Source organism: Vombatus ursinus, unplaced genomic scaffold (genome assembly GCF_900497805.2).
Source record: "Vombatus ursinus unplaced genomic scaffold, bare-nosed wombat genome assembly UNPS02009205.1, whole genome shotgun sequence".
NCBI lineage: Eukaryota > Metazoa > Chordata > Mammalia > Diprotodontia > Vombatidae > Vombatus > Vombatus ursinus.
In genome coordinates, this window is record NW_020948983.1 from 56,924,543 (window position 1) to 56,996,631 (window position 72,089).

Consider the following 72,089-nt stretch of genomic DNA (forward strand, 5'->3'; position numbering starts at 1 on the left):
CCTGGAAGTAATGGGGAACCACTGGCATTGATTGAGTAGGGGAATGATGTGATCAGACAAGCATTTTAGGAAAATCATTTTGGCAGCTGAGTGGATGATGGATTCGAGTGGGGAAAGACTTGAGGGAGAGGAAAAACAATCTCTACCCTCAAAGAGAGATAGGGAATTTAGTGTTTTCTCCTAAGCAACATGCTTAGCTAGATTCCCTATCTCTCCAGGCATCCCTTGCCAGGCATTCCAAATACTTCACTCGGCCCACTGGCCTGAAGCCTCCAGGGGGACAGCTAGACTATAATCCCAGTGGAGACCTTGTGGCCAGTTTTGCAGACTACCAGGACTAGAACTTGATCCTTTTGAAATGATGGCTGTCTCTGGATGTTTTCCTGGTCTGTACTGAAGCCCAGTTGCCAGCTGAGCAATGGGTCCAGAGCTGGAGGTTAGCCCCACTTTTTCACTTGAAGAGTTGAGTCTTGGGTTTCAACCCTCTGTCTGCCACTACCCAATTATATGACCTTGGAAAAGCAATTTTTCCCTCTCTGGGCCTCAGTTTCCTCATCTGTAAAATGAGAACATTGTGCTAAGCGGTCTCTAAAGTCCAACAGAGCTTTAAATTTCTGTGACTGTCTTTGCTGCACGATCTCCAGCTTCATTTCCCATTTGAAACAGTTTTTTAAAATCCTTGGTTTACGATGGTTAGGTCAGGATAGAAAAGAGCAACTTGCTGATTTTCCAGAGAGATATATTGAGTTATCAAATAATAGGATCTTCCCAAAGAGAAACAAAGAACTAGAAAAGATTTATTAGCAGCTCCCAAATTTCTTCTAGGACCCAAAGATTTAGGTGGGGTAGAGATCAGTCAAAGATAAGAGTAAGGTTTCAGACATAGGAGACTGGATGAATGGTGGTCCCACAGTGCGGTCAGGAGGAGCAGACTCAGAGGAATGGTAATACCCATGGACTGGATTATGCTGACATTGAGGTGAGAGTGGTACGTTCAGGTGGAGATGGCGTGGAGATAGCTGGAAACGTAGGTCTAGACATCAGAGGAGAAACTGATGAAAAAACTGGCGAGTCATTTGTGTAGGGGTGATCATGAAAACCATGAGAGTAAATGACATTGTCAAAGGAGAAAGAATAGACAGAGGAGAAGAAAGCAGAGGACACAACCTTATGCAACACCTGCCATATAAGACAGTGCTGGGAAGAGGACAAGGAACTCTTGGGGACAGAGAAGGAACTCCTTCTTGATACAAAGCATATCACCCAGCTACCTTTTCCCCTCATACCTGTTGGAAACCGGAGAAAGTGGGGATTTTGGCACTCTGGAAGAAAGTAGGCAGGCCCAGGTGTGGGAGTTGCAGTGGTGGTAGTGGTGGGGTATATTCAGAGGGGAGCATGAGAACAATGTCTGGAAGGTGGGGGGGGGGGGCGGGGGGGGGTTGGGGGGGGTGGAGGACATCATAGAGGAGTGCAAGAACTAAAGCAGGAGGGCAATTACGGGCAAACTGAGTCTACTTCAAAAATGTTCCTAGGACCTTTATGGGCCTTTGGTTCACTGACATCACTAAAAAGGAGATAAAATTTTTTTAAAAAGTTGGATATCTAGGGAAAATGTTTTCAAGTGGGCAATAACTGGTTTTTGACAAGTTTTTAAAAAACCCCAAAACATCATATTTTATTTTATTAATCCTCTTTCAAAAACCCATACTGTTACTTTCCATCGAGGGCAGCTAGACAGCGCAGTGAATAGACTGCTAGGTCTGGAGTCAGGAAGACCTGAATTCAAATCTTACCTCAGATACTAGCTGTGTGACCCTGGGCAAGTCACTTAACCCTGTTTGCCTCAGTTTCCCCATCTGTAAAATGAGTTGGAGAAGGAAATGGCAAACCACTCTGGTATATCTGCCAAGAAAACTCCAAATGCGGTCACAAAAAGTCAGACACGACTGAAAAAACAACTAAACAACAACAACAACTTTCCAATCATACCTCCCACCAACCCTAGGCTGCCCCTGATAGAATCTTTATTTTTGTATAACAAGGTAGTAGACTTAAACAGAATAAATGAACACATTAGCCAAGTTTGACAGTGGATACCTCATTCCACACCTATCACCTACCATCTTTCTCCTCAGAATAGGGAAACATGCTTCATTACCAGTCTTCTGAAGTCTGGATTGGTCACTACATAGACAGGAGTTCTAAAGTCTTTTACTTCTGTTTTCCTTGGTGTTATCGTGATTATTCTCCTGGTTCTGTTTACTTTGCTCTGCATCAGTTCAAGTTTGAGGAAATCTTCCATGCCTCTTTTTTTGAGGAAGCATTTGTATACCTCAGAAACACAAGCTAAACTTCTCTCAGTCCACTTTCAAAAACCATTCCTCCCCACCCCCAGCTCCCCTTCACATCACATGAATCACAAAGGATTGCTTCTGCTTTGTTTCTGATCCCTTTCCCTGAAATGCCGAATATGATGGCGGCTTCTTTTTCAGCATGCTGTTTGAGGCTCCATTCAAGTGGGAGGTGAAATAAATGGTGAAGAGTCAGTAGTGATTTATCATTTTTCTTAAGCATTTGTCAGACACGAAAGAGTCTGTATGTTGCAGCGGAAAGAGCACTGGCCAGAGGGCCAGGAGGCCTGGGTTTCTGCCCAGCTGCCACTGACTTATGGCATGACTTCAGCCAAATCACTTTGGGGCCTCAGTTTCCTTCCCCATAAAATGAAGGAATTGGCTTAGATGATTTCCACCGAGCCTCCCAATTTTAAGATTTTTGTGATAATAGCAATAAACAGTTGGAGGAGGACCAGAAGAGTAAAACTACTCCCTCCATCCCAATGGTGGCTGAAGGCTCAGTCAGGGCCCTGGAACTGCTACTTAACACACAACAGATGAAACCATTTTCTCTGGGCATGCTCAGTATGCCCTTGGTTGAGGCTGTGGGGGATATTTGAAACTCCAGTGGATTCCACTTTGGAGCTTGGAATTAAAACCACAGCCCAATTACAAGAACACACATGATCTCCCTGAAGAGGAAGAATATTTGCCCTACAGAAAAGCTTAAAGGCTATGGGGGTGTGAGTGTATGGGCTAGAAAACAGTCTTGAAAAAGAAGAAGCGTAGAGACACTAACTTGGACGTTTTGGATAATTATTTTCCTTGTTGTCTTGGAAATGGCTACTTCCTGTCTTGCCTATATTGAGTGAAGGATTGTGCCAGGAGAGTAGAAAACAACCTCTGGTTTCATTCATTCTCTTTCTACCCTACCTCCAACCACCACCCTGGAATCCTAGATCACTTCTTAGTAGAGAAGTAACTAGGGCAAGGTGACTAGGGCTTTGTCCCAGGGTCGCTAAGATTTATAAGAGCTGCCAACAACCCTTTCAGTTCTTTAGCGGCATAGAAAACATCAGTGCTTAACACTTAGTATTATTATTACTTAACAAGAATAATTAAAATAAGAAGCTACCAGTTGGTTGATGGCTCTTCTCCTCCTAACTTCTTGGCTGAGCTCTGTCCTGCTCTCTCTACCCTAACTCCAGGTGGCTTCCCTCAGCAGGGCTCTTGCGTCTCTGCTTGCCCCTCCATCCTCCACTCTTACCAGTCAACTAAATTCACATTGAGTTCAGAGCAACTTCTCCCAAGTACAAATAAAGCTAGCTATGGGTCTACTTATTTGTAGAATGTGGGTCCAATAATCCACACCGTCCATGAAGGGTGGGCCATGACATATCTCAGGTTTCATAGTTTACAAAATGCTTTCCTCCCAGAAACTCTGTAGAGGAGATAGTATAAATATTTTCATCCCCATTTTACAGATGAGGAAACTCACAGAGATGGAATGACTTAACCCAAGTTATACAGCTAGCGAGTAGCACAGGCTGAACTTATACCTAGAATGATTTATATTGTTGCAGTCTAGGGGTGCTGGGAACCCCAAAATGCAAGAGTACAGGGCACAGGTCTGCCTCAAAAGAATTCAACCACTCAGGCCTTCCAGTCAAAGTAGTGAGTTCATTTGTGATGGCAATAAAGTGGGCCAGATTTTAAGAATCTGCTCATTTGATGAGGAGAAAATTGATACTTTTATACAGAAAGACTGTGGGAAGATCTAGATGGGATTAAGGACAGGCAAGTAGCCTGGGATGGGCCAGGTGCGGACAATGAAGGCCACAATAAAAGAGCAGTCAAAAGGATTATTGACTGGGATGGGTTGGGTACCTCAGGTAAACTCCAGAGGTCTGGGTTCAGGGGCTTTAGGGTCCAGGTCCCAAAGATACGGTCTTTTCCTTTTTAGGATCCACATTCCATCCCCATCAGTAGTACTAAGTCCCAGGGCGCTATCTGACTACAGCACAAGAGATAATTCAGATATTACCTATGTTTAGTTTGGAGTGCAGGTTGGAATGGAGCAGCAGATATACTTCTCTACATTTTTCTGATGAGAATGTTTAAGTGAGTTTGTATTCCTGGAGCAAATAACAAGTTATAGGAAGCACAGGCATTCTCAGTGAATGGGGGTTAAAACATAGTATGGGTAATCCATAAAAGGTAGCCTGGTATAATAGATAAAGGGCTAGCCTTGGGGTCAGGAAGGGCTGGATCTGACAGGTACTTGCTATGTGATCATGAACAAATCAGTATTCTCTCATACTCAATACAGATGAGTTACCAATCTGATCAAAAACCAGGAAGGATCCTGGAGGGACCTCTGTTCCTAGTGCTTATCAGGGCACCTGGCAGATGGTAGATGCTGTTTTTTGCCTTTCTTCGTATCCTCAGAATTTAGCACTATTTTTGTTGTTGTTGTTAAGTTGTTTTCCAGACATGTCCAACTCTTTGTGATCCCTTTTGGGATTTTTTTTTTTTTGCAAAGATGGTAGAGTGGTTTGCCATTTCCTTCTCCAGCTCATTTTACAGATGAGGAAACTGAAGTAAACAGAATTAAATAGCTTGCCTAGGGTCACATAACTAGTAAGTGTTTGAGGCCAGATTTGAATTCATGAAGATGAGTCTTTCTGACTCTATCAATTTTGTCATCTAGCTTATAAACAGATAGTTCGCAGATGTGGAAATTGAAGCCATCTATAGTCATAGGAAAAAATGCTCTAAATCACTATTGATTAGAGAAATGCAAATCAAAACAACTCTGAGGTACCACATCACACCTATCAGAATGACCAACATGACAAAACAGGAAAATGATAAATGTTGGAGAAGATGTGGTAAAATTGGAACACTAATGCGATGTTGGTGGAGTTGTGAAATGATCCAACCATTTTGGAGAGCAATTTGGAACTATGCCCAAAGGGCTATCAAAATATGCATACCCTTTGACCCAGCAATAGCACTTCTAGGGCTATATCCCAAAGAGATCACACAGACAGGAAAAAGACCTACATGTACAAAAATATTCATAGCAGCTCTTTTTGTGGTGGCAAAGAACTGGAAATTGAGAGGATGCCCATCAATTGAGGAATGGCTGAGCAAGTTGTGGTATATGAGTTTGATGGAATACTATTGTGCTATAAGAAATGATGAACAGGTTGAGTTCAGAAAAACCTGGAAAGACTTGTATGGTCTGATGCTGAGTGAAGTGAGCAGAACCAAGAGAACGATGTACACAATAACAGCCACGTTGTGTGATGACTAATATTGCTAAACTTAACCTTCCTGGCAATACAAGGATCTAAGACATCTCCAGAGGCCTTGTGCCGGAAAATGCTATCCACACCCAAAGAAAGAACTGTGGAAGTTGAACTTGCTATTTTTTTTTCTCTTTTGTCGAGTTTTGTTTCCTCTTTCTGATGGTTCCTCCTATTGGTTTTAATCTTTACTTACAACATCACTAATGTGAAAATATGTTTAATATGAATGTAAATGTATAGCCTATATCAGATTGTGTGCCATCTTGGGGAGGATGGTGGGAAGGAAGGGGCAGAAAAATTTTAAACTCAGAAGCATATGGAAGTGATTGTTGATAAATCAAAATAAATTTAATAAAAAAATTTTGTCATCGAGCTAACCAATCAATCAATCCACAAACATTTATTAAGTGTTTACTATGTTGTTGTTGTTTGTCCTTGATGAAGGAGGGAAGGGAAAGGAAGGGAGAGGAATGGGGAGGAAGGGAGAAGAAAAGAAGGAAGGAAGGAAGAAAGGAGCTGTGTAGCCCATCTGGAACTGGCCAGTTGGATCCCCAGTGGGGCAGCTTAGACTACTAACAGGTTGTTTTTTGTCCTTTGTTCTCAAAGAGGACCATGACATCAGGAAGGTGATGCCATGACTTGCAATCAATTTGAATTTAAATGAGGGAGGGCTGTGCAAAGTCACCAGCCTCACTTTCTCCTCCACTAACATCTGGGTCCAGTGGCAAGATATAGATCAAGATTACTGGAGATGCTCCCCTTCCCCCACTATGTAACAGGCACTATGCATAGGTAGGGATGCAAAAAGAGGTAAATGACAGTGTGCCTCAAGGAGCTTACAATCTAATTGACTGACTCTCTCATTTTATAAAGGAAATTGAGGCCCAAGGTCACACAAGAGGCAAATGGAAGAGCTGATATTGGAATTCAGGCCCTATGACTCCAGCTGTGCTCTTTCCACTATACCACACTTCCTCAAAAATATGGTCACATAACTTTGTATTTTATGTAGTTTTATGTATTAAAAGATTATACTTTGAGAAGCTTCTTCTGTTAAGACTTTACTCTAAAAATACCTGCTGCTATTAGAAGGCTTGTCCACATTGAAAGTCCTGAAATTATGGGTCTTAACAACAAAAACCCCTCATAAGGTAGAAAAGTCCACAGTGGAAAATGGAGTATAAACTGCAGGGTAGGGATCTGTATTATATTTCCAGGAGTCCCCCACAAATGCAGCACAGAGTCTTGTATATGAATGTAAAAATCAATAGCTATGAATATTTTTTGATGAATGACAATTGATCATGACAAGTTCACTTTAACCATACATAGTTATACCTTTTGTTTCATCAGTATGTCACTGACATCCAATTCACTCTCAAGTCATGACGTCATCTTCTTGATGTCACGGTCCTCTTTGAGAACAAACAACAAAATACAATACACACAATCCAATACAGCTCCCACAAAATACTCACATGCGAACATAGAGTTGTAGAGGACAGACATGGAAAGATTTCTGGACTAATCATCAAAAGACCTGGATTCTAGTCTGTGTTCTGCCATGAACTAACATCATGATTTTAGGCAAGTCACATCTCATGAAATCCAAGGACTTTGGGAGCTGAAAGATATGCATAATAAAGGGAGGAATTTGGGCTGGGTGGGTAGAGAACAATGGCTTCGCCTACTTAGCTTCCCTTTTGTTCTTTTTCAAATTCATTTGCATGCTAAACCTGAAAGGATCTTGGAAATGCCTAAACTAAATTAGATCTTATCTCTGCTGAGATTTACTGCTTGAAAAGATTTAATCTTAGCCTGGGGGCACTTTGCTTGGCTTTGGGTAGTTGGGTGTGGTTGGCTACGACTTAAAATCCATCAGCTTCCCCTTATCAGGGAGAGATTCTTGCCTTGGTATTACTATTAGACTGGAGTAGAGATTGAAAATGGGTGGCCCTGAAGAGGTGAGGCCAGAATTGGGTAGCAAGTAGCAAATCTTGGTTTAGACTACATGCCCAGTAATCACCAGCCACCACAAAATCAATGGAGCAAAGCCCAGCAGACCCTATAGCAGGGATAACTGCAAAATAGCCACCACAAAACCAGTAACGCATGCTCAGTTTAGACTTGTGTGCCCTGTGGTCAACATTAAATCACCAAGGGCCAGTGGAGCAATATACCCCGTAAAGATGCTATAATCAGCAAGTCCAGTGAGAGCAGGGAGATTATATTACCAGAAGATGCTGGTGGTCCTACAGTGTCAGAATTATGAGTTGACCCTTTACACATATACCCTGTCCACACAATTCTCTGCATGTGGGCTCTTCAGGCATGATCTCTATGGAAGAGATCCCCACTGATGGCATTGAGTGTACCCTATGTTTTTTGGAGAAATGTTGTATCGAGACTTTTTTTATTATGCTATTCCATTAAATGCCTTTGCTTTGAACTGTGTTCTTCTGGTTGAGTAGAGGTAAACACATTGGTCAGGGCTCATGGACTATGGTTTTGTGTAGATGTGACCCCAAAGAGCACTTTGAACCTGGGATAACTCTTCTGTGAGCCCTGCATGAGAAAAGGTGTGGTGTGTTCTTTATTCAATTATCCCTGCCCTAACCTATCCATCCTATATGGGCCACCCTTAATTAAAACAATGAAATAGGAAAGTTCTCCTTCTCTAGGCCTCTGTTTAGGCTGATTCAAGTTCCCTCTGCCCCAGGTGCCCAGTATAAAGTTATCCCTTCCCTATGTCCAGGGTCCCAATCTAGAAAATCCAAGTAGAATTTTTTGGCTCTCCCTTCATAACCAGAGAAAAAGTCCGGATTTTTTCTTTTTCTTTTTTTTGGGGGGGTATTTACAGTATTAAAAGATAAAATATGTTGATATTATACTGTACAGGCCGCGTGCCGACCTTCTGCCAGCCACGCGCCAGTACCCTCTCCTCCTATAAGGAGCACACTACCAGAGTCATACTCACTTCCGAGTCTTTGGTCCTCAGCTGGATAACCACACAGAGACGAGCCATCGGGAGGCGCCAACACCAGAGCTTTATTCAGAGGCCATCACAGCAAGCCATCATAGCAAGCCCAAGCAGCAAGGCCAGAGCAACAGGGCAGGAGCCAGGAGAGAGAGCACGTGATCTGACCACGCTTGTTCCTAAATACCTACCTAGCCCCTCCTCCCCAGCCCGCTTACTAGCCAATGATTGTAGGGTCAGATACTGGAAGGGGCTGTCTGAGTTTAGCACACCAAGGGGGATGGAGTGACGTAGGAGGCTAGGACCGGATACAGGGAGGAGGCATCTGGGATTTAGCACATAGACAGAGTACGTGACCTAGGAAGTCAGACTCAGACACTGGGAGGAGGGATCTGGGTCAGTGCTGCACAAAGGGACCCAGGAAGTCAGGAAGGTCACAAGATGGAGGCGTCTGGGGTTGACGTTGCATATAGGGAGGGGACTAAGCAAAGGGAACTCAGTCCTCTGCCGTCCCACTCCCACGTGGCACCGCCCCTTGCCTCAGGAGCTCAAGCTCCGGCTACTTCCTTGCACCCAGCTTATCTCACATAGCACTGCCCACTGCCTCAGGGCTTCTCCATATCCAGCCCATCCCAGTTCACCACGACTCTGCCTACCACAGCCTCTGCCTCGACTTCCAAAATACCCAGATCTTACCCTACTCTTGCCACAGCGCCCAACCTGGTAGCTGCCAACATCAGACAGTCCCTCACATTATACAATACTATACATATATGTTATACATTTCTGAGTTTCTAAACTTTTTCTTTGTCGTTTGCTGGCTTTCATGTGTGTCTGCAGCTTCCGCAAAACTCTCCCAAAATTCCCATTTAATTTCTTGTGCCAACCCACGAGATCGAAGTCACCATGGGGAACATCGCAATGTGGAGGGGATAACTATTCCTGTTACCCACTTGCTGTCCAGACCTCCCCTCCCTGCAGCACTCCCACCCAGAGTGAATTCCATGTATTTTGGTATATGGTAGAAGTCCCTATTTGAGGGGTGGAAGAGGCCTCATAAAGGGCAAATTACTTAATCTCTCTGCATTAGTTTCTTAATCTATAAAGATTGTCTCTGAATGTCTGGCATGCACCCTTTCCTCATCTTCATCTCTTAGAATCCTAGCTTCCTTCACAAGTTTCCAGTGTCGCCTCTAACATGCCATCTTTCTAGATTCCCTGGAGTTGTTAGACCCCTTCACATTTGCTTGTCTGTGTAGGCAGCACCCTTCCCCCCAATAGTAAAGTACAAGCTCCTTTAGGGGAAGGACAGGGCCTGGCACATAATATGCACTTAATAAATGGCTGGACAGCTAGGTGGCACAGTGGATGGAGTACCAGGCTTGGAATCAGGAAGACTCATCTTCCTGAGTTCAAATCTAGCCTCAGATACTTACTAGTTGTCTAGTAAGTCACTTAATCCTGTTTGCCTCAGTTTCCTCATCTGTAAAATGATCTGGAGAAGGAAATGGCAAACCACTCCAGTATCTTTGCCAAGAAAATTCCAAATGGGGTCATGAAGAATTGGACATGATTGAAACAACTGAATAACAACTAAGAAATGGTTTGTGGAATGAATAAGTGACTAGACATTGGTAATTGTCTAGTTGGATACCTTAGCTCCTTCAAAGGGTGAGAAGATCAGCAGTTAATCTTACCCTGACTCTTAGAGCTTCTCTAATGTTTAGGTATCCCAAATATGGTGTGTGTGTGTGTGTGTCTGTGTAGTCATGGTAGAGTAAAGAACAAAGGGAAAAAATTAGCTTGGGTTGAGTTAGGAAGTCACTTTCACTTATGCATATCAATCAATAAATATTTATCAAGTATCTGCTATGTGCCAGACATGCCATGCTAGGTAGTGGGGATACCAAAAGATGCAAAACACAGTCCTTGCCCTTAAGCAGCTTATAATCAAATAAAGGAGACAAAATGCAAACCAATATACACAAAACAAACTATATATATAAGAGATAAGTAAAAGAGGGAATGCATTGGAATTAAGAGGTGTAGGGATGGACTCCTGTATAAGGTGTGATTTTAGTTGGGACTTAAAGGAAGCCAGGAAGATCAATATGTATATACACATTAAATACATTTAGATATCTGTACATACATATAAATGTGTGCATTATTTATTTATATATGTGTGTATATCAAAATAGGAATGAAGTGGAGAGAAAAAAATGTAAAGGAGAGAATTAACTCTTTGGTTTCCAGAAACCTGGACCCTGCCTTTGGGTCTTACATATTTTTTTACTTGTTGCAGAGGAAGATTCATTGTGGTGTAGTGGAGAGAGCTCTGGATTTGGAGTGAGAAGACTTTGATTCAAATCTGCTCTTTGCCAATTACCTTCAGGTGGGATCTATGATCCAATGAATTCAAAAATTCCCTCTAATAATACAGACAGCAACTCATCCACGCCTGCCTGTACTGTCTAACTTTTGTACATATTCCCATATAAGTTTACCACGTGGTTGTGGAGGCCTTCCTTACCTTCTTCTGACATCATAACAGTACTAATGGAGCATCCTAGCTGTCCACTTGGCATCTCTCTCTCACCACATGACCAGCTCCCTATCATATAATTAATTCCCTAATGACATCTTTTATTCCTTTTCTTCATGAGATCTTCATTAGTCATATGTAGTAGTCTCTCACACCTTCCATGAACCTCTCCATTGCCTCCTGTGTGATAATTTTTAATTCTTCAGAGATTATTGTATCCCATGTCTCTATGACAAAAAGCAATGCCAATAAAATGTTTGTAGGGAAAATATGGTTCTTTGCTTTAATGGGAAGCTTGAAGCCATTAAAGGAGTTTTGCAATTTCTCAAAGGCAATCCAGCCTGTTTTCCTCCTCCTGTTCAACTCTGAGCAAAACTTGTTCATCTGTGTTATATGTTCCAAATACATATACTGGTAGAGAAATTCTATAGACTGTGCATCAAAATGCATGTTGTAATATGGGCAATAAATATTTGCTCTGGATGGTCAGGCCAAACTCCATTGAATGATTGCAAATATCTACTAGGACACTCTGAAGTGTTCTGAAGATTGGTGTGAACAACATTCATAAATAGTTGTGGGACTTCACCTTCTATCATTTGGTTCAATAGAACAAAACATCCTTTTACAGGACCTTTTACAACAAGGTGTGGCCCATCTATACATCAAAGTCATTCAAGATTTCTTAAGAGATATGGGATTGTAATAGAAATTGGACCTGTGATTTCACTGGCATAGGTAACTCCCTGGAGGGGGAAACTCCCTCTTTCAACATACCCTACCCATTATGGAGGACTATTCTATAGTGATCACCCTAGAATTTATTTAGAAAGATTTTCTGGAGTTGGTCACAATATTCTGCTTGATATTTAGAAAGAAACTGATCTGTCCAGAGGGGCAGAGAAGTTATGTTTTATTTTCCCGGTTCATTCTGGTTCCCTTGGTTGATCAGAGACTTTTCTGGACTGAAAAAAAAAGCGAAAGAACGAACTTGACCTCAAGAAGGGTTATGATGACAAGATAAGCATATAAGCCAGCAAGATAAAATGGCCAAGTGCTGGGAGACATTTCCTTATTGCTTTTGGGCTCATGATAAAAGGATCTCTTACAACTTCTTTTCACTTCCCAGAAGAACCTGTGAGATATCCTTCCATTTGGCTGCAAATTCCTGTTGTTTTTGGTTTCATTTATCATGTGACTTCTAAGAACAATGTGGACAGAGCATAGATTAGATTTAGAGCTGGAAGGGACCTTGGAGTTCACAGTCCAACCCCCTTTTTTTATGTATGTAGAAACTGAGTCCTGAGGTCACACAAGGACTAAAGGTCAGAGACAGGATTTTGAACCCTGGTTTCTGTGACTCCAAATCCTGGGGAGAGAGAGAGAGAGAGAGAGAGAGAGAGAGCATTTCAGTACATATATGCCAGGCACTATGCTAAGCACTGAGGATACAAACAAGAGCAAGAGGGACAGTCCCTACCCTCAAGGAGCTTTCATTCTATTGGGGGAAAAACATGCATGAAAGAGACAGGAAAAACAGCTGAGGTGGGAACTTAAGTGTCATGGTTCAGAAATGGCCTTAGGAGTGCCATGGAAGAGTGGTTTCAAGCAAAATAAAGTGAATGTTCATCTTTCAGATCCTAGTGTCCTAGGAGAAGAGTATAAGATTTCTGAATGGGGAAAATGGTGATAATGGCTAGAAGTGAATATGCCAGTTCATTGATCATTGGCCAAAGATCTTCTATTTTGCATATCAATAATCAAGACAATATTTACAGAGGTTCTAAACACTGTGAGTCTTAGAACTACCTTCACCATTTTGTTCCACTCCATAACCATCAATGTGGATTTGGAAGGGGGTCACCTAGGACTGGTGGCCATATTTAATTTTTCTTTGTTTCATGGGTTGCTATGCCTAGTGGTAAGCCTGAAGCCTTTCTGTTTTTTATGAACACCAACTTTTTGGTGATACTGTGTTGTGAACCTTATTATACTATAATATCAATAGAATCTAAGTTTCAGGTGACCTAATAAACATAGACATGCACCCAGTACTTTATAAAAACATGGTCAACAAAGTAGGTTGTAGCATAAATCCAACAATGAGAATGTTAGAAGAAATGGAATATAATCTAGGAAATATACTATTGGAAGGGGGAATAGGTAAGTCAAGAACAAGGGATTACAGATGAACAGACTAAGTGTTTAACCAGTACTCACAAAAATAAAAAGATCTAGGAGAAGACCTTCAGCACATCGATAAGACCTTCTGTAGGGTCTATGGGGGAACACCAACAAGAGTTACATAGAATGAGAAGGTATGGATAGGTTAAGATATGCATCAAGGGAGAGAATACCAACACTGATGAAACATTTGAGTATTGAGCTTCACAAAATTCTGTAGTGGTATCTCTCTTTTTAAAAATAATTATTTTCTGTTTCTTATATCACCATATTATTCCATATATCCTTCCCCCCCACCTGCCCTGAGAGCCATCCTTTATGGGAAATAGTGCATTTTTTTCTTTTTTAGAAAGGAAAAAAAAAGTCAACACAACTGATCAATACATTGAGAAAGTCCAAAAACATATGCAATGTGTTACACCTGTGGACCTTCCACCTGCAGGAACGGGTAAGTTGAGGGTGTCTACTTAAATCTCTTCATTTGAGTCTCACTGGATCTTTAATATTCTGTTACATTTACTTTTGATTTTTTGATGTCATTGCTCTTTCCCTTTCCACTGTTGTAATTTCTGTGTGTGTTGTTTTCCTGGCTCTGCTTACTTCACCCTGCATCAGTTCATCTAGATCTCCCATGCTTATTTTTATTCATCACACGCATCATTTCTTACAGAGCAGTACTATTTCATTACATTCATATCCCACAATTTGTTTAGATATTCCCTAATCAATGAGCATCTACTTTTTCAATTCTTAGCTATCACAAAAGTGCTGCTATAAATATTTTGGAATATATGGGAATTTTTTCCCTAACAATGGTTTCCTTGAGGTGATTTCTCCAGAATGATCGTGGTGAAGTGGAAAGAACAGTGGATTTAGAGGCAAAAGACTTGGATCCAAATCATGGCTCTGCACCTTACTAACTTTTAGGTCTGTGAACAAAACTCTTAGGGTTTTAATTTTTATCAACTGTAAAATGAGGAGGGTTGGATTAGAAGGTCTCTAAGGTCCCTTTTAGTCCCAAATTTAGTCCCAAATTAAGGTCCCAAATAATCTCTTTAGTCAAAATAGTCCCAAAAGTTAGTCTTTGCTTTTAGTTTCTGCTGCACCATTCTATGTGTTTTTGACAATCATTTTCCAGGATTATTTTCTGCCATGACAGTGACCCCTGGTGGATTCAACCTAGGCATTCTTCTTTTTTTTTTTTTTCAGTCAGGAAGCCCAATTCTTCCTTTAGCCCTAGTCCCAGGTTCTGTGAATTCTCTGCAGATTTTCAAAGGAACATAAGTTCAGTTGTGATTTATAGTCTTTTGGCCAGTTTCCTAGGCGGCACTGGTTAGACCAAAGCAGCACTCTCAGGAATAGCTGACCCACAGTGACACCTCCCTCTCGTACCTGAGACCCCGAGTGATATATACTATAGCTCAGCCCAGTGAATAACCTTGCCCTGCTCTGAATATCTCACCCAAGCCTAAAGGAGTTCCTATTGAAAGCCCACAATTCCCCAGATTTTAGCTGGTTGTTTTTCTCTCTCTGGTGGTTCCTCTCCTTTCTTCTTCCTGTCTTTTATCCACTTACTCCCAGTCCCCTGCCTTGTCAGTGCCCCTGGCTCTATTCACCCTTTGGGAGGCAGGAGGTAGAGCTTCCCAGGACAGACCTACAGGGAACTCTAGGATGGCATTTGCTGGACAATCAGATTTTGCTATATGTACATCTGCAAAGGGTACCTGGGCACGTGGGCTTTTAGTTGAAGGGGTTGGGACAGGGGTAAGGTATTGGTCCCTGGGAAAGCAAAAGGCACAACATGTAGGACTAGAATTTTCATTCATTCATTCATTTGCCAAATATTCATAGATAGTAATAATGATTTTGATATTCAGTTTCAGCAGAGGCCTTCAAACTCAGAGCAGATATCAGAGGAGAGTCAATGATGGGACATGATTGGGAGGGTCTGGGAAAATCTCAAAAGACAGACAAAAATCTTTTGTGTATCTCCTTTTAGCTGACCCCTACAGGATGTGGGTGGGGGGTACATTTATTTCTCATATAACCCCAATCCCCAAAGCCCATTATTATCGGACTCTCTCTTTACAGGGGGCGATTAATGTCCCACATCTGTGTAAAGGGTGGGGTGGAACTGGTGAGAGAGAAACAGAAAGAAATAGAGAGGCGAGACAAAGATAGAGACAGAGACAGAGAAAGAACAGAGAGAGAAAACACCTCTAGTCTTTGTCCAATTGTCTTTTTTTTTCCAAGTTACTTTGGGCGCTGCAGTTGTTTTGGGCTCTTCTGGATTCTAGCTTCAAGAGAGATGAAAGATACCAATCCCATTTCAGAGTGCTGAAGGAAAAGACTCCAGGAAGAACCTGATGTGAGAGGAGCAGGCAGTCTCCATCATGTCCCCGTCCCCAGTTTGCTGTGCTAGATTTAGGGGAGGTTCCCCTTGAATGAGATCTGAGACTCTCTGTCTGTCCCTCTCTCTCTGTCTCTTCCTCATTCTCTCTGTTGAGAGAGAATCTTGCTTCCAATGGAAGAACTCTTTCATTCCATATTGTGTAGTATATATTCTCCTATGTATGCTTTCTCTGATTTCTAGGGTTTTTTAGCTATTTGATTTGGATAATGTGTGTTCATTGTGGAATTGGTATTTGGTGGGAAGGGGTCAAGTCTTGGATATAACGCTTGTGATCCTAACTTTCCCCATCCCCTCATTAATGAAACAGCGTGTAGAAGTTAACTTGAACCTGAAAATCACATTCCTAGACTACTAATATTTATGGGAGCAGATATAATTCTAGCCCAATACCCCCTCTCTCTGAGGAGAACAGAATGACCAAACTAGCCCCAACCTCCTGCTTCCCCTTCTAGCAGGAATTAAAGTTTCCTTTGGCAGAGAAGGACAGAATGGGAAGAGGCTAAAGATGTCTATTTTAACTCCCTTTAAGGAACACAATCTGGGGCAACTAGGTAGCACAGTGGCCTGGAGTCAGGAAGACTCATCTTCCCATGTTCAAATCTGGCCTCAGACACTTACTAGCTGTGTGACCCTGGGCAAGTCATTTAACACTGTTTGCCTCAGTTTCTTTATCTGTAAAATGAGCTGGAGAAGGAAATGGCAAGCCACTCCTGTATTTTTGCCAAGAAAACCCCAGATGAGGTCATGAAGAGTTGGACACAACTGAAATGACTGAACAACAACAATAACAAAGGAACACAATGACATCCCCATGCTATATGTGGGAGATACCTCTCACAACTGTTACATAGATTCCTAACCCTAAATTGCTTAGAATAGGCTAAGTTATGGTTGCAGCAATAGAGTGGAGAAGTGAGAGTCCCAAAGGGACACTGCTTGGCAGTCCTCAAAGAGTACTGGCAGAACCCAAGCTTTCCGCTCTGCCCTCCCATCATTGGGTGAGGGCCTTCATCTCCACCAATAAGGAAAGCATCTCCTACCAATGGGCTTTGGGGACAGGGGACACACTGAATAACAGACTCTCGAAACAGGAAGAGGTCTCAAAGACTTTCTAGTTCAATGCATACCTGATTAGGAATCCCTTCCCCAACTCAATTTTGCTTGTTGATCAATTAATGAATTGATCAATTCCTGACAAGTAGGCTGATACCTGCTGCCTTTACTTAAAGATCTCTAGAAAGGAATAACCCACTACCTCCTGAAGCATTCCAAACCACTTTTTGGATAGCTTTTATCCAAAGATTTTTCTTATATGAAGCTTAAATTTGCCTCTCAGTCACTTCCATTCATTGCTCCTAATATTTCTTCCAGGGGACAATCCTTCAAGTACTTAAAGACAGTCATGATGCATTGCCCCTCCTCCACAGTCTTCTTATCACTAGACTGCTGTTCAGTCGTGTCCAATTCTTCATGACCCCATTTGGAGTGTTCTTGGCAAAGGTACTGGAGTGGTTCGCCATTTCTTTCTCCAACTCATTTTCCAGATGAGGAAGTGAAGCAAATAGGGTTCAGTGACTTGTCCAGGGTCACATAGCTAGTAAGTCTGAGGCCAGATGTGAACTCAGGAAGAGGAGTCTTCTTGACTCTAGGCCCAACACTCCATCCTTTACTCTAACACTTTACCACCTAGTTGCCTTGTCACTAGATTAAATGTCTCCAGTTCTTTCAACTGATACTAAATTAACATGACCCTCTTAAAATCTATCACTGCTATGGTTGCCCTCCTAACTTTCAAACTTAGTAATGTGCCTAGATGAGTACTTAAAGTATGATTTTTGGATCCCTTCCCCTTTCAGATGGTCCGAGGTAAAAATTACTGAACTACTGCGTGTGTACATGCATATATATGTAAGTATGTATATATATGTATACCCATACATATATATATATATGTATATATATGATATGGTCTGCCTTTTTCACTCTCATTCTATCAAGAGTGTATAATGGAGTTTTCCAGAGGCTTTATGACCTATGCGCTAAACATTAGCTGCAAACACGAAGACTGAGTTAATAATCTTGTCTGCAGAATTGTTCTTTTGCCTCTTAAATGGACAAATCTACAACAAGGCTGGACCTGTTGTTTTGCTTGTATTTGTCTGGTATCAGCACCAGCTAATCATCAAACAATATCTTTTATGTGAACGTTTGGCAACAAACACAAGTGGTGTTGAAATATTCAGAGTGTTGAATAATTCTTTTGAATCTCGTGCTTTAATCCTGGAACAACTGTGATGACATTAGCACTGATGGCGCATAAGTAATGGTGGGTGAAGCTGCTGGCGCCTTAGCAGGAATCAAGACGATGACACCAAACTGTGCCCTCCAGTCATTGTCTTATTTACCACTGTGCATTTGTAGTAAAAATAAAAGAGAGGGAGAGAGAAATTCCATTTTCATTTAAGCATGTCTTTGATGAAGTAATAGTTTTTAAAATAATTTTTATTAAATCTCCTCCCTGGGTTATATAATAAATATATAATATTTATAAATGTTATAATAATTATAAATTATAAATACACAATTACATGTTAATTGTATAATTATAAATATATAATAAATATAAAATTAAACTTTATTCATTTGTTTTTAGTTTTCAACATTCATTTCTATAAGATTTTGAGTTCTGATTTTTCCTCCTCCCTCTACACCCCACTCCCCTCAATCTTTTGATATTCTATGTGATGAAATGGGAAGTACACGATAGCATTTCTACTGCATGCTGAAGTATGGTGGTTGTCTCCATGAAACATTTGTGGGATTGTTTGAATTACAAGCTGAACTAGTTGCTTTTTCCTTTTTCTTTTTCTTTTTTTGGCTAGGCAATGGAGTTAAGTGACTTGCCTAGGGTCACACAGCTAGTAAGTGCTTTGTGGCTGAGGCCAGATTTGAACTCAGGTCCTCCTGACTTCAGGGCCAGTGCTCAATCTAGCCACCCCAACTAGTGGCTTTTTTCATGAAACGCTATTTTTACTTGAAAGAATGACTGATAGATAGACAAAATATGGCTATTCAGACTTGGATATTGACCAACATTTTCTTGAAAACAAATGAAGTGAGCCTCTCAATTCAAAGACAACAACTATTTGTTGCTAATGATAAAATTTGAGCTTTCAAGAGAAAATCAGAATTTTGAAAAATATATCTACCACTGTGAGCTTGATAGCTTCCCAATACTTAAAGACTTTTCTGATGAGACTGGATGGTGATATTAATGAATTTGGGTAGTTTGCTTTTTTTAAATTTTAAGTAATGAAATGCGTCACCATTTGGAAGATCCCCATAACTCAGTGAACCAATATTTTTGAAATGACCAATTTATGATGTTACAAAATCATACATGGGTAAAAGATCCATTTGCAGTGCAAGATAGACCAAGGGATTTTAATGTAACAGAGAATGAAAAAGTCATTGATGTGGTGATTTCTGATTCCACATTATGTTGTTGTTGTTGTTCATCCTGCATTTTTCAAAGAGGACCAATAACACCACGAGCGTGATATCTTGACTTGGGAATGAATTGGGTTTAAGTGAGGCAGAGTTGCACAAAGTTGTCAGCCTCACTCTCTCCTCCAGAGTTATTGGAGTCCAGTGGCAAGACAAGAGTCAAGATGACTAACCATTAACTAACCTTTAAGAAACTATTACTTGTTGAGTTTTGGTATAGTGTCAAAGAAGAATGTCCACAATTATCCAAAAGCTATTAAAATACTTCTCCCTTTCCCAATTACCTACCTATGTAAGGCCACTTCTTCTTCATATACTTCAACTAAAACTATATATCACAACAAACTGAATAAAGAAGCAGATATGAGAATTTAGCTGTCTTCTCTTAAGTTGGACATTAGATTTGCAAACATGTAAAACAATGCCATTCTTTTCACCAATTTTTTTTTGTTTTGGAAAATATTGCTATTTTTCATAAAACTATTTTATATTTATATCAACATGTAATTGTTGTATTATTATTTCAGATGAATTAATGAATATTTTTAAATTTTATCAGTTTTAATTTCCAGTACCTTAAATAGCAGTTGATATAACCACATAAACAAAATTCTTTGGGGTTCTCAATTATTTTTAGAATGTAAAGGAGTCCCGAAGCCAAACGTTAAATAAGTGCTGTATTTTATTACAGAATTTTTTCTGTATCTATTGATAAAATTATGAGATTTATGTTGCTTTTCCTTATTAATATGATTTTAGTATATTGCTCATTTCCTTGATTTTGAACTATCTTTTTATTGTTACATTCAAATCTGGTGTCAGACATTTACTAGTTGTTTGATCTTGGGCAAGTCACTTAATCCTGCTTGCCTCAGTTTCTTCATCTGTCAAATGAGCTGGAGAAGGAAATGGCAAACCATTCCAATATCTTTGCCAAGAGAACCCCAAATGGGATCACAAAGAGTCAGACATGACTGAACAACAACAAAAAGGGCTTTGGAAAGCCCTTTGGTCTCTGAGGAGAGCTTCTTGACATACTGTCTGATGATCTTTTTTTCCAAATGTGTGAAGCTATCCTGGAAATATTATCATTCCAAAAACACCCAGGATGATGGCTCTATAGTGTTCCCTAGGCCAAAACTCATAATCTATTCCATCTTCTTGTATTGATTCCTGTTTTCTAAGCAAAGCTGTAAACACAGTCTTTGGACAGCAGCACTCAACATAAGGTCGGAGTCCCAGAGTGAATATTTACGTAGAGTTTACACTTGGCACAAGCTGGACTGTCCACTTCTAACAGGGATAGAAGGAGAGAGGGAGAAAAGGAAGAAAGAAAAAAAAGCATTATATCTTTCTTAGGCTTGCCTTATTAGCCAGCATATTTCTGGTTGGTTAATGTTGCTCGTTTCAGTATTAATTTTTTTTTCCCCCTCTACCCTCTTCCTTTCCTCTATTCTCTGCCTGTACCACCTTGTGAGGGAAATGAATTCCCCGCTATGTGAAGTAGCCAACATTGTCACCAATGTACAGTGAATTCAGTTGCTCTAAGCTCTGGGATTTGGAGACTTGGGTAGGGGAAGGGAGGCAGAGCTCTTTCTACAGTTGTTGATGAGTTGTTTCAGTCATGTCTGGCTTTTTGTGACCCCATTTAGGGTTTTCTTAGCAAAGATACTGGAGCGGTTTGCCACTTCCTTCTACAGCTCATTTGACTGTGAAGAAACTGAGGCAAACAGGATTAAGTGACGTTGCCTCAGTCAAACTCAGACCTGGGAAAGACCTTAACTTAAAAAGGCATTTTTTGGCTTCATTTCTTACCTAGTCTTAATCTCAGAATGGGCTTTGCCTCAGATAAACTGAGACCTGGGAAAGACTTTAGCTTAAAAAGGCTAAGGTCTCCCACTGCATCCAGGGCCATCTCTAGTTGTTCTGATCTGTATTTTGCCCCTGGACCCAGATGGCTCCAGAGGAGAGACTGAGGTTGGTGACTTTGCACAGCCCTCCCTCACATAAATCCAATTCACTTGCAAATCATGGCATCACCTCGCTGATGTCATGTCCTCTTTGAGAACGAAAGACAAACAATAACAACAACAGCACTGTGCTAAAAGTGTGTGGGGGGGGGCAGCTAGGTGGCACAGTGCATAGAGTAGTGGGCTTGGAATGAGTTCAAATCCATCTTCAGGCACTTACTAGCTGTGTGACTCTGGGCAAGTCACTTAACCCTGTTTGTCTCAGTTTCCTCATTTGAAAAATGAGCTGGAGAAGGAAATGGCAAACCACTCCAGTGTCTTTGCCAAGAAAACCCAAATGGGGGTCACAGAGAGTTAGACACGGCTGAAAACACTCAACAACAGAGCTATGGAGAAATGATAAAAGACAAAAACATGGTTTCTGTCCCCAAGGAGCTCACATTCTTATGGGGGAGACAGCATACAAATAATTATGTACATATAAGATATACACAATACAATTAGAAGGAAGGAACTGGGCAGGAGTGGGGAGGGGAGAGGGAGTGAGAAACACCTGAGGTGGAGGTGGAGCCAAAGTGGCAGAGTAAGGTAAGCATTCTCCCCTAGAGCTTTCCCAACATTCCTCTCTAAACAACCTTAAAAAGCATGTCAAATTGAATTCTAAGTGGCACAACCAACAAAAGAAAATGAGTCACTTTTCTAGCCCAGGACAAGTTAGGATACTAAAAATTGAGGCTTTTAGACACTGGGGTGGCGGCTGGCCAGGGGCAACAGCAGCTGTATGATACCAGCTATGGGCCTTGGAGGCAGAGGTGGTAATAGCAACAGTGGAGGTGGCGGCTGTCCTAGGAGCACTCAGCACCCAGAGCTGATAAGAGGATTGAACTCCTGGTAAGAAAGAGATTACAGGAAACCCCTGAACTAGCACTAGTGGCAGGACTGGGTACTATTTGGCAATCCCATTGCCCATTACACAGTTCTGGATAGCAGTTACCCATTACACAGCATTAGGTCACAGTTTCAAGGTGGAGGGAAATGCTTGTGGTTTTGAGGAAAAAGAGACCCTTCCTGGGTACCAGTTGCAGTTCCAGGGTGGAAAGGTATTATGGTATTGAGAAAGCAGAAACCCTACTTCAATTAGGACCATAGCGTATAGTAGGAGAGTAGTGACCACACCTCTCTCTGGAACATACCACCCTAAAAGCAACAACTGTGAAAACAGCAGACCATAAAAGGTTGAAGCTTGAGACACTAACACCCACTCCCAATCTACCCCGGAGGTGAGCAGAGCCCAACTTTAACGTAAAGTCTGATGTTAAGAAATAGGCTGGAAAATGAGCAAACAACAAAAACAGAACCTGAGTATAAAAAGCTGCTATGGTGACAGGAAAGCTCAAGATACAAACTCAGAAGAAGACAATTCTTTGAAAAACCTCTACAAGCAAAGCAACAAAGAAAAATGCATATTGGACACAAACCCAACAAGAATTCCTAGAAGAGCTAAAGAAGGTCATTTTTAAAAAAAAAAAGCAATTAAAAAAAAGATTTGCAAGAATCAGATAAGAGCAGTAGAGGAAAATTTGGGAAGAGAAATGAGAAAAATGCACAAAAATTATGACAAAATTAACAGCTTGGTTAAAGAGGTACAAAGACATTGAACAAAATGATCCCTTAAAAATCAGAATCGTCCAATTGGTAAAAGGTACAAAAGTTCACTGAAGAAAATAATTCTTTAAAAGTTAGAATTGGTCAAGGGAAAGCCCTGAGACATCAAGAAATAACAAAACAGGCTGGGATTCTTATAATCTAGCCACTGCTCAGATTCTTAAAATCTAGTCAATAACTTACTAATGTTCAGATTCCTTAAAAGTCTACCCAATATGATGGATGTTCTAATAAACCTTGTCTTTGACTGAAAAAAAAGAACAAAATAAAGTTAAAATAATGGGAAAAAGTAGAAAAAAATGTGAAATATCTCATCAGAAAAACTGACCCAGAAAATAGATCAAGGAGATATAATTTAAGAATTATTGGATTACCTAAAAGCCATTTAAAAAGAGAGAGAGAGAGAAAAGCCTCCTAGAAAAGGGAGTTTTGAAGTGAGTGTTAAAGAAAGCCAGGGAAGCCAGGAACTGGAGACGGGAAGGGAAAGCATTCCAGGAATGGGAACAGCCAGTGCAAAGTCATGGGGTGGGAGATGGATGTCCTATGCAAGAAACAGCCTAATTAGGTCAACATAGCTAGATCATAGATTGTGTAAGGAGAGGTGAAGAACAAGACTATAAAGGTAGAAAGAGGCTAAGTTACAGAGAACTTTATATTTGATACTGGAAGTTAAAGAGAGCCACTGAAATTTATGAGTTGGGTGTGACATGGTCAAACCTACATTTTAGGAAAATCACTACTCAACACTGCAACAGAGTTGAGGAAGGATTGGAAAGGGAGAGATCTGAAGCCCATTAGAAAACTATTGAGGAAGAGGCAGCTTGTTGACATAATGGATAGAGTACCTACTCTGTAATTAAGAAGACCTGAATTCAAGTCAGACACTAGCTATAAGACCTTTTGCAAGTCAATTAACTCGCCTCAGTTCCCTCATCTGTAAAGTTTGGATAATAATAGCACCTACCTCTCAGGGTTGTTGTGATGATCAAATGAGACAATATGTAAAGTGATTTGTAAACCTTAAAGTACTATATAAATGCCTGCCTATGAAAATTTATTTATTTATTTTTTGTGGGGCAATCGGGGTTAAGCGACTTGTCCAGGGTCACACAGTTAGTAAGTTTCAAGTGTCTGAGGCCAGATTTGAACTCAGGCCCTCCTGACTCCAAGGCTGGAGCTCTTTCTACTGCACCACCTAGCTGCCCATATTGAAAAGGAAAATTTATTAAGCTCCTAGTATGTACCAGGCATTGCTAATTAATCTTATTGTTATAACAGTCTAGGTGATCAATAATGATGGCTTGCATTAGAGTGGTGGCCATGTGTGTACAAAGAAGGTTCATATGAGAGTTGTTGTGAAGGTAGCAATGACAAGATTTGACAACAGAATGGATGTGTGGAGTGAGTGAAAGTGAAGAGTTGAGGATGTCAAGAAATGTTATGAAGGTAGAATTGCAAACACTTAATAATTTCTTGGCTAATTGGGAGGAAGAGTGTGAGAGAGAGGCGCAATTGAGGATAACAGTGAGGCTAGGAGCCTGGGTGACTGGGAGGATGGTGGTACCCTTGGTTATAATAGGAAAGTTGGGAAGAGTCGGGGGTTTTGGAGGGAGGTAAAGAGTATGAGTTCTGTTTTGGACATGTTGCGTTTAAGATGCTTGTGGGGCATCCAATTTGAGATGTCTAAAAGGCAGTTGGTGATAAGTGACTGGAGATCAGGAGGGAGATTAGGACTGGGTATATTGGTGTGGATATATTTTGATCTCTGCATAGAGATGATAATTGAACTCTTGGAACTCATGAAATCACCATGCCACATAAGGAAAAAGGGAATGGGGTATAAAGGGGAAAGGGAAAAGAGAATGGAAAAAGGAAAGGGCTCAGCATAGAGCTCAAGGTCACATAGGGAGTAAGGAGTAGATTTGGAATAAATGATGATATACTGAAATAATAGGAAGGAGCATTAGTCTGGGGGTTAGGAGGCCTGGGCTCCGTTATCACCCATCAGTTACATGACCCTAAGTAAGACATTTTACTTCTCTGGATCTCACGTAAAATGAGGAATCTGGACTCGATCATCTACTCTTCATTGGATTTAAAACTAGAAGAGAACTTAAGATGAAATTCACTCCAAGTTCCTTATTTTACACATGAAGAAATGGAAGCCCAGAGAAATTAAGCAACTTATGGAAGGTTACAGAGAGAGTAAATCTAAGAGCCAGGATTTGAACCCAGGTCCTTTGACCTCAAATACAGTGTTTTTTTCCTCTATGATGGTTATGCCATACTGCCTCTCTCAAGGCCTCACTGATTCTAACACTCAGTGAAATTGTTCAAGTCCATTCTTGATGCAAGAGTATAAATGAGTTGATAATAGCTTGAGTAATGAAACCCTATGGTACTTCAATCCGTCACCAAGCCTTTATTAGGTGCCTACTAGGTGCCAGACATAGTGTTAGGCACTGGGGATACAAATATATATATATATATCAAATATATATATGATATATATATATACATATACTATATATATAGATAGATAGATAGATAGATAGATAGATAGATAGATATAAACAGTCATTGCTGTTAAGGACCTCCTATTTGGGGAGACAACATATATGTTGTTGTTGCCGTTGTTTATCCTTCATTCTCAAAGAGAACCGTGACATCAGGAAGGTGACACCATGATTTGCAAGTAAATTGGATTTAAATGAGGCAGGGCTGTGCAAAGTCACCAGCCTCACTTTCTCCTCCAGAACCATCTGGGTCCAGTGGAAAGATATGGAGCAGGACGACCAGAGATGGCCCAGTATGCAGTGGAGACTTTGGCCTTTTTAAGCTAAGGTCTTTCTGAGTTCTCACTTTGAGTGAGGCAACACCCATTCATTGATTAAGGCTAGTTAAGAAATGAGAGAAGGAATGGCCCCTTTTATCTAATAAAAAAAAATCAATCTAGGAGGGGAAGACTATATATACATATGTATGTATGTATATATATGTACATGTGTATGTATAGGTATACACACACTATATACATATACATACATGTATATGTGTAAATAAAAGGCAGTGAGGACAGGGAGGACACTAGTGGTTGAAGGATCAGGAAAGGATTTGTGATAGAACACTGGACTTGGATTAAAAAAGCTCTGAGTTTAAATCCTCCCTCAGATATTTATGATATTCATATTATGATATTATATCATTTTATGATATTCAGACTCTGGGCAAATCACTTAATCTCTCTCTGCCTCAATTCCCTCATCTGTAAAATGGAGATAATAGTAGCACCTACTTAGTACGGTGAGGATCAAATGAAATAATGTACAGGTTGTCCCAAAAAGTCTTACTGCGACTTTTAAGCTTTAATAAATCAAATTAAAAAAATAATGTGCAAATTGTCCCAAATGTTAATGCTAAAGCTTTACTTAAAACTGCACCAAGACTTTTGGGACAAATGAAAACTTACTCTCTCTCTCTCTCTCTCTCTCTCTCTATATATATATATAAAATATACATCTCTCTCTATATATGTATATATATATATATACATCAACCTTGTATCCTTAAAGCATTTTGTAAACTTTAAAGTGCTACATGTTAGTTATTGTTGTTATCATTGTTATTATTATTTGAAGGTGGTTCTTGAGCTGTGTCTTGAAGGAAGTTAGGGATTCTATGAGGCAAAGGTGAGAAAGGAATCTGCTCTCGTCATCACAAAGGCAAAGAAATGGGACACGTGTGGAGAACAGAGAGAAGTTCAGTTTGGCTGGCCCCTAGAGGTACTGGAGAGTGATGTGTTATGAGTTGGAGAGGAAAATGGCAAATTGCTCTGGTATCTTTGCCAAGAAAATCTCATGGGCAGTATTGGTGTGCTATGGTCCACAGGGTCACGAAGAGTCATACAATACTGAATGACTAAACAATAACAATGTATTATGAGGCTATGAAGATAGGTTGAGTCTAAGTAGTGAAGGGCTTTAAAAGACTAAGGAGTTTATATTTGATGCAGGAAATAATAAAGAGCTACTGGTATTGAGTAAGGAAAAGATGTGATTGGATTTATGATTGAGGAAGATCCCTTCAGCAGCTGAGTGTATGCATCAGAGTAGGAAGAGTCTTTAAAGCAGGGAGATACATTAATTAACTTTACAGAAAGATTAAAGATTATCTAATAAGTTTTACCCTCTGAAAAATTATTATTTTTAAAAATTTAATATTTTGTTTTCCCCCAATTACATGTAAAAACAATTTTAACATTCTTTTTTCATATTTTGAGTTCCAAATTCTCTCTCTCCCTCCCTTTCCTCCCCCTATTGAGAAGGCAAGCATTTGACCTAGGTTATACATGTGTAGTTATGCGAAATACATTTCCATATAAGTTGTGCTGTGAAAGAATACACAGACGAAAAAACCCTCACCAAAATAAAGAAAGAAAAAGTATCTTCAATATGCATTTAGGCTCTACCAATTCTTCCTCTGTAGATGGACAGAACCTTTCATACTCTAAGTCCTTCAGAATTGTTTTAGATCATTGTATTGCTGAGATAGCTAAGTTATTCACAGTAGATCATCATACAATATTGCTGTCATTATGTACAATGTTCTCTTGATTCTGCTCATTTCACTTTGCATCAGTTCACAAATGTCTCCTCAGGTTTTTCTGAGAGGATCCTGCTCATTCCAAAATTATAATAATAACTCACATTAACCTCTCTTGGCCCTCATTTTCTTAATCTGCAGAATAGGGTTAATAAGAGTAAAATGAGCAGAATGATAAAAATACCTTACATTTTATATATTCTAACAATGTACACAATAACCACAAAATTGCAAAAGGAAAACAACTGTGAAAGACCAAATCTATGACCAGTGCAATGACCAGTCATGACTCCAGAAGACTGATGATAAATTATGCTTCCTACCACTTGGCAGAAGGAGACATACAACAGATGTTAAGTTATAGAGGTGGGATTAAAACCTAGGTCCCCTGGTTCCAAGTCCTGAGCTCTTTCTACTATACAATGTTATCTCATTATTATATTCTATGTTACTTATATTATCGTATATTCATTACCTCAGAATTATACTGGGAGGGTCTTTATCCAGAAGAAGCATTGCTGGATCTGACTACCCACCTGCTCCCTTCTCATCCTTCTTGTTAGAATGTTTTGTGGAATAGGAACAAATTTGCTGTTGTTCAGTCATTTTTCAGTTGTACCCAACTCTTCATGACCCCATTTGGGATTTTCTTGGCAAAGATACTGGAGTGGTTTGCCGTTTTCTTCTTCAACTCATCTCACAGATGAGGAAACTGAGGCAAACAGAGTTAAGTGATTTGTCCAAGGTCACACAGCTAGTAAATGTCTGAAGCTTAGACGCTGTAGTATTTGAACTCAGGAAGATGAGTCTTCTTGACTTCAGGCCCTGAACTTTACCCACTGTGCCACCTAGCTGCTCTAGGACCAAATAAATTAAGTATCATCATTTAAAACCATAAGAAATCACCATCAAGACACATGGTTCCTTATAGGTTTAAGGAATCAGCATTGTTCTAGCAGTTCCTCTGATCCCTCTCTAGGGCTGGATGGCTCATTTTCTTTTGAGGGACCTTTAATCTGTACCATGCTTGCATTACCTGGAACCAGGACCTATGATCTCTAAATTCTCCAGCTCAAAATTCTGTGTCTATGTGGGACTCTCAGCTTCCCCCAAGAAGCAATCTGTTAACAAATCTTCTATATCCTAAAAATTTGGGGACCCAAACTCCTGGGATCTTTGGCCCTGGGACACAAAGAGCTTGGAAGCTCAATGCTGCAAAACAAAGAAGCATTTTTTCTCTATAGAGAGACATATTTAATGACAAACATGAAGCCCATAGTATCTGGGGAATTCCTAATTCATTAGTAAGCAAACTACCAGGCACATGAGCTATCAGGGGAACCATTAAATTAGTAACAAACATACATAAAAAAAGACATCTATGTAATGAACAATGAGGTAGGCCCAGAACTAAACAGGAGAAGAGGAGAAGGTAGGCTGGACTGCCTTTGGGGAACAATATTGTCCCCAAGCTTCTCTCTCCAGCAGGGGCCCATCTTTTTAAAGCCAAAATTCTTCTGATGATCTGTATAGCTGTGTGTCATGAAATACTGCAATGTCTGAAGAATTGAAATTGAGGATCACCCAAAGGGCAATGGTGGGGTACAGGTCCTGGAAGATTTTGAATTTGTGATTCAGAAGGTAATGGTGGGGAACTCCTACCAATGAATTTACAGTCTTAGAGAATTGCATAGGTCAGTCAGGCAATAAAGATTTATTAAGCACCTACTATGTGCCAGGCACTGCTCTAAGTGCTAGGGGTACAAAAAAAGAGGTAAAAGACAGTCCTTGTTCTCCAAGAGCTCACAGTCTAATGGGGGAGACAACATGCGAATGATTATGTATAAACAAGCCGTGTCCAGGATAAATAGGAAATAATCAACAGAGGGAATATGTTTGTATTAAGAAAACATGGGAAAGGCTTCTTGGAGATTGTGGGGTTTTAGCTGGGACTTGAAGGAAGCCAGGCAAGCTGGAAAGTGGAGATGAGGAGGGAGAGCATTCCTGGTGTGGGGGAACAGCCAGTGAAAATGCCTGAAGCAAAGAAATGAAGTGTCACAGAGAAATTAAGTGACTTGCCCAGGGTCGCACAGCCAGTAAGTGTTATAATTAGCCAATGCTATTGACCATTGATGAATGCATGCTGATGGGTGTGAACAGGCTGCCACATATTTCAAACAGGAGTTGCTCAGGATAAACAGTGTAAAGATGGCAGCTAGGCAGCTAGGTGGTGCTGTAGATGAAGTACTGGATCTGGAGTCAGGAAGACCTGAGTTCAAATCTGCCCTCAGATATTAGCTGTGTGACTTTGGAAAAGTCACTTAACTGTTTGCCCCAGTCTCCCTACCTATAAAGTGGAGGTAACAATAGCACCTACCTCCTAGGGTTGTTGTGAGGATCAAATGAGATATTTATAAAATGCTTAGCACATTGACTAGCACATAGTAGTGCTATATAAATGCTAGCTATTATTATTGCCTTTCAGAAAAATATGTGATTTGTAAATAGAGTGAGGAATCATCAGTAGACAACCTGTGTTATCTATCTATGTATCAATATCTATGTAATATCAAAAGGATGAGAGGTAGGACCTCAGCATGTTGCATGAACTCCCTGCAGCAAATTTATGGGAATAAAGGGAAAAGGGTCAGACTTGAAGAATAAGCATGGCCAGGCTCTAATCTGCATCCCTGGAAGGCATACCTACATCCATGAGATCAAAGACTCATTAGAGCACATAATGAAACAGAATCTGTAACCACAAGACTAAAAATATAAGGCGCACAATTATTCCTGGAGAGGATAGCACTGGATTACCTCTCCAAGACCTAATTGGTTATGCCTGGACACAAGGCCATGTGGACTTTCCAGCTCCTAGCAGAGACAGAAAAGAAAGAAAAGGAAAACAGCAGACTTCAGGTTACACCCTGCTCACAAAGGAGGAGTAACCTGCTATCATTTCTATTCACAGAGAATCTGGGGGTCCTCTTTGCTCTCCAGAAGCTTCAGAAAATGTGAAAAGGTCAGAAGAACATACGTGAAGCCCCAAGAGGCTGCTGCTACCTTATGGCTGACTGGAAAGAAGGAGCAAGTTTGGGGCAGTACCACATGACTGCTATGGGCTTTACCAGCAAGAAGTGACAGAGATAGGGGATCAGGCCCAGAAAGCTATTCTCTTACTGTGATCTAGAAGGAAGGAAGCTGAGATGGAGAGAAAGGCTTCGAAAGACCTGTCAGAAGCCATGCCTACTGCTTCCCATCAAATCAGGTTATGTGTTTCTAGTTAAGAGCCTTCCCACTAGGACCTAAGGCAATGCTTCATTCTCTTTCCCCTCCTCCATCCCCCTTAGCCAGAGGATGGTACAATATCTCCTGTCCTCAAGGGTGGAGCACTGAAATAAACCAGTATGAATCAAGGATGTTTTGTCCCATTAAAAAACAAACAGAAGACCAGCTCCTCAATCTGGTCCACATGACTTGTTGGGGATCCCAGTATTGAATCAAATGGGACCTAACCTATTTTACAATGGAAAGTTTCTTTCTTAATGCTAAATCCTATTTGGTGCACCTTATCTGTACTAGTAAAAGCTAGGTAGGGGACAGGGTGCCCACCTCCTATTCAAAGAGGTGTCATCTAAAATCTATTATGTTGCTAAGGATGTTGGGCAGTTGAGGAAGCCTTGCTACAAAATTGGCTCCAAAGTGGCAGACCTATTTGAAGGTGCTAAGGAGCCCCCCCAAAAGAACTGAAAAGGGACATGGGAAAGGCCTTTGAGCTTTTATAGGATTGTATATTGAGACAAAAAAGGGAACTTAAAGGTTTCCTCATTTTACAGATGAGGTGAATTAACTTGCCGAAGGTCACCTGGGTGGCAAGTTGGCAGAGCTGGGATTTGAAGCAGGGGTCTTTAACTCCAAATCTAATATTTTTCTCCCTTTCCCACTCTGCCTTCCCCCTTAAATTATTGCTCTGCATAAAAAAAAACACAAGTAATATTTTAAAAAAACAAAATGGAATCTAGTAAGAGTCAGACAGAAGCCTGAAGTCTGGATTAAGAGAAAACAAAAAGGCAGAGGCTAGGACAGTGACCTAATATTTCAAAACAATCTGTAGAACTGATACCAGCACTCTTGATTTTTTCATATCATCCCTTCACTTGGAAAACTCCAGTGGCTCCCTATTATTTCCAAGATCAAATATAAAGTCTTTTGCTTGGCATTTAAAACTCTTTATAACATTTCTCCTTCCTGCTTTTCCAGGCTTCTCATACTTTACTCCCTTCTATGAAACACTATGATGGTGCTCCTCCCACATGATGATTTCCCATCTCCATGCTTTTGCTCTGGCTGTCCCCCACACCTGGATTGCTCTCTCTCCTCACCTTTGCTTCTTCCCTTGCCCGGCTTCCTTTAAGACTCAGTTTAAATTCCACCTTCTGCAGAAGGCCTTTCTTGGTCTTCCCATTTTCTAGTGTCTTCCTCTTAGATTATTTTTCATTGATTCTGTACGCATCTTGTGTATTGTTGTTCGTCCTTCGTTCTCGAAGAGGACCAATGACATCAGGAGGGTGATGTCTTGACTTGCAAGTAAGTTGGATTTAAGTGAGGCAGAGCTATACAAAGTCATCAGCCTCACTCTCTCCTCCAGAGTCCAGTGGCAAGATACAAGTCAAGACAACAGCAATGGCCCAGATATTGTATATACTTAGTAATTTATGTGTTGCCTTTCTCATTAAAATGTAAGCTCCTTTAGGGCAGGGAGCGTTTTGGCCTTTCTTTGTATCTCTAGCACTAAGCACATAGTAAGCCCTTAATAAATGCTTGTGGACGGATTGACTGAATAAATGAATGGATGATAAAAGAATAGGTTTCTTCATGAGGGGCAGAAACGCAAGTTACTGAAATTCACTCCAGAGAGAAAGTCACAGGCGCAGAGAAAGCACTTGGGGTCCAGCTTTAAGCCCACCTACCCTGAGCCCAATGTCCCCACTCTCACGCTGACCCCTTTAAATACCTGGGCAAGGAGGATAAAACCCTGAGTCAGGAATGACAAACAACTGGACTGGAGTCCCAATAAGAAATTATCTGCACCCCACAAGGTCAAGGCTATTCTAGATACTTGTTAGTGGGAGCATTGGCAAGGGAATGGGTGAAAGAAGGCCCCTCAACATAGAATCATAGGATTTAGAACATGAGAAGCCTTGGGGGACATCTGGTCCAACCCCCTCAATTTGCAACTGAGGAAACTGAGGCCCAGAGGACAGAAATTATCTTCCCAAATAGAGTTCCCTCAGGAACTCAACTCCTCTAACTCCACATCCTATATTCCACAACTGGCTTATGTAGCAAACTGTCTACCAAGTATAGATCATCTCTCCCAAGTAAATTCCATAACCATGGGATCATGGACTTAGGGGAAGAAGAAACCTTAGGGTGTTGTATCCTTGTTTTGCAAATTAGGAAACTGAGTCCTAGATGAGTAAACAATAAACCACCACCACAACCACAGGCATTTATTAAGTGCTTCATATGTGATAGGTATTATGTATGCTAAGCACTGTATTAAGGTTAAGTGACTTACCTAAGGTCATGCCAGTGGTAGTAGTTGTTGTTCAGTCATGTTTGACTTTTCATGATCCCATTTGGGATGGCCCATTTGGCAAAGATACTGGAGTGGTTTGCCATTTCCTTCTCTAGCTCATTTTACAGATAAAGAAACTGAAGTAAAACCGGGTTAAGTGACTTGCCCAGGGTCACACAGCTAGTAAATTAGTAAACATCTGAGGCCAGAACTCAAAAAGATGAATCTTCCTGACTCCAGGTCTGGCACTCTATTTACTGTGCCACCTAGCTTTGTAATAGCAGCAGCATCAGTAGTAATATTCCTTATTAGTTATTAAATAACTCTTTAAAACTTGCAAAATAATTTAGGCAACATCCTTGAGCTTTAAATCCTGAACATTTTCCATGTTATCTTTGCTGAGCAAGAAGTATACTTTTAGATTTTTGTATACCTCTTAGCACCTAAATATAATATGTGCTCAGTATGCATTTATCCTTTGAATGATCTGACATTTGGTCAATAAGAACTTTTCTTTCATACACCTCTGTATGTTACTGATCACTCAGACCTTGAAGCAATTTCCCTATGGGCCTTAGAAATCAGTCTAGTTTGGGGGTCAAATGCATTTCATCAAACTAGAAAGAGTTCTTTAAACCAAAAGAACAGGTCAGTCCCAGTTCCGACATTTCCTAGTTGTGTGGTCAGGTCACTTAATGTCTTTGAGCCTTAATCTCTTCATTTGTATAATGGGGAGAATTCCCATGTGGTAAAGAATCCCATGACGCCTCCCGATTAATGAGGATAGGATCAACCCCTGTGTCCCATTTCGTTCCCATTTCCCAGCCTCAGAGGCTTATAGAGAATGTGCTGCTTGCAATAACAGCAGCTCACAGTTTTAGAGAATCCTAAAGGCTCACAACGCACTTTATTCTCAATAACCCCAGGAGATAGGAAGCACAATTGCTTTCACATCCATTTTACAGATGAGGAGGTGAAGTGATTTTCCCCGGGGGTGACTCAGTCTGTATCTAACGTGGGATTCAAACCCAGGTCTTCTGATTCCAGCTACAACACACTGATCACACCACAATGCTTAGCCACCCATGTGCTGTTCCCAGAGATCCCAGGGAGTGATGACTCATCTGAGAGCAGCACATAATTTACTTTATGCTGTGTTGGTCACTCTCTTCATGGAAAAGTTTTGGAGTTAGTTTACAAGTATTTTCTGAGTACCCAACCACATAGCTTATGATGGCCTCCCAGGACGACTAAAAAATTAGTTTGACTGTTAGACCATTCAATTTGGTTATGTAATCAGTACAGAGCCCATAAGCTGCATTTCAGCTGATCAGGATCTCATTAAAGAACAGTTCTGGTCCTTGACCTCCTAGCCCCAACCCAGAAACTTGCAGATCTGTGGGGGAGAGATAATGGACCTGCATTTGTGATTGTGTATTTCTGTAAAAATGGACTGGGGTTTGGGGTTTGGGTGGGAAGGTTACTTTGGGAATCAGGTTGGCAAGATGCAGAATGGCCTGAGATCTCCATGCAGGAGAGGTCAGAGGTGGGCCTTATCGTGATTTAAGGGAGGGAGTCAGGCTTGGTCTCAAAGCCTCTCTACCTGGGTAAGACAGGTCAAAGCATAACCTTTGAGAATCCTTAGGACCCCTTTCACCTCGTGAAATTAGTACCTAGGTTTCCTATTAACCAGAGTTTATGAATATACCTAGTGCCAATGGAAAATCAATCAAGCAAACACTTTTTTTTAATATAAATTTTTATTAATCTTTTGCTTTTACATCACCTAAATTTTCCCCTTTATGTCTCCCCTCCCCACTCCCAGTATATAGTATTTAATTCTTTATATACATTGTTTGGCACATAGTAGGTATTTAATAAATACTTTTTTAATGATTGATTAAAGCTGAGGAGAGAGACTAGGGCTGGATGTATTGATCTGGGAATACCTTACAGATGATCATTAGACACATGGGAAGTGATGAAGTCACCAAAGAAAAGTGTGAGTGAGAGATGAGAAGAGGGCTCAGCACAGAACCTTGGGCTAAGGGCACAATAGTCCTTTCCCCAGTTTTTGGAGAGTTAAATAGCATTCATTCCATCATGATATTCTCTGCTGCTGAGTAGACCTAGTTTGGCATTTAATTTATAAATACCCACCCCACCAAGTGAATCTGCCCAGAACTCAAGAATTCCTACCTTTATTCTGCTCTTAGGGAGAGGTAGTATGATGTAGAGGCTAGTGAGCTGTCCTCAAAGCCAGAAAGACCTAGGTTCAAATCCTACCTTGGACACATATGGACTGTAGAGCCCTGGGCAAGTCATTTAACCTCTTACTACTCTAACTCTTTAAGACTAGAAGTTAAAGAGGGGGTGCTGATTTGCATTGGTAGAGGGAGTTTTCTTTATTTGGGGAATTCTTTCTACTAATGAATTACAGGTCTGGCCCCTATTCCTTTAGGTATTCTCTCTGTATCCCTGTCTCTGTCTCTCTCTTCCCCTCAATGTGGCTCAGAGGTAGGTTGTGGCCTGCAAGAAACCCAAGAAGTGAAGTGTGTTTTGGCAGAATCATGGATATATATTACCTTGCTTTTCTTTACCTGACTCTTCTGCCATACACTTTTGATTTTTTTTTTTTTTTGGGCAAGGCAATTGGGATTTAGTGACTTGCCCAGAGTCACACAGTGAGTAAGTGTTATGTGTCTGAGGCCGGATTTGAACCCAGGTCCTCCTTACTCCAGGGCTCTATCCACTGCACCACCTAGCTGCCTCATGCCATACACTTTTAAGGAAGGAATTAATGTATCATTCTCTGCAGACAAATAAATATATAGCCCTGTTGCCCTTCCCCCCAAAAAAATCCCCTGAAGGGATAGGGCCCTATAAATTTCATTAGTAGAAAGAGTTCCTAAGTAAAGAAACTCCCTCTACCAATGCAAGTAGATAGACATACACACACATACATAAATATGTATATAGACATAGACATACATATATGCACACATATACATACATATACACACGCATATGTGTGTATATAAACATACGTATATATTTATATTCTCTTCAACTTGCAGTATAAGCTCATTGAAGGCAGGAAACATGCTGCATCACTTTTCTTCATCCCCTACAGGGCCTAGGAGAGAACTTGGTACTGCATGGACGCTTGATAATTGCGCATTGAATAGAGTCAAATTGTCAGTGGACTGACCAAGGGTTGGAGGTGACAGATTCTGCATGTCACAGCCTCCAGAGGGGCTGACATTCTGCATAGTGACCAGAATGGGAGACTCTGTATATCTGAATCACCACCTAGTCCTTTGGGGTGGTGCAGGGGAATTGGGGGGAAGCCTAGTCTGCCAAAGCCATTACGAGCCAACCTCCACCTACAGGATCTCTAGCCAAACAGAGATGGTCCAGAACTCTGCTGCCATCCTCTGCCATTATTGTTCTCATTTTGACTCTTCCTGGTAAGAAAATTCATTCTGGGGTTCAATTTAAAGACAGGACTCAATGAGCTCTCACACTAAACCCTTCATCCTCAATCTTGAGTGGGAGATTGAGGGAAGAACCTCAGAAATACCAGTTGGGCAGGGGCCATTCAGTCCCACCCTCTCTTTTGATAGTTGAAGAAATGTAGGTGCAGAGGGGTTAATGACTTGCCCAAGGTCACACAGAGAGTCAGTGACAGAGTTAGGGCTGAAACCTAGGTCTTCTGATCCTAGTCAACTACTGAGGGTCATGGGAGGTGGGCCAGCTACCTAGGGGCAGCTAGGTGGATCAGTTGATAGAGCTCTGGACCTGGAGTCAGGAAGACTTAGATTCAAATCCAGCTTCAGACACTTACTTGCTGTGTGACTCTCACCTCACCTGTGTCTTCCTCAGTTTCCTGCACTGTAAAATGAGGATACTAATAGCACCTACCTCCCAGGGTTGTTGAGAAGACCAAATCAGATAGTTTTTGTAAAGTGCTATATTATGAAAGGGTGGGAGGGAGAACCTGTTTTATTAGATCTTGCTGGGGGACAGAACATCAATGGATTGACCCTCTGATCATTTTGATAGAAATCTAGTCTCTTATTTTGTGTATCTTGAATTTACTTATCTATGAGCATGTTGCATCCTGGGCAACATGTCCATCCTCTCTATAGATACTTGAGCTTTACAACATGATAGGACCCTATTTGGAAAGTTGTCTTTTCACATTTTTACAACCTTCTCCTCAAATTCTCTTGCCTCCTAGTCCCTTTGCTTTTAAACCACTGGGAGGTGGGTGTGAGAATCTGCCCCCCCTTTTTTGCATTTTTTTTCTTTTTAGGCAATTGGAATTAAGTGACTTGCCCAGGTTCATACAGCTAGCAAGTGTTAAGTGTTTGGTCTGAGGCTGGATTTGAACTCAGGTCCTCCTGACTTCAGGGCTGGTGCTCTATCCACTGTGCCCCTTAGTTGCCCCTTTCCCCCACTTTTTTGAGAGGGGGGAGTTGTAGTAGTCTGAACTTTGGAACACTGTGGCCTGACTTCCTGGAAATGGGCCAGGCTCTACTCAGAGGGAATCATCTGTTAATACCCACCAGCAGAATGATCCAATAACTAAGGTAGAAAATGCCCAATTACCATCCTTAGGATTATGTTTATAAATAACCAGAGTCAGCTGTTCATTAATAATTGCCAATCTTGTCCATATGCTACCAATCAATCAATCAATAAACCTTTATTAAGTGCTCACAATGTGCCAAGTGCTGTGCTAAGCACTGTGGATAAAAATAATGATGGCAAACAGGTTCACCTTTGAGGAGCTTACATTCTAATGGAAAAGAAAATATGGAGCTATATGAGTATACATAAAAAGCAGACACAAGGTAACCTCAGAAAGGAAGGCATTAGCAGCCTTAGAAGTGGGGTCAGATAAAGAGAGGTTTCCGGTGAGAGGTAGCTCTGGTGAGAAGGGAGAACCTTCCAAGCATCAGGGACAGGCAGTACGTGGGCACAAAGATGGGAAATGAAGCATTGTATACGAGAAAAAGCAGATAGACTAGTATAGCTACATGAAGGGGTGATGTGTAAGGAGACTTGGCAGACAGGAAGGGGCCAAGTTCTGAAGAAATGGCAGAAGAGTTTATAGTTGATCCTAGAGGTAAGAAGGAGCCACTAGGGTTGAGTAAGGGAGTGACCCGTGCTTTTGGACAATCCCTCTGGCAGTTGTGGGGAAGATGGGTTGGAGTAGGGAGAGAAGTGAAGCACAGAGACCATTTCGGCAATGGTGCCAGTGAGAGGGATGAAGACGTGAGCCAGGACGGTGTCTGCATAAGCAATGACAAGGGGTTATGTATGGAAGATGTTATGGAGAAAGAAATGACAAATGGCGATTGATTGGATATGGCTATGTAGGTTGAGGATAAGGTCAAGGTTGTGAATCAAAGTGACCTTTGACATAGTAATAGGAAATTTCAGAAGAGGAGGGAAAGATAATTTTGGTTTGGGACATGTTCAGATTGAGATACTTATGGCACATCCAGTTGGAAATATCCAATAGTCAGTTTGTGATGTGGTATTAGAGCTCGGGAGAGAGGCCACAGCTGGGGACATCTGGGTGGCACAATAGATAGAGTGAGTTAGGAAGTTAGGAAGTTAGGAAGTTTTAATTAGGAGTTAGGAAGATTTGAGTTCAAATCCCGCCTTAGACACTGACTATCCAACCCTGAGTAAATCACTTAACCTAACAACCGTAAAATGAGTTTAATAATAGTAACTACCTCCCAGAGTTGTGGTGAAGATCAAATAAGATAATAATCATAAAGTGCTTAGCACAGTGCCTGGCATATAGTAGGTACTTAATAATTATTAACCATTAGCATATATAGATCCGGGAGTGGCTGAGAAAGGTAGTCAATTTCTCCGCAGAAACAAACTAGGTGAATTTAGGGAGAAGGGAGAAGACTTGAATGCCCTTCATGTCTCCATATGTTTGCCCTTTGAGGCCTTCTTCGGATCTAATCGCCATTTTTAATGCTATTAGAAGACAGAAGAGTTCTTAGCTAACCCCCACACTGATCAGAGATCTACAGGTAACATCCTGACAGTTCTGTAGCAGAGAGAGGAGGGAGAGCCATGGTTACGGCCTGGGGTTTGCTTTAATGCCATGTCCAGTCTGGACCAGATGTGCCAGAAAATAAACAGCTGCTTGAAATGGCCAGAGGCATTCAATGAGCTTGGGGTGGCCACAACTTCCAGCTGACTCCTCTGGTGCCAGGCACCAGGCATGGCCAGTTTAGGCTAACTGAGCTCATTGAGCATAGATAGACTGTAGAATTTAAATCTGGAAGGAACCTTGGAGATCATTCTCCTGTGGAGGACTCTGAATGACCCATTTCTCCTCCACTGGTATTTTTATTCCATAAATGCAAAATGAGGAGATTGGACTAGGTGGTCTCTGAGCTCCAGGGGGCATGCTGGGGCCAGCGCATACTGCAGCTGATTGTTAAATTTTCATTATGAACATTTACACCTTAGAAATTGGTAAACTCTACAAGTCAGGATTTGATTTATTGTTTTGTTGATTGTTTGGACTTAAAAACAATGAGAGAAAATGTTAATAGTGCAGATTAAAGTGAAATGTGTCCCATATACATTTTTCTCCCCTGGAAAATGGGTTGTTAAAAATTTACCAGCACATCCTTGCTAAGATTAAGATTCCTTCCATCTCCAAACCAGGGTTTCTTAACATAAGGACTGTGAACGCTTTAAAAATATATATATTGATATTTTTATTTCAATGTAATTGGTTTCCTTTGTAATTCTCAGTATTTTATGCATTTAAAAATCTTTTTCTGAAAAAGGCTCACCAGATTACCAAAAGGATCTATGAAACCTCACAAAAAAACCCTGATCCAAATCCTTGTTACTGTCTGGGCAACTCCCAGTCTCATCTCTCCTTGACTACCCTTAATTTTACTAAGTTAGGGAAATGAATTGGTCTTTTGAGTAAAAAAAAAAAAGTGGGTGATTATTTACCCATTATTTGAGGAGCTCAGTGAAATATCTTCTTTCCCAGGGGCCACAGTGGCTAAAGTTGTTACTATTAGAGCTTCATTCCTTTGGGTTCAACACTCCCCTTTCCTTGGCCCTTTATATCCTCTGACTTTTCATGACCCCACTTAGGGTTTTCTTGGCAAAGATACTGGAGTGGTTTGCCATTTCCTTCTCTAACTCATTTTATATAAGAGGAAATTGGGGCAAACAGGGTTAAGCGACTTGCCCAGGGTCACATAACTAGTAAGTATCTGAGGCCAGATTTGAACTTCGTTCTTCCTGACTCCAGGCACTACACTCTATCCACTGTACCACCTAGGTGTGAGGAATTCCTGAGCTCAAATACCATCTTTGATACTCACGAACTATGTGACCCAGAATAAATCACTTAATCTCATCTCATTTAGCCTCAGTTTCCTCATCTGTAAGATAAAGGAGTTGAACTCATTGGCCTCTGGGGTCCCATCTAGTCCTAAATCAATGATTCTATGGTATTTAGTGAAATGAGCTCTGGGTGACATTAGGGTAACGAAAATGAACACAGAAAGGAGAAATGGGGAGGGGATTGAAGGACCATAGAAGCGTACCTCTACAGCTGGATGGGACCTCAAGGTGTCTAAATCTCCATGTATAGATGAGGAAACTGAGGCCCCCAGAAGTAAGTAACCTACTGATAGTCAAACAGGTAGTACCTTCGATTGGATCTGAACCCACATTCTTTGATTCTAGAGCCTTACAAGACAAATTTTGCCAACTTCACCATCTTGCTAAGGGCAGGCTGGGTACAGAGGGAATGGTTTAAAATAACTTCACCCCAAGCTCCAGGACCCACCAGACCAGAGCCTTATCATTGATCACTCCAAGGCTTCTCAATAGACATAATGCCAGTCAAACTTCCCTGGCTCCGGGTGCCCATTCCAAACCCATGATGGCACTGGAGCCTTTTTATGACATTTCCTGCAAATTATTTATCCAGCCCAATTAAAAAAAATTGCTAGGCAGGCAGGGCGCTAACTTTTGTTCCTTGTGAACTTGTAGACTTCATTTGTCAAAGCCTGAATCCAAGAGAAATATTATTTTGTTTTGTATCTGCGTTCTGGCATGGGGCAAGATGCATGGTCCCCATTTTAAAGATAATATTGCATGTGGAGTAACACCTTTCTCCTTAAGTAATCCCAGAGATGTATGTTCACATTCCTCAGTAGAGCCTTTGCTTGTTGTTTTATGTAGGAACTGAGACATGTCAGCCAAGCAGTGCCCCTGGAGGGCTCCGAGTTTGTTCACACATGGGAGGGAGGGACTGACGCGAAGGGAGAGGCTCTGGACAGGACTGACCACCCTCCAGGCTTGACAGCATCAGGGAGGAGGCAAACAGTGGTAGCCTGGGCTTGTTAAAGGCCTTCTTGGAATCACCCCAGCTATTGAATGTCCTTTTCACTCCCAAGGCTTAGAAGGAGGATGGTGGCACTTTTCTATCTCACCCCAACATGGCCCTTTTCTCTGGTCAGCCCGGTCTCCATTTATCTCCAAAATTGTAACTAGGGTAGGGTAACTAAGGCTTTGTCTCAGGGTGGAAAATTTAGAGGTGGATGACAGCACCATCTCAGGGCATGCTTCCTTCCATGTCTGGCTACCCTGCCCCCTTGTGAGGTGGTCTCCCCATCCCAGGGTCAGCTTCCTCTCCCCTTCAGCTGCTTAGAAACCTTGTGGCACCTCAGGGAGTGCTTCCTACCCTCAGGGGTCATGTCTTAGGTGGGTCTACTCCTTTTCCTTCTCTATAACCACTTAGCCAAGGTATACTGATGGTTAGTTGTAGCTCTTCATTCTTCACATGTGCCATATTTCCTTGTTCCTTTGTTGCTTTGTTTCCTTTGGCTAGAATGTCCTCTTCCCTCCCCTCACCCGGCTAAATCATCTTCATTTCTCAAGGCTCACCTTTTCAAGGCAGCCTTCCCAGACTATCCCAGCTCACTGTGTTCTCTCACTCTCCTCGGTATCTATGGTATATAAAGTCTGTAATACATTCTTTAGCACTTGATTACATGCCATTTCATATTCTCTTTCAATTTTGTGAATATTGACTGGTTTCTTTGTGCCCAAAAAAGCCAAGGTCGCCTAAAGCCAGAAGTTTGCTCTCATTTACTACTGGTCATTATCATCACCTCCATTCCAGTGTTCTAAAGGAGACTTTTACATTGGGATCACTTCTTGTTGTTCCATCCATTTCAGTTGCGTCTGACTCTCTGTGACCCCCCTTTGAGGCTGGCAAAGATAACTGGAGTGGTTTGTCATTTCCTTTCCCAGTTCATTTTACAGATGAGAAAACTGAGGCAAACACGGTTAAGTGACTTGCCCACGGTCACATAGTTAGTGAATGTCTAAGGCCAAATTTGAATTCAGAAGATGTCTTCCTGACTCCAGGCCTGGCACTCTAGCCACTGTGCCACCTTGCTGCCCCCTTGGGACCATAGCCAAGATTAAATATTTGCATGTCCGAGGAAATACTTGACAAGCATTCATTAAGCATCTCCTATGTGCTCTGAGGGAGAGAAAAACAGTAAATGAAATTCCTTGCTCTCAAGAAGTTCACATTATAATTGGGGGACAACACGGACCAATAGAAGCATATACAGAATAAATATGATGAGGATAAGTTAAAATAGTTGTCAGCTAAAGATAGTTTGAGAACAAGGGTGCTGACATGCAACTTGACTTATCACAAAAGAAATCCCTCTGTGCTATGGAGAGTGAATTTTCTGGCATTAAAGATCAGTGCATTTTTTTTTTTAAATCACAACAGAAAGCTTCCCTCACTTTTCCATGTGTTTCGGTGCCTGAGGTGGCTGCCTGGTTCACCTACTCCTGGTCTTGGTTCTGTTTGGCATCAGAACCAGCTCCCTCCTTTTTCCTTCCTCCTCTGCTTTTCATATGCTCAACCAGCCGCTGAGAGTATATGAGGAATTTCAGGATGTAAATTGTGTGTCAAAAAGCCAAGTTACAGAGGCCAGCTTAGCTATGGAATATTGCTGTGTCTGGCTTCCCAGTTTGAATTTGATTCACTCCCGAGTCAGCTAGGCTAGAGGTTTGCTGGTTTGTCCTGAACAAAAACAAAATCCTTTCCAAACCAGTTGCAGCCTCTGAATTCAGGTAGATGCTGTTCTTCCAAAAAACCATAACTTCTCTGAGGGAAGGAAGGAAACAAACATTAAGTACCTACTATGTGCCAGGAACTGTGCTAAGTGCTTTTTTTAAAAAAATTTTTTTTTGTTTTGTTTTGTTTTTTGCGCTAAGTGCTTTTTACAATTATCTCATTTGATCCTCACAACAACCCTGGGTGGTAGATATTATAATTATTATCCTCATTTTATAGTTGCGGAAACTGAGGTAAACAGAGTTAAGTGACTTGCCCATGGTCACTCAGTTAGTGAGTGTCTGAGGCTGGATTTGAATTCAGGTCTTCGGGATTCCAGGCCCAGTACTCTATCCACTGTGATGCCTAATTGCCTCTGAGGGCAGAGACTGGGTGATTTTTAAAGTCTTTGTACCCCAGTACTCAGCATGCTGCCTTGAACTTAGTAGGGCTTAATGAATTAAATCAAAATACAGCTCAGTCAAGTTGGTTGCTTTCCTAGCTTCTCATTTCAGGTTTCCAAATTATTAAAATGATATTGCCTAGATGCCCACTTCAGGCATCAGATCTCAAGACGGATGCTTTCCTAAGCTCCCTTCTGGTTGAATTCTTTTTCTCCTGTACTTTATTCACCCGTTTCCCTGTGCTCCTCTGCCCGCTCCGGTCACACTTCCTTCCTCTGGCCATTCACAGTGCCAGGAGGCCTGCACGATGGAGCCTGCAGGAGGAGAGCGGTGTTTATTGCCTGAGCTCACTTGCATGCCACGTCAGCGCCGGACCAGATGTGTCAGAAAATAAACAACTATTTAATATGCCCCGTAGCAATCAGAGGAATTAGGGATGTTGGATCTTCCCAGAAGCTACTCTGAGTTCAGGCATCAGGCCTAGCCAGACTCATCCATCTGAGGGCAAGCTGTTCCTTATTGCTAGACTACCAGGATTCTTCCTGCCGCTCAGCAGTCTGGGGATCTGGGTTCAAATCCTGCTTCTTACTGTCTGTATGGCCTTGGGCAAGTCACTTCATCTCTCTAGGCCTCAGTTTCTTAATCTGTAAAATGAAGGGGTTGGACTCAATGGCCTGCAAGGTCCCTTTCAACTGTGGACCTATAATCCTATGTTCCTAATATAAATAACAGACCCTAAACGATCATTCTATCTCCTGTCGGTTTATAGCCCCTTACAAAATTAGCATTCATAGATTCCTTGCTTCCATCCAAATCTATACTTGTCCTGCCCTGACGCATACTGGCTACAGGACTTAGACAGGACACGGTAAGCCTTTCAGTGTCTGTCACTCCTCCTCTCAAGCCCGTGACTTTCTGAAATGGTCAAATAATATTTGTAAAGCACTTTGCAGTCTTAAAGCTAGTTTAGATGCTAGTTATTACTAAGGCCATGCATGAAACAGCACCTCCTGCTCTACAATGGCGACGAGACTTTCCTTATTGGGAGCTCCCTATCCCTTGTCTCTACCCCTATCCCTACTATGTTCCTGGCCCAGGAAAAGTCTTAGGTCTGTCACTAACTAGCTGGGGTGCCGTGGGTGAATCACTCCCTCCCCCTAGTCATCAGGCTCCCATGTACTTTCCCCCATTCTAGCCTCAGTAAAATGATGGCTTTGGAATGGAGGCCATTCAACCTGCCTTCCAGCCTTCATAGTCTATAAATCTGTGGGAAGCTTCATCATACAGAAGGAAATGGTTGGATCTGTAGTCAGAGGATCTGTATTCTAATCCTGCCTCATCTATGTACTAACCATATGACCTTGAACAAGTCACTTGCCATTTTTCTAGGTCTCGGTTTCCTTAGCTCTAAAATAAAGGGACTGGATTAAGTGATCTCTGAGGTCCTTTCCTGGTCTAACTCTATGGTACTATGCTCTATATATTTGCTTCAATGCTTAAAGGACAAATCATTTTGTTGGCATGGCTGGATGGATGTGTGTTGCAACTATTTTGTTCATAAAACTATTAGCAGTCACACATGCCCTGGGACCTGGGTCTCCCTGTACCTCCATGGCTTCTCTCTTTCACTAACAACTTATGATAGGAGATGCACATCATTATTTTTCTCCTGCTGGTATGATGGCAATATGAGGGAAGGAAGCCTGCAGAGTTTGCCTTTCCTACCCTACTTGTTGCTCTGTCAGGTCCTCCATCCTTCTTCTCCCAGTTGACTTTCCCTCTCCATTATCCCATTCCTGTGGGAGAAGCTGGGTAAAGTGATAGTATTCATTCTCCAGGAGAGGTTTGAAAGTTATGCCCCTGGATGTACATTCACTGAAACGCATGCAGCCTGAGCTGTCACAAAATCAATACCCCGAGTGCCAGGTTCCAGGTGAATCCCATTCATCTCCCCCCCATCCCAGTACTCAGTCTCTCAGTTTCTCTGTCTCTGTCTCTGTTTTTCTCTCTCTGTCACTGTCTGCCTGTCTGTTATTGTCTCTGTCTCTGTCTATCTCTCACACACACATACACACACACACATTTTAGTTGACAGTCTTCAGAAATTTCCGTTATCGACCCTACCCTCTACCATCACCCCAAACAAAATTCTTCACTTGGTTGCCAACCAGTGATGACTGTTTCTATACTTAAACAGGTTTTTAGGACAAAAGACACACAGTGTATCACTGAGCCTCCTGACTGAATTATAAATTCCTGGTTGTATCAACACTATCTCCTAACACAGCACTCTATATCCAATAGGAGCTTATTAATAAGTTCTGGTTGATCATACTTAAAAATTTTTGGCACAGTGGATCGATAGCTGAGCCTGCAGTCAAGATAGAACTAAGTTCAAATCCAACCTCAGGCATTCACTAGCTGAGTGACCCTGGGCAAGTCATTTAGCCTTTGTTTGCTTCAGTTTCCTTATCTACCAAATGGGGATAATAATAGCAAACAGACTCAAATAAGATAATAATTGTAAAGTGCTCAATACAGTTCCTTGCACATAGTAAACTATTAATATGCGTTAGTTATTTAAACAACTTTAAATGACAAAATCACAAGTTTTGCAAATACACCAGTCAGAAATATATGTCCTTTATACCATCAGCTTTTATAGAACAATTTGGCAATAAAAGAAATACAACACTTCTTAAGAGAGAGCATTGCTGGATGCTGGGGGTGCTGCAATGTAAATAAGACATTCCTACCTTACTGGAGCTTATACTCTAATAAGGGTACACACACAACACCAAAGAGTGTGTTAATATACACTTTTACTTAAAAGGTCATGCATGAGAAGGTTACAAAACAAAGGGTGAAGGCATCTTGTCAGCTGTCCCATAGTAACCAAGGAGAGACCCTTCACTCGTACCACTTTCATTCCCTTGAAGCTTTATCACTTCCCTTTGTACTATTTGTCCAGTCTCCCAAACTTGCTACCGTTATGTCCATTCCAAGCAAGGATGTAAAGTTTACTGTGGGAACCTATTGAGAATCTATTCCCCTCAAGACTGGATTTCCATTTCACCCTTTCTGCCACGATCTCTGAATTGGTTGACACTTAACAGCTCTTTGACTTGACAGTGGCTTAGCATTCTTTTTCTTTTCTGGGATGCTGCTTGTACATCCTCCCCCATCTTTCCCTCACCCCCAAGATCTGTTCTATGGCTGTTAATTGCCTTTAGTAACCAACTCCCAGGTAGGTTTCATCCCAGAAAGGAGTAGGGACACATTTTTACTTAGGCCTCACAAATGATCATCCTAGGGGCCTGAAAGGGTTAATAAACCTTTATATAAAACGATTTATACAATAACAATGACACTGTTAAGATAAACAACTTTGAAAGCTTTAAGAACAGTGATTAACATAATGACCCTACATGATTCCCGATGACAAATGATGAAGCCTCCAATTTACCTTCTGATAGATAGATGATGGATTTAGAGTACAAAATGAGACATAATTACATACATATACACATATACATACAAAGAGAGAGAGAGCTAGTCAATAAGGGAATACATTTTGCTTGACTATGCATGTGTTACAAAGAATTTCTTTTTCTTTTTTCTTTCCAATGGAGTTGGAGGGTGAGAGGGAGAGAAAATAGATTTGTTAATTAAAAATAATTTAAAAATCAAAGTTAAATAATTCTTTGAAAATTAAAAGAACCATTGAGTATATAAGGCCAGGACATACACAGGCATACCTGGCCCATACTATGAACACTTACAGATAGCCCATCATACTCTTTCACATGTAGGATTTCATTTAATCAAATAAGAACCTGGTGAGACCAACCAATTAACATTTTCCCCATTTGACTCCCAGGTGAGAAAGGAGAGATTAAGTGATTTCTTCAAAGTCCCATAGTGGCAGAGTCAAAATTAGAACCCAGTTCCAGCATTTTCCTCCACCTTTGTAGAGCTTTACTCTTTGGGGTTTTAAAGATTTTTTTTTTTCCATCTCAAAATGCAAATACTACTGAGAAATGCTACTTTTTATCAGTTAATTCCTTGGTCATAGAATCACATTAAGCTATAGTTGGGTGGGGCTGAGCAGGGTGGAGAAAGGGGAGGTGAGGGGGACCAAGAGGGGGGAAAGAGGGGACTGGGGCTAAAAAATCATTTAGTCCAACTTCCTCATTTTATAGAGGAGAAATTAAATGACCCGCCCAAGGTCCCACAGCTATTTGGTGACTGAAGTGGGATTAAAATTCTTATTTCCCAGTATAGAGAAATTTTATGTTGAGGGAAAAATGATTGAGGGCAAAACCCATACTAGGATCAAATCAAGTAGCAGCTGCCTCAGGCTTGGAGTAGTACAACAGAGGGACGCTTTTTTTTTTTATCCTTTCACCTTTTTTTTTTGTTGTTGTAGAGTGACACTTTTTAATCTTCTTTTTAATAAATGAATATTTTAAATGTAGGAAAATTTCACTCTCCCTGGCACTCGGGGTATTGATTTTGTGACAGCTCAGGCTGCATGCGTTTCAGTGAATGTACATCCAGGGGCATAACTTTCAAACCTCTCCTGGAGAATGAATACTATCACTTTACCCAGCTTCTCCCACAGGAATGGGATAATGGAGAGGGAAAGTCAACTGGGAGAAGAAGGATGGAGGACCTGACAGAGCAACAAGTAGGGTAGGAAAGGCAAACTCTGCAGAATTCACAATTTTGCCAAGGGTCAGACCTTCATAAAATTGTAGGATCACAGGTTTAGCGATGGAAGAGACCTTCTAGGTTACCTAGAAAAAGACCTGAGAAGTGACTAAGAAATCTTAGAGGTCACTCTTCATTTTACAGTTGGGGAAACTGAGGCCCTGAGAGAGTGACTTTTGCCTGTCTTTGGATCCCCAGTACTGTATACAGGAAGCACTTCGTAAATGTTTGACTAAGTCCAAGGATGCCAAGACAGAACTAGAATTTGAACCGGGTCCTCTGATTACAAATGCAGCATCCTTTCCAATACACTGAGAGGAGAATAGCCACAAGGTTAAGCTATTGCTGCCTTTCCTTACCCGTTTCATTTAAGACAGGACAAATAATAAGACCTTCTCTCTATATAGGCACCTTTATTCCCTGGAGAGTCTTCCTCAGACAAAAGACAGAAATCTATCTGCTAAATCTATGCATTCTCCTTTTCAGTCTCCAGGCTGTTCCTTTGGAGAGGAATGTTCCAAAGTTTTAGCTTGAAATACCCAATTAATTCTCTGTTGCTGAAAATACCCTTGGCTGGGGTTTCCCTGAAAGCAGTAGGCGCATAACATTTTCCAGCCCAGGAGAACAGGGACTGTGGCAAACACCTCATTTCCACCCCCAGCACCAAAGGAGTGCAAAGGGTCAGAGCCGCTTTGGGGGTGACATCACCGCCGTTACCATTAATCCCCTGTTGAATATTATCCAGGGGAGTAATTTTTAATGAGGCCCTGGGTTTGTCTTGTTTAAACTTGCACATACCTGCGCCTGGCGCGGAGGCCCCAGCCCGCAGAAAAGAAAATAAGACAATTTGGCTTGGGTGCAGGAGGGAGAAATGCTAAGAGCCCTAAATACCCCTGCTTTTATCTCCCCATTTGCTTAGGAGCCCAGAGTAAATAGGGGAAAGTGGAGATTGTTACATTAAGGCACACCCTCTTAGCATGCTGGGCTCCCAGGCCAATTCACTCTGCAAAGCCAGACACTGTGTCCCTTTTCAGAGGGACCCTGGCTGCAGGAAAAGGCCAGGGTCCCTGAGGCCCTGAGTGGGTTAGAAATATGCATTTCTCTTTGCAGGGACAGAAATATTTCATCCGGGATAGCTGGAAAGGGCTGTGAAGGTGGGGTTTGGAAATCCAGAGGACATCCTGTATCTTACTACAAAGTAGATTTCCATCCTTGCCTCCTTACACTGGAAGAAATCTTTGAGATCACTTAGTCCAATCCTTTCATTTTACTGTTGAAGAAACTAAGACCCAGGATAATTGTAACTTGCCTAAGGTCAGGAAACCTGGAAATATTAGAGCATTTCCACCGTCTCTCAAGTACAGTGGCATTTGAGACTGGGATCATTGGACTTAGAGTCAAGACACCTGGGTTTCAGGCTACTAATAAGCAATTCCCTCCGTTACTGTGTGATCTTAGGCTAGTCATTTCCTTTCTTTGGGCCTTAGTTTCCTCAGCTGTAAAATGAATCGACTTCTCTTAAACTCTGATTTTTAAAAAGAATCATTAATTAGTTTCTGTGAAGGTATATGGTTCAGGGCCATAAGTGAATAAATACAGCATTTATTAAGCACTTACTATGTGCCGGGCATTGCACTAAGCTTATATTCTCACGGGGAAATACAATTCATAAAGAGGAAATAAAAAGGGGAGTGGGTGGGGTGTACCAGATTGGCTTTATGAAGCCGCATGAACTATGAATTCTGGGAAAGATAGAAACCCCACTTTCCAGAGCCCAGGGTCCAAGTTGCAGGCAGAAGCCAAGCTTCAGGGGAGAGGGGAATGTAGAGGATGGCCAAAGCTCTGGAGTAGTCTGGACATGGGGGGAGGAGGTGATAGGAATGCTTGATTTGGGGCAAGATAAGAGTCTATTAGAGTTCAGAGTTCCATGGCAACTCGAGGTGAATTTTTCATCAGTTTCCTCATTTGTAAAATGAGAGGGTTGGGTTAGATGGCTCCTCAGGTCCCTTCCCTTTCTAGATCTATGATTCTACGATCTACTTCTCCCCCATCTTCTTTCTAACCACCCTCCCCCCCCCCACCCCCCATATGGTAGCTTCCTCCAGGGAAAGGTGTGGCCTTTAAGGTGCTTCTGTGAGGATTAACTGGTTAAATTGTTTCCATCAGGCTCAGCAGAGAAAAAAAAAAAGAGTTCTGTTTGGAAAAGCGAGGCTGAGGGGTCTGGAAGACGAGCCGGTGATACTCATTGAAACCCAACCCTTCTCACCGGGGGTGAAGCCATCCGGAACAGCAGCTGTTTGGGTTTCTTTCCATATGTCACAGTCATATATACAACTGTGGCACCGAATGTAAACTCAACTTCTTTACTTGTTGTGGGAGCTACTTAAAAAAAATCAATCTTTGCTACTAGCTCAGATTTTCTGTGCAGGATGTTGTAGGGGAAAGGATGATGGATCTGAAGGGAGAAGAGCAGGGTACAAATCATGGCTCTGCCACTCACTAGTTGCCTGATGATTGCTTCATCTCTCTGAGCCTCAGTTTCCTCATCTCTCAAATGACAGGGTTGGACTAGATTGCTAAGGTCCGTTGCAGCTTTCAGTTCTGTGATTCTTTGAGCTTATGATTCCCCTTGTCTGAATGTCCCTCTTCATCTCATCTATCTACTTTCTATCTACTTTCTTTGTTGTTGTTCAGTCGTTTCTCGCCGACTCTCCGTGACCTCATTTGGGGCAGAGATACTGGAGTGGTTTGCCGTTTCTTTCTCCAGCTCGTTTTACAGATGAGAAAACTGAGGCAAACAGGGTTAAATGACTTGCCCAGGGTCAAACAGCTAGGAAGTGTCTGAGGCCAGCTTAAATATCATCTTCACTATGAAGGCTTCCCTGCTTACTTTCCTCCATGGTGATCTCTTTTTTTTTTTTGAATTCCTATAATATTTAGTGTCTAGATCTTAGTTTGGCCTGCCTTTGAGAAATCTCTAAATATATGCCACCACTCTAGTGTAGGCCCTCATTATCTCACACCTGGATCATCGCAGTAGTCAGATGGTGGGTCTACCAGCCTCAAAGTCTCTCCCCACTCCAATCCATTCTCCATTCAACCATTAAAGGGATCTTCCTAAAGCCCACATCTGACCATTTCACCCTGCTTCCTCTTTATTGAGTGGAAGGGCAATACATTCCAGTGGATTCCTACTGCCTCCAGGAACAAATGAAAAATACTTTGTTTGGCATTCAAAGCCCTTCACAACCTAGTCCCCTCCTACCTTTCCAATCTTTTTATACCTTACCCCTCAACACATACTCTGATCCAGTGACACTGGTGTCCTGGCTGGAACAGCTGGAACAAGACGCTCCATGTCTTGGCTCTGGGAATTCCCTCTGGCTGTCCCCTGTGCTTGGAACGCTGGCCCTCCTCCACTCTGCCTACTTACTGATCTTCCTAGTTTCCCTTAAGTCCCAACTGAAATCTCACCTTCCACGGAAAGCCATCCCCAACCCGTCTTAATCTGAGTGCCTTTCCTCTGTTAATTATTTTCTATTTTTCCTGTATATAGCTTGCTTTGTACATATCTACTTACATGTTGTTTACCTCATTAGACTGTAAGCTCCTTGAGGGCAAGGATCGTCTTTTTACCTCTTTTTGTATCCCCAATGCTTAGCAATGTGCCTGATGTGTAACAGGTGGTTAATAAATATTGATTGATTATATCTTATGCATAGGAGCTTGGGACAGAAAATCCTGTCCCTAAGGAACAGGTCCTAGGAGTTTAAAAATAGACAATGCCTACCACTTCTACTTAGCTGGCCCCCTGTTCTGTGTTCCAAAACAGCTTAGCTCCTTGGGGTAAGGACTCTCTTTTTAGAGAGGAAAAAGCCTCAAGTTAGCCAAGGTTCTGAGGACTGACAGACTTTCTTTATGAAAGAGAAAAAAACAGCAGCTAAGGATTTTTCCCTTAGCCTGGTGACTAGGTAAATGAGGGTGTTGCCTTTCTAAAAGAACTGAAGCTTAATCCTTTGGCCTCTAAGCACAAGGATGAATGGCAGAACCTAGTGATCCTCTATCTGAGAAGAGGTAAGGAGCGCCTCACTTGAGGACTCCAGAGGAAGGAGGAAGAAGTAGTCTTCATAATCTCCTGCCCAATGGGGGCAACAAAGAACAACTGTGGAACTCAAGGAATGTTATCAAGCAGTGACCAAGGGGACTCAGCAGGGAGGGATACCTGGCAGACACTGGGCACCAGTGACATCAATTTATCAGCACTCATTTATTAAGCACCTACTATGTGCCAGGCCCTGTGCTAGAAATACAAAGAAGGAAACAATCCCTATTCTCAAGAAGCTTATATTCTAGTAGAGGAGAAATATAAATATGGAAATATATGAATAAATTGTGTGTATGTATATATACGTATACACACATACAAACATATACAAATTGTTGTTCGTTTGTTGTTGTTTATCCTTTGTTTTTGAAGAGGACCAATGATATCACCAGTGATATCTTGGCTTGGCTCATGAACTCAATTGAAGTGAGACAGAGCTGCACAGCCATCAGCCTCACTCTCTCTTGCTGAGTCATCAAAGTCCAGTGGCAGGACAAAAGTCAAGATGAAGTGGATGGCATTGGCTAAACTCTAGGTCGGGGGTGGGGAACCTGAGGCCTCAAGGCCACAGGTGGCCCTCTAGGTCCTCAAGTGCAGCCCTTTGACTGAATCCAAACTTCACAGAACAAATCCCTTCAATAAAAGGATTTGTTCTGTATTAGACTCAGTCAAAAGGCCGAACCCAAGTGCCCTTGCTCTAGGCACTCCATAAGTGCCAGCTTCAGCTGTCTTCATGGCCATTAGAACAAATTATTTTCATCTGCTCATTCCATAGAGGGAAGTCTAGTAGAGACAGAGATAGAGAGAGCTAAGGATCTGGGGCTGAAGGTACTCTGAACTGGAGACAAGCCCTGAGTACGACCGCAGTTAAGGAGGAAGGATGGTTGAACCTCAGCAGTAAGAAGGCAGGATCTGCTTTCAATGGCCCAAATCAGTGCATCAGCCTCTCGTCCACTGGAAGCAGATCTGTAGGCCATGTATAAAAGTTAACAGAGTGCAGGGCTCTGAGGTGATGTTCCCAAAACCAGGTTTTACACTGAGGCTTTAGAGCTGAATGTGTGGGAAGAAGACAAGAAAGTAAAAGTCATATGAGGAGCAGTTTTAGGGAATTTGACGATTTTCCTCATGTGTGTGTTCTTCCTTGTGTTGTACATGTCATTGAGAACGTCTTGATCATTGGGCTGTGCTGCAAGATGCCTGAGGTCTTGGCCAAGGGACTAGGTAATGATGACTCTGTGTGATGATGCCAGCCATAGCTGTATCATTGACAACACCTTCTGGGCTCTTCTCTATACTTTTGGGTATGCCTGTGATAGACATCCCAAGTCTCAGTCTGGAAATGATTACAAATGTAGTTCCCGATATCAGCTTACTTTCTTGTAATTTGGTTCTTTATCCTCAAAGTGGATTACAGTGAGTAAATTCTAATTCATTGAGAGGTAGCCTTCACTCTGGGAGTATCACCTTGGCTGTGATAATGTACTTTCCTTGAATTTTCTCATGGCTTTCACTTCTTCAGAAGTGGGTCAGATGACACTAGATACAGACCTACCCAATTGAATTTCATACACAAAATAGCCATCTCTCAGGAGGGAAGGTTATGAACTTGGGGTGGGGTGGGAGAGGAACTAAGAAACCTGAGTTCTAGTTTTAGCTCTGCTACTAATTAGCAACTTGCTTCATTTCTCTGAGTTTCACTTTTCTTCAGAGAAGTAGAGCAGTAGGGAGACTGGAGATTACTATGGGGCATGAGAACTGAGGAAGGTAGAAGGACCACCTTGGATGGCATGTAGACATCATGCTGGGATGCTTCCATAATGCCAAGGCTAGGGGGTATAACTGAATTAGGTGGGGCTGAGTGTCAATGCCCCTTTTGCTAGAGTACTCCAATCAATCAATCATTTCTTTGGCACCTACTGTGTGCTAGGTGATGTGCTAGGGTGGCACTAGGGATACAAGTATATAGGACAGAGTTGTGATGAACACTTTCAGCTTTCCAAAAAGTGACTTCTTTGGGGGGAGGGGGAATTGTTTTTCTATCATTTTCATTTCCTGCTATGTAAGAGAGCCGGACAGTGGGATGGGGGGGTTAATTTATCATTGCTCAGACTGGCTTGAAAATATGGGGGTGAAGAGAATGTGTGATTAGAGTGAGTGCAGGAGAAAGGTGGTAGAGGGTGGAACACATATATGGGCCAGAGTTTTTCTTCCTTTGTGCAATCTCTGTGGTGAGTTCCGGTGAGGGAGGAGGTATTCACAGGTGCCTGTATTGGGCCAGGGTCAAGTCTCATGGTGTTCTAGAGCCCACACATGGAGAAAACATCTGTAAAATTCAGATAGTGACGGCACTGACCTCACAGGTTTGGAAAGATGGAATAAGATAATACATATAAAGCACTTTGGAAACCTCAAAGCACATTCTTCTTAATTATTATTACACCAGAACTGGAGGAATAAAGAAGCACTAGCCTAGAGCTGCCCATCAGACATATGGCAGCTGGATTTATTTCCAGTTCCCATCCTAAAGAAGGGGTGAGAGCTTTATGGTACTAGATAATCTCAAAGATCTCTCCCACCCCAGTATTCTAGGTTGGTAAAAAACAAACAAAAGCATAAAACCTCTTATTTCATGGGAATAGATTAAAAGCCACCTGGAGGAGGGAAGTTGTACCTGGCCCCCTCTGCTAATGGCTCTGCTGGGTGGTCTTTCTGGGCCAGGGGGTGGGTAGTGAACAATAAGAAGAGCTGGAAACTCGTCCTGAGGAATGCTAAGTACCAGGTTGGCGTTCCAAACGCGAGCAGGGTCGGGCCTGGAATCCCCCATCCTTTTCCCTTCAAACAAGACAGAGCAGTTTAGTGCTAATGCTAAGGACCCTGGGCTTGGAGGAGCTCAGATGCCCCATTTCACAAACAGTGACATCTGTTCCATCTGTCTGCTTGGGTGACAATTTTCCTGACCCCTTTGTGAGTGTGCGGGTTGGGTTGATTGTCTCTCTTCTATCTCTGCTTCTCTTTTTGTTACCTCTAAGAGGAACAGGCACCTTACTGGGGAAAACATTCATGTGAATGTTAATGCCCAGTCTCCTTGCCCAGCTGGATAAGCTTGGTGGGGGTGTGCAGCTTACCTCCCATGGAGATGTCAGGGCGCGCCTGCTAGAAGTTGCTGCTTGCCCCAGTCCCTATGCTCTCCATCTTGGCCAGGTGTTCTCAATTACCTGCTCAGCTATGGGTAGTCACAGAGGGCCTGGTTCTTACTACCCTAGACATCGTATAAAAACCCTGAGGCCAAGCCAGTTCTGGGATGGCTTTATTTTCCGATGCTAGGCTCCTTCTCTGCTTTACCCACCCTCCATGGTACAGTCTCTTGTTGATTCCCCTGGATTCTGGATTCTAGTACTGGTTTAGATCTCAGAACTGTAGCATCTTGACACTGGAAGGCACCTACCTCCTGCAGAGGCCTTCTGGGTCAATCCACATTTGAATAGGAATCCTCTCTGACATGCTTGGTAAGCGAACATTAAGGTTCACAATTCTCCAGGGAGGGTGAACTCATTACTTCCAGAGGCAGCCAATTTTACTTTTGATGGCTCTGATTGTTATGAAGTTATTTAGGCTAAACCTGGCTCCCTGTAGATTCACACTGCTCCTAGTTCTGTCCTCAGGGTCCAAGTGGAACAGTTCATTCTCCATCCTTCAAATAGCCCTTCAAATACTTGAAGACAGCTCCTATTCCTCTCAGGCCTTTTCTTCTTCCAGGTAAACATCCTAGTCCCTTTGTGCATGATCTCTTGCCCTCTTGCCATTCTGGTCACCTGCAACTCAATGTTCTCCAGTCTTCAAATGTATCACTTAGAACCAAACATCAGGTTCCAGATGCAGAATAATAATTATAATAATAGATAATATTTATATAGCACCTATTACATGCCAGGCACTATATTAAGCACTTTACCAATATTCTCATTTAAACCCTCACAACAACCCTGGGAGGTAAGTACTATTATTATCATCATCTCATTTTACAGTTGAGGAAACTGAGGCAGATAGAAGCTAAGTGATTTGCCCAGGCTCTCATAGCTAATAAGTGTCTGAGGCCAGATTTGAACTTAGATTTATCCTGATGTCAGGCCTGGTGCTGTATCCACCTGTGGCATGGAACTAACTCAGAATTCTATGCTCTCATTCTGAATACGATGCCTCTCTTTGTAGCCTGGAACTGTATTTGCTTTTCTAGCAGCTGTATTCCCTGTTGACTTGTGTTGAACTTGCAGTTCAGTAAAGTGTCTGGCTGAGTCCAGTCAGTCCTGCCTGAGTATCATGTTGTAACCTGTTGCCTTGTGATGGTACACTATGTCTTTCCTGGCCTCCAGTTCTATCTAGATCACTGGCTGCAGGGTCCCCTTTTGGTCTGGGCAGGTTTTGCCCAGCCTGAACTCAGCCCTCCTAGTCCTGGCTCTCACCCTCTGTCTGTGGCCCTTCCCTTCCACTTTCTGTCTATGATCTTTAAATCTCAATTTTAAGCAGCTGCCTCAAAGAAGCCCAAGCAAGAGAGATGCACCCTATTTTGTTCCCCTTGCAACCACGTGTATAGGTTACCCTGTATACCTAATCAGAATGAATATAAACTGTACCTCTGGTGATGTCTGTTAGTGGCATGAATTTGGAGGGAAAGAAAACAGGCTACGCAATGGACTTCTCCATCACACCATAGGAATTGCTTTGTCCCCAGAAGGTCACTTGAACCCTGGAATTCGAACCTTGGCAGAACTCTCACCCCGGACTCCTACCTTTGACTGGATGAGTCTTCCTAGAACCTACCTGTATTTAAGGAGGGCACCCAGGCCAGCCATCTCTTCACACCAGGATGCCCTTTGGACTTCTCAATCATGTCCCCACTTGAAGGGTAACTCCCTCCTCCAACACTTTTCACCTTCCTTTTATGTGTTGTCTTCTCCCATTAGAATGTAAGCTTCCAGGGAGCAGGGACTGTCTTTCTTTTTCCTGGTATTTGTATTCCCCAGCATCTAGCACAGTGCTTACCAGAAAGCACTTAATAAATGTTTGCTAACTGCTTGTTAACTGATTGAAACCTAAAGTGAGATTGCTTTGAAAGGAAAATAATATTTAAGATAAACAATGAAAAATACATGCATAAAATATGCAATAGGGAAAAATAAGGAAAAATATTAGATGCAGGCAATTAATCAGTTTTTTAAAAACTCAGCTATCAAATATCTAACAAATACATATGAAGGCAAAATCGCTCCTTTCCGATCAGAGATTGACAGAGGTTGCTGATGTGGGCAGTTGCCGAAATCTTTTTCTTTTCTGGTTCGTGGAAAAGAAAATTTGTCCTTCAATCTTGGGCAAGTCACTAAACATCTCTGACCAACCCCGTTTCCCGATAGGTAAAAGTTGGACAAATTGATCTCTCAAGTGCCTTCTAAGTCACATGACTCTGAATGATGAGTTCATCACAATCACTCTAGTGAAAATTACTATAAAGTGATGAAAAGAGTCACACATTCCTAGTGACTAATTAAAAGATGAGGGGACATAGGCTAGAGGAGGTTCAGGGATGGCTAGGAGTCAAGATGGTCATGAGCTGATGAAGGAGAAGAGATCACTCTAAGGGCAACTCAAGTGCTCAGGTGGAGGGCCAGGCCTCTCTAGATGCTTGTGCCAACTTGGCCAAACCAGCAGACCTCTGAAGTAATAACTACCATTTATGGAGCACTTTAAAATCTGTCCAATGGTGCTATATTACCTCATTTGCACCTCACAACACCTTTATGAGGTAGGTACTTCAGGCCTTATTATCCTCACTTGAAGGCTCATAGAGTTTAAGATCTCATTGTCACACAGCTAGAAAATGTCAGAGGTAGGGTTTGAACCAAAGCCTTCCTAATTCTATGCTCAGCTTGCTAGCAGCTATCCCACTCTGCCCTTCAACCTAAATGAATACCTCGAAAGAGCTGCCATGCTCAGATAGGACTTCTGTTAAGGAATGTTCCCAGAGGAGCCTTCCCCCACAGTCCCTTGGTGGTGTTCGTCAACCATTAATTGCTTTCGTTAAGGCATGTTCTGAAATTACTGCTCATCAGCTGGGCCGCACATTGTTGGGCTGGAGAGTGATTTAGTGGCATAAGCTGAGTTCCATCTGTCAGGGTGGGGAGGGTTGGGAGGGCAGGGGACATGGGGTGTGTTTAAAGTGGTAGGGAAAGAAATTCTCCAGAAGGGGCGTCTTGCTCAATGGATGTCAGGAGGCCCCTTTCTGATTGCCCCACACCACCTGGGCCACACCCGCCTCACCCACTTCTCTGCCCCTGGCAGACTCATTAAGCAGGAGAGGGAAGTGGCTCCAGTGGGCTTGAATCTTACAAAAGAACCAGCTCTCTTGGATGACTGGGGAAACCATTGTCCAACCTCCAAGATACCATTCAGTTGCAAAATGTACACTGCCTCTAACCCCCACCCCAATCAGACAATATTCCTGCCCCCTATTCTCTTAGGTGAAGAGAACAGAACCTATTACATATTAACTTTGCAAAGTACTTTCACGTATACCCATGGAAACCCCATGAAATAGGCAGGGCAGGTGCAATTATCCCTCTTTGACAGACGAGGAAGGTGAGGCTCAGAAAAGTGGTTCCATGCTTTTTCCAGTCTACATTATTTAAAGTATGGTAATTGGTCCCAGCCCAATGAAAGTATGCAGTACAAATTCGAATATTGCAACCACTTCACAGAATTCATTACTCCCACTAATTAGGACCTAGTTGTCACATTGTTTCAAATGGAGAACTCTTCCCACCTGATTTTCAACTGACATTCCTTCAGGATCACAGGATTTCTGGCAGGGCCCTTCATCTACTCCAATTCCATCCTTGTTTCTCTAGCCCTTCTCCATCATTTTTAGAACCGAAGATTTTGAGCTTTGGAAGGTCACATAGCTAATCAAAGAGTAGGGATTAAAGCATAAGGGCTGTGAGCTTAAATCTAATGCTCTTTCCACTATGTCATGTTTTACATGTAGAAATAAGGGAATAAGCATTGATAGAGCAGCTTACTAGGTTCCAGGCACTGTGCTAACAGCTTTTTTTTTTTTTCAAATGTGTGAGAGAAAAGTGATTGTGATTCAACTTGAGCGGGAAACTCACCCTGCATTTTTCTTAATTTATTTGGTACCTGTCCAAACCTAAAAAAGGGAAAGTATCTTCACTTGGCAGTCCTTTGGTCCGATTTGCTTTAGGGGCTATGGAGGCCAGGTCAGTGATGGTTTTCAAGGCTGGAGAAGGAGGCACATTTTACTGGAGATGGTTTGTTCTTTCCCAATCATGGAGTGCACCCATGTGAGCCTGAAGATAGCCATCCAGTGGTCTTCCCTGTCTGGGATGCACCCAGCTGGTTTTGGAGGCCCTCGGTGGGGATTCAGAGGAGATGGGAGCTGTTGTTTCTCTTGTGTGGTTATGGGAAGGATGATTCATTACCATGTCCTGGGAAGAAGCAGGCCTGATCATCTCCTGGTGTCATAGATGAAAACCTGGAGTCCAGGGAATGGGGAAAAAATTTCCTCAGTAGCAAGTCAGGACAAGACCCTGAAGTCTGGCCACTTGGACCTCAGCCCCAGGTACCATCCATGATCCCTGTGTGGACAGAACAGGAGACCAAATGATAATCATGGCCTTTGAAACCCGGAAAGGAGATGGGGACATAAACATTTCTTACAGGGCAAAGATCCAGACATAAACACAAACAGATCCAGATGTGCTGACTGGTCCAGATGTGCAGACAGATTTTCCCATTCGTCTTCCCAGACCACACAGAACTTCAGGGTTAATGATAATGACTGAAACCTGCTTGGTCAGAGAACCTTAGAAGGGGTGGAGATTGACACCCTTCCTCAAGGCCTGATCCATTTATAGGATAGCACCCAAATTGCAGGGACAGCTCCTAGAAAAACCAGGTCCTGGAGTTAAGCATCTCTCTCTAATGACACCTGCCTTGCTCCGACATTCTATCTCCTTGTCAGTATGACTCCTAGCTTTCCAAGAAGGACACTTGCAGCTGACCTGTCCTCCTCCTCCTTGACTGTGTCATTTGTACAACCTTCCCTCACTTAAATCCAATTCACTCGCATATCATGGCATCACTTCCCTGTTGTCAAGGTCCTCTTTGAGAATGAAGTACAAACAGCAGCAGTCATCTTCATTTAGAACAAAACAACACCCCTCTTCCCCAACCAACATTTATCAACGGCAGAGCTGGACCTAGGGATAGACCAACTAAATAAAGTGCTGCACCCCAGGAGGGAGGGCGTGGATGACATCGTGAGGAACGTTGAAAAAAATATCACTTTTTACACATGCAAATATTTTGAATTCCAGAAAGTACCACCCGTCATGACATATAGATTATTTTGTTTGTGACCAGTCAAATCACCTGTTACAGTGAAGGCCCAAAGCCTCCAGCAAACAGTAACACACATGGGTTATATTTTTCAAGCTTTTCTTAGGTTGCACCAATGTCTCATACTAGCTCTAATCAAGGGATAATTTACCCTCCATGGCACAAGGGTACCTATGGAGATTACAAAGTCCTTGGGAGCCCTGACCCATCCATGGTTTTATTTGTTCTTGGTTGTTTCAGTAGTTATTTACCCCCATTTTACAGAGGGAGAAACTGAGGCTCACTGAGGTTAAGAAACAGATCCCTATAAGAACAGGAAATGAATCTAGTGAACACTTATGTATTCAGGAAAAGAACTCTCAGAGTTATGGAGGTCGAAAGGACATCATAGGTAATTTGGTCTGTACCCCTAATTCGATTGCTGAAGAAAATGAGAGAAGTGATTTCCCAAAGATCGCTGCCAGGATTTGAATCTAAGTTCTCTGACTACAAATCTAGTACTCTTTTTTCACTGAAGCACAGGTAACGTGACAAAATAAATGCGACAAGATTGACAGATTCAGAACTGTTGTTGTTCAGTTGTTTCCAACTCTTTGTGACTTTATTTGGGCTTTTCTTGGCAAAGATCCTGGAGTGATTTGCTATTTGCTTCTCCAACTTATTTGGCAGATGAGGAAACTGAAGCCAACAGGGTTAAGTGACTCGCCCAGGGTCACAAGCTAGTAAGTGTCTGAGGCCAGATTTGAACTCAGGTTCTCCCGACTGCAGGCCCTATACTCTATCTGCTTTGCCAGCTAGCTGCCCATGATGAAATCATGATGAAGCAAATAGGTCAGGCTAACTGATGCTTTAGCAGAGCTTCACTTTCTGCTCATGCTCCACGTCTTCACTAACGATGTCGCCTCCAGCTGACCGACTTCCTCATCTCTTCTTCACTTATGTGTTCTCTACCCATCCTCCAGGGCATTACAGTGTAGTGTGAAGCACTGGAACTGGAATCTCAGCAACTACCCGAGTGACCTTGGGCAAGTCACTTGTCTCCTCTGAGCTCAAAATTGAGAGGGTTGCTCTAGATGATTTCTGAGGTGCCTTTCAGTTCTCAATCCTATGATAGATGCACTGAGACTCAGTTTAAGTCTCACCTCCTCTACTGACCTTCACCGTCCTGACCATGCCAGCCCACATGATCACTCCCTCCTTTGAATCCCTGGAGCACCTATTCGACATGGCTCCACTTAGCTTGTGTCTTCAAATAGATTGTAATCTCCTTAAGGACAGGGACTGTGTCTTATACTTTTTTGTATTTTCTCCCACAGTGCTGAACACTTAGTAGATGCCCCTAAACTATATCCTGATTGATATCTCTAGCATCTCAGTATCATAGAAATATAAAGTGACCTTAGAGGTCACCGCATACAAACCCTTTCATTTTGTAATAATTATATTGGCTACCATTTTTATAGCTCATTACACACGTTACCTCACTTGATTCTCACAACCCTGTGAGATAGATGCTATTATCATCCCCATTTTACAGATGAGTAAAGTGAGGCACACAACTGTTAAGTGATTTTCCTGGAATCATAAAGCTAAAGTGTCTGAGTCAAGATTCAGTTAGGTCTTCCTGTCTCTGAGTCCAAAAACAAACAAACAAACAAAACAAAACTTGCCCAAAGTGAAATAGGTGGTCACCAGAAGAACTGTGAGAATAGGATTCTCAGTTGTCAAAGGAAGATTCAGCCACAGCCTTTGGACAGCAAGGTCATATGACTAGCTTTGACTGAAATAGGGCAAGTACAAGAGAAGGAGGCAAAATTTTGCCGGTAATTTGGGCTCAGAGTTCAGTCAGATCCAATCTACATGCTTCTGGAAGAAGGTTCTTGACAAGTAAGGAGGATGTAAAAGGATAATGGAGGGCTAAAGAGAGAATTAGGGAGTAGAACCCAAAGGGATAGATTCAAGAAGGTACAGGACAAGGCAGATGGGAAGCCAGGGCAAGGCAGGTAAGAAGATGTAAATGGAACTGGCTTGAAGACAAAGCAAATTAATAAAGCAGATTGTTGGGCTGAACAAGGGTGAAACAGATGGGATTTCGCACCAAAGTGCGAGGCTGATGGGGAGATGGGTGTGGCTTTGGTGCAGCTGAGACTAAGGAAAGGAAGTGGTCAAATTTTTAAGAGGTGATAATTTGTTGTAAAAATTTTGGCCAAGTGATTAGGGGTTGAGGTGTAAGCACCCACAACCAGTCCAAAAATATAAGGCTCAAAATCTCAACTGTAATGGAGAGGAAAGAAAATTATGCAATCACTTCCATAGAGTGTGCAATGTTTATTTTTCTGCCACAGCTGAGTGACTGATCTCTGTGTTCTAAGGATAGCCTCATCTCTCACCTTCTACAGGAAAACTTCCCTGACCTCTCTTAATTCCAGTGCTTTATCTCTTTTAATAGCTTGCTTTGGATATATTTGTTTATGTGTTGATTCCCCTAGTACATTGTAAGCTCCTCAAGGGCAGGGACTGTCTTTTACCTCTTTTGTATGAGCAGTGCTTAGTACAGTACTTGGCACATAGTAGGCACTTAATTAATAATTGGGCAGCCAGGTGGTGAAGTGAAGAGAATACCAGGCCTGAAATCAGGAAGACTTCTCTTCGTGAGTTCAGATCCAGCATTAGGCACTTAATAGCAGTGTGACCTAGGCAAGTCACTTAACCCTGTTTGCCTCAGTTTCCTCATCTGTAAAATGAGCTAGAGAAAGACATGGCAAACCACAGTAGTATCTTTGCTGAGAAAATCCTAAAAGTAGTCACAAAGAGTCAGACATGACTGAAAAAATGACTAAACAACAACGATAAATGATTATTGATTGATTGAGAAAGTGAGTGGCTTGAAGAATGACTCTCCATAGTCTAGGTTGTCTGTGATTATGACATGTTCCTAAAGGAAACAATTGAGGCCTCAATGGGGAGAATAGGGATCTGAGGTAGAGAAGGGGAGACTTGATCCCTTGTTAGGATATTGGAGAGTGGAAGAATGTTACACGGAAAAGAAAGGAAAGATGTACGCTAAAAGCTAAAAAAACAGATTTGAGACCCTGCCTGAAGAGGAGGGAGGGGAAAAAAAATCTTGACGTCATAGAATGATACTGTGGTGTCACAGATTTCAGGTGGTAGATTATCCAGTAAGGGTCTGAGGAAGAAAAAGAGTAGTGATAGTTGGTGATTCCCTGCTCAGGGGTACTGAGGCAACTATTTGTCAACGTGATAACAATTCAGAGGTCTTCTGTTTTTTCCAGGGCATATGTATTCAAGATGTAACAGAGAATCCCCCAAGACTTATCAAAATGGATGACAACTATAGATTTCTGGTGATTCATGTGGGCATATGGGACAGCTAGGTGGCACAATAGATAGTGTTGGGCTTAGAAGCAGGAAGATTCATCTCAGACATTTACTAGTTGGGTGACCCTGGGCAAGTCACTTAACCCTGTTGGCCTCAATTTCCTCATCTGTCAAATGAGCTGAAGAAGGAAATGGCAAACCACTCCAGTATCTTTGCCAAGAAAGCCCCAAATGGGGTCACAAATTATTGGATGTGACTGAACATCAAAAACATGTGAGCACATATGACACTTCCTGGAGGAACCTAAAAAGTATTGCTAATGATCACGAGGACTCAGCAAAGAAATTCGAGGCCATAGAAGCATGTTAATTCTCTGTTACCTAGCCTTGCTTCCAACTTCTGTAGATTTGTTTTAAGCTCTGCTGAAACTGAGCCTGCATCCAAGAGAAGTGTTCTGCCCTTCCATCGGTCTTCTTGATAATGCTGCTGTTGTGATCACAACTGTTCTGGTAGCTGCTACCCCGCTGCCTGGGAAAAGGAAGGTTCCAGCTGCCTTTTGAGATCTCCCAAGGACTGGCACCAAAGGGAAGAAGAAGAAAAAGAAGGTCCTCTCCCCTTACCTGCCAGCCCAGGCACAGGCTTGCCTAGGAGGTTAGGAGCTCCTATTCAGAGAGAACCTGATCCTCCCAACAGCTCACAGAGTTGCCTTTGGATTTTGAAGCCAATGAACAAAGTAATACCATGGGGCACAGATTGCATTTGGGCTACCAGAGCGAGCCTGAGAATCCCCAGAATGCGATTATCAATACTACCTGCTGCTTTGTGCCAGAAGACATTTTAGAATGCTTTGCAACAATAAGGGTTGATACAACATGAGCTGACACAAGAATGTGAAGGCTAGCCCTCCTTTGTGGCTTGTCCTTTGTTCTCGAAGAGGACCATGACATCAGGAAAATGATGCCATGACTTGCAAGTGCATTGGATTTAAGTGAGGGAGGGCTGTGCAAAGTCACCAGCCTCACTCCAGAGCCATCGGGGTCCAGTGGACAGATATAGATCAGCTCAACTAGAAATGGCACAGCTAGCCCTCCTTTAACCTTAGCACAGTGCCTGGTACACAGTAGGTGTTTAATAAATGTTTATTGACTTTATTTAGCCCAAAAAACTTCATTACCTAGGGTTCTCTATTACCCAGAACCCCCCAGTACTCAAGCAGAACTCTTGACACTTACTAGCTGTGTGACCCTGGGCAAGTCACTTAACCCCAATTGCCTAAATACAATAAAATAAAAATAAAAATAAAAGACAAGGATGTAATCCATGTTGGAGAAGGTTGGACTGAGAAGGGGGGAGTAAGATTATGTCCGTCACTAAGGTTAAGTGAACGACTGAGAGTTGAGAGACTGGGGGATGGTCAGAATCAGGCTGAACATCTGATTAGTTGAGGAAGTTTTCCCAGTCAAGGGAGCCACACCAGAAGTCTTCCTTCTTAAGAGTCTGGCTCCCAGCTCAAGTTCAAACTACTCGGTTTGGTCACTCATCATGCCAGAACAACTTGCTGCTCCAATGGCCAGTGTAAAAGCCCAGTAGATTTGCTCACCCTTTCTGCTGCTTGCTTCTCAGTTGGCTAATTATTATTTTTTCTTTGAGACTGGAGAAGAAAAAAAATTCCTAGTGAATGACACTGTAACAATAAACCCCTTGTTTTAAGGAGCACGAGACAGGGCCTCGCCTCTCATGAACTCTCCAGCCCAGTAATTACTCCCCCAAACGAACCTGTTATCAGGGTAAGTACAGAGAGGGGGAAATTGCAAGGTTACAGCTGACCCTCGCAGCTTTTCAGACAACTTACAAATATTTGTGCCTGGAGATGTGTGTGGGGTTTGGAGTTGTGTCGGCTCCAAGCAGCTCCAGGGAGGAGGAGGAGAGACTGCTTGACATGGCAGATGGGGTCAAGAAGAGTAAACCATGTTTCGCCTGTAATTAACATAGGGAAAGAATTTGCTGAGGAATTAGCCCTTGGCACGGATGAGCTCTATAATGTCAGTGGCGGGATGAACTTCTGGGAAGGCACTGAGACTAGAGACACTGTGGTTATAGGGGGAAAAAAAAGAAACAAAAGGAGGGGGGTGGTGGTGGCTGGGGAGAAGGAATTCACCCACAGGGCCATGCAAAGGGTGTGGCAAATACAGCCACACTATGGCTGTCGGCCTAGAGGAGGGAGGCCAAACTGACCTCCCCTCTCTATGACCTTTTCCTTCCCTCTCTTACCTCTTACAGGTGCTCTCATGCAGTAATGAGGCCTGCGTGAATGGGAGAAAATGGATTTGCCAAGCTCATCTATAAAATGAAGGCTTTGAGCCAGCTGCTGTCTGAGGCCCCTTTCCAGCTTCCTTGTGCTCAAGTAGGGACACTGGGCATCGGGAAGGGCAGCGAGGGCACTGGATGGGAGCAAGAGGCACACAGAGGAGCAACGTAGATTGAAAAGTGGAAGAGATCTCAGAGGTCATCTAGTGCAACGCTTCTTAAACTGTGGGCCTCAACTCCATGTGGCAACAGTAAAAGGCTTCTGAACTCGCAGCAACCAAAAATTAAATTTCTGGCAGCGATTGCCTGCATCATTGCAGCCTTGGTTCTGAACACAAAGCATGTGCACTTTGCACTGTGCATGCCATCACACTACCTAACGCCGACCAATGCGGGAAATGCAAAAGGGGGTTGAAAGTGGAAAAAGTTTAAGAAGCCCTGATCTGGTGACTAGTTCAATGCCCCTCTTTTTATCAGTGAGAAATTGGAGGCTGAGAGATTAAATCACCTGCCCCAAATTACACAAGGTGATAGAGCAGAGGGTTGAATACAGGGCTCTTAACCCAGAGTGTGTGAACTTTAAACACACGTGTATATTTATATTTGTGTATGTGTGTGTGTGTGTGTGTGTATTTTGTATATTGTGTATTTTGTGTCTTTGTATTGTATGCATGTATACACAACAAGTAATTGTATATGTGTATATACATACACACAGGTATATAAATGTGCATATATACATGTATACGCATACACATGCATGTGTATATACCTATGTATATATGCATATATCTGTATTTCATTATAATTGTAATTATAACTCATTCTTTCGTAATTCTTTGTAGTTTATTTTATCCATTAAAAAAAAAGACCATTATTCTGAAAAGGGGGTTTATAAGCGTTACACTGGGGACCACGACACAGTCATGGTTAAGACCCCTTATCAGGGAGGAGCAGAGACCTAGAGTTGGAAGGGAACTCATAGGTCATCTACGCCAACTCCCTCATTTTACAGCTGAGGAAACTGAGGCCCAAGAAGGTTATAAAACTTGCCCCAAATCCCAGGGGGTATATATTAAGGCTTTGAACCTACATTTTCTGCCTCTAATTCCTATTGCTCCACGTGATGGAAGCTAAATTTCACCTACTTGGTCATGGGTAAATATCATTTATTATCCTTTCATTTTCCACTCTTGTTTTCCTACTGAACATTCATTTCCTACTGAACATATATACAAAACACTGTGCTAGGTACTAAGATGCCAGAGATGAAAAAAAGCAAGTGTCTGCTTTCAAGGAGCTCCTGGTGTGGAAGGGGGAACAACATCCATGCCAATAATTAGGATACAAGCTGGAAAAGAAGAGAGAGAAAGCTTCTGCACTAACATCTGCTACAGCTGTCAAGAAGTTGGTAGTTAATGACTTCAAGGTGAAAGAGGGACAGTGGAGGATGGTGGAAATTATATTGGAAAGTATAGTTCAGGATGAAAAAGCGAAAGAGGCCAAAGGCTTGTAGATGACTTAGAAGCCCCAGCACTGGACATGGTGAGCACCAAATGGCACAAAAACTGATTGGACGCTATCTTAGCAGATAACTGGTCAAGTGTCATATCGGCTCAGTTATCTGTATGCAGGAGACCATCAGTTAGTTAAAACAAACATGAAAACCACGATCAAATTAGAAGGAATGATAAAGATGAGAAGAAAACACTGTGGGGAGCTTTTAGAGCTCTTACTTGACCTGTTAAAATAAAATATTGGTACAAAAAATAGGAATTGGATAAGGAGAAAAAAACTTGATTATTATCAAATCCTACTGGAATTTAATTGTTGTAAAGCAATTACCACAGTGAGGAGGCCAGAAGGGCCCAGAAATCACCTCAGCCAGCAAAGACTTGATTTTCTTGCCACACAGAGAAACATGGCAAAACCTGTTTGGAATAAAAACTCATTTGCATAAAATTATGAGACATGATGAGGAAGAATAAGCAATATCACTTCACAAAAATGGTGAAGAGAGGTAAAGGGGAAAATGAAGCTTAGTGTGAGACTCAACTAAGACCACCCCAGAAATGTTTATAGATGAAACTGGCAGGAGGGCAACAAATTGAAGCAAAATTCAATTTAATTCAATAAGCATTTATTAAATATCTACTATGTGTTAGGTACTGAGCTAGCCAGTGGGGACAAAAAACACACAAAAAAGTCTCTGACCTCAAGGAGCTTCCATATTTTGCCAACATTTCCATAGTGATTTATTTCAATCAATAAGCATTTATTAAGCACCTATTACGTACCAGGCACTGAGCTAAGCACTAGGGATACAAAAAGAGGGAAAAGATAGTGTTTGCCTTCAAGGAGCCTACACTCTAGTCAGGTGACAACAATATAAACAAATATACACAAAGAAAGTTATATAGAGTATAAATAGAAAATAACAGAAGGGAGACACTGTGATTAAGAGGGGTTTCCTATAGGAAAGGCTTCCTATAGGTGGGATTTTAGTTGGGACTTAAAGGAAACCAGGGAGCTAAGTAGTCAGAGCAGAGGAAGAAGAGCATTGCAGGCATGAGGGACAGCCAGAGAAGATGGGAAGATACAGAAGAGAGAAGAGATGGAGTGTTTTGTTCAAGAACAGCCAGGAGTCCGAAAAGTACATGATTGGGAAAGTAGGAGGGAGCTAGGCTATGAAAGGCTGTGAATTCCAAACAGAGAGCATTGTGTATTTGCTCCTGTCGGCATTAAGAAGCCACTGGTATTTACTGAGGGTGTGTGTGTGATGATTAGACCTGCATTTTAGGAAAATCACTTTAGTGGCTGAATGGAGTGAAGACAGTAGAACCACGTCATCTGAACTCAACACAAAAGTCTCTGATTTATTTTTTATTTGTTTTTGTTTTTAAAAAGTAGAATGGCATTTAAAAAGATGAAATTGAGACAAGCAGCTGGGCCAGACCAAGGAAACAACAAAGACATCAGTACTGGAAGTGATCATTTTGAAAGCATTGAGGGGTCAATTTTTGAAATGTCTGAAAGCAGAGAAGATACTAAATAACTAGAAAAATCATTATTACAAAAAATGGCAATTCAGAGGACAAGGGGCCATCAATACACTTTGTCATCTCTATAAAACATTTATGATAATGATCTACAGATATAGGTACAGGGTAAGAGGCACTATGGCTTAGTGGGTAGAGAGCTGCCCTTGAAGCTAGAAAGACCTGGGTTCGAGTGCCACCTCTAATACATACTGCGTTTGAACATTATCTCTGCTACTTCCCTGTGTGACCCTGGGCAAATCCTTTAGACCCTCAGTGCTCTGGGTAAATCTCGAAATAGCAGAGAAGGTGCCAACCTTAGTAGGGATTTCTTCACCTGCAAATTCCCTATACTAAGGAAATTACCAGCCTGGTCCCTATTGCCCATGTATTAAGAGTATACTTAATGAAAATGTTAGCAGATAGGTTTTCACAAATTATTTTCTATGGTAGACCACATCTTCACAGATACACAATCAATGGAAAGGTATAGAGAATACAAGGTCTCACAGCATTTATTTTTTATTGATTGTATTATCATTATACCTCATATTATATTCATTATGTTATATTATTATATTATTTTTATTGATTATAAAAAAACATTTGACTTAGTAAAGTTAACAAGGTTTCAACCACGCACATTTAAAAATGACACAAGATTCCTTGATGCGTATACTTTTCTGATTATTAATAACAAGCAAAGCATAAAATGAGGGCTGATAGGTGGCACAGTGAATAGAGTACCTGGCTTGGAATCGAGTTCAAATTTGGCCTCAGACACTTACTAGCTGTGTGATCCTGGTTAAGTCACTTAACCCTGTTTGCCTCAGTTTCCTCCTCTGAATAATGAGTTGGAAAAGGAAATGACAAACCACTCCAGTATCTTAGTCAAGAACACTCCAAATGGAGTCGAGACTGAACAACAACAAATTTCCATTTTGCAAGTGAGAAAATATAGGCTTGGAAAAGTGATCAGATGACTCACCCAAGATCACGTAACTAGTTTCAATGTTAGAATCAGAATTTAAACCCAAGTTACCAGACTTGGAGTCCTTATCCTACTTTCCCATGATATATAAAATTACATGATAAGTAGATCAGAGAGCAGTATCACATGTTCCTATGTGATGTCCAAGGGAGAAGAATCTACCTTAGCCTTTCTTTTGTCCCTCTCCAATGCACTTAAGATATAATATTGTATATTATAATTCCATGTATTTGTGCTTTGTTCTCTTCTGGACTCTAGGCTCCATGAGGGCAAGGGCTGTGTCTTGCCTTGACTTACCTTTACCTTCAGGGCTTCAATATGCAGTGAATTAGTGAAAGTGACTTTAGCACAGAGTCTTGGAATAATAGAGAGTGGGAAGGACCCTGAGTGTCCTGGGTGATGCCCCCAGAGTGGACCCTCTTTCTCAGTAATGGGAGATTGAGCATATTCACCTGGGGTTCTGAAGATCAGATGCACAAGTCAAGGTCAAATCCTCAGGAGATAGAGCTGCTCTGGGATATCCTTTTCCTTACTCATGTCAGCAAAGGTCCTCACTATAGACCTAACATGCAGACCCTTTCCCAAGGGTATTTGTATTCGATCTCTTCTTGGGGAATGAAAAGTTTTGTCCTCTGGTTAATAAATATCAGAAATCAGGAGGGGAATGGGGGCAGGGAATTTAGAGTCAGTTTTTCTGGACCCCCTCTTCCCACTCCCACCCCCAACATTTTTTTCCTTGGGGAAAAAGACAAAGAAATGCAGACCTAATGAGAAACAGAAATTGGTGCTTGTTTCTTAAGAGGAGCAAGTCCTACGACTTCGAGCTGGAAGGATCCTTTGACTGGTCCTGCCACTTTATTTTACAGATCATAGGATTGTGGATTTTGAGCTGGAAAGGAATCCAAGGCTCAAAGAGGAGAATGACTTGGCTAGGATCACAGAGCAAAGCAAACCTCATAGAGTTTGCTTCTGACTCCAGATGAAGTCAACATTTGACTGTGCTAACAAGGTCTAGAGCTCAGCATCCAAACACAGTCACTGAGACCACTACCACCCTTCACTTACATGTCATGAGCCCCAATCACTTACATCATACAAAATGAATCAGCAAGTGAGAAAAAGAGGGGGATTCTATGCCCGTTGGCTCTCAGATCCATGCCACATGGAGCTAGATTATCCCATTCACCCACAGGCCCAGCGTGCCAATGGCCAGATCCAAATGGCAAAGGACCTAAGATTTTTTTTCTGCCCTCCCGTGGCTTCATCTGGATCAAGTTGTGTTGGCAGAGAAGCAGGAGCGGCAGCAGCAACATCTGCCTTTGAGGTTGTCACACTGTCAGGCCTGACTGATCCTCTATGGTTACAGTGACTCCCCATTCCCCCTCCCTATCCCTATCCCCAGGGCACAATTCTGGATTCTATTACCCTGGATTCTGAGACTGTGAGCAAACAAACATATTGACAGACTCCTGGGAGAAGTTGTGTAGATGCATGTAAGACCCTGGATTTGGAGTTTGATTAGCTCTGCCACT